The sequence below is a fragment of the Camellia sinensis genome, chromosome 13, assembly GCF_055761805.1.
Source record: "Camellia sinensis isolate YWXY chromosome 13, ASM5576180v1, whole genome shotgun sequence".
NCBI lineage: Eukaryota > Viridiplantae > Streptophyta > Magnoliopsida > Ericales > Theaceae > Camellia > Camellia sinensis.
Window position 1 is genome coordinate 27161436 of NC_138973.1, and position 63996 is coordinate 27225431.

The window sequence follows — 63996 nt, forward strand, 5'->3', positions numbered from 1 at the left end:
GGAAATGATGCATCAACTCCAAGAGAGCATGAAAACCATGTAGCAAGATGCTGCTCGTCAAGTAGAATTTGCCAAACAGCAGGCTGAGATCATGGCCCAACAGGCAGACTTAATTACCCAGTTACAGTAGCAAACAGGAGCATCTTCTTCACATCAGGCTCCTCCCCCACCGAGAGTTCCAACACTCAGGGAGACAGCTAATGTCCAGGAAGATACGGACATTCCGACAGGGCCACCTCCGCCCCCGATCCTACCCCAGCTATCTAAAGCATCGATCAACCTGTCGGATTCACCCTTTGAGTTCGAGTTAGACCCTACAGCGCTGAAGGTGAGCAAGCTGGAAAAGATGTTCAAGAAATCTCAGGGAGTAAAGTCCATTCCAGACATTGAGGACGGATACACCGACTCAGCCGTGACGCTGCCAGATCGGTTTAAAATGCCATAAATTGATCATTTTGACGGATCTGGGGATCCCATGGAGCTTCTACGGTTGTTCTCAGATATACTAAGGCCGATGGGCCTCACCAGGTTACAAAAACTTTCTTTGTTCAGCCGGACCCTGTCGGGTATAGTGGCCATCTGGTACGCAAAACTGGAAGGCTCCGTCAAAAGGAACTGGGAGGAGATGGTCGAGGCCTTCGTTGCACAGTACTCCTATAATACGCAAATCGAGATTACAACCCATGATCTTGAGACGACAAGGCAAGAGCCTAAGGAAAGCTTTTCTGACTTCGTAACCCGCTGGAGGGCCAAGGCCTCAATGATGACCATTAGGCCGACCGACAAGGATCAAATACAAATGGTTGTGCTCAACCTCCAGCCTAAACTCATGCAGAAAATGATCGTTCTCCCATTCCCCAACTTTCCAGACTTACATGAGATGGAAGTATAAATCGAGGACGCTATGAAGCAGGACCTCATTGATCAAGAGAAGGAGCAGCCCAGGAGGACGTTTACCCGCAGTTCGAATGCGACCACCAGCGGTGATGCAGCTGGAAGATCTTCCGAAGTGGGCATAGTCGCCACCACCACACCAAGAATAGCCACCCCCTTTGTTGGTGCATCCAATCCAAACCCCCGAACTTCAGACTATCTACCCCGAGGCAAGAGGGTTTTCACCCCACTCTATATGCCTTTGTCTAAAGCCCTAGGGGTCCTACTCAGGAAAGGACATCTGAAATCGTTAGAACAACGGCTTCTACCCAACCCTCTCCCTGCAAAGCATGACCCGGCTAAGTACTGTGCTTTCCATCAACAAACCGGTCATGACACTGATAGTTGCGTCCGTCTTTGTCACGAGATACAAAATCTGATTGACAATGAGGTCATCATCGCACCAAGCTCTGCAAAGTCTATCGACACTTGATCAGTGAACTTGTGGGGGATGATGTGACTATGTGATCGGGGGATGACCCACCTGCAGACGGCATTCAGTTTATTTCAGATGTGGTGTATGGCACGCACTGTTTTGAGAATTTGTGAATGCTGGTTTTTGTACGTTTTGGCTTGGGTATTGAGTCAGTTCTGTTGTTTTGTTTTGAGTCTGTCTCTTTGTTTTGAGTCAGTCTTTTCATACTGAGTCAGTCAGGTCTGTCTTGTTGTATCGAGTCAGTCCTGTTGCGTTGGAGTCAGGTGATTTCGGGGGTGTTACCTCAGACATCACTTGCTTGTTTTGTGTTTATCTTTTCGTTTTCTTTTGAGTCTGTTTCTGCCTGGAGCCAGATACACCAACAAATTTGATTGAAACAGCAGTAGTTTTCGCACTCTTGTGTTTGCTTCTGTCATGTGCTAGTTGTGTCGGGATTTGAAAGTCCGCTCGAGCGAGGAAAGTGGCGCTTGAGCATGAAATTCGTGTATCCAGTACTTTGCATGTGTTTACAGTCCGCTCGAGCGAGAGAGTTCACGCTCGAGCGAGGACTTGTGTCTCACGTTCGAGCATGGATCGAGTGCCCATCGAGCGTGATTTTTGTGCATCCATTATTTTTACTATAGCTTACAGTCCGCTCGAGCGTAGAAAGCCATGCTCGAGTGAAACCCCTGTTTTCTGAAAATTCTGAAAAGTATTTTAAAGTGCATCTTTGCATCCTCATTCCATCCTAGGCATTCTTAGGCCTAGTTTAAGGCATCTTAATAAGGATATTGATGTAGAACCACACCGAGGCAAATTAGGGATTAAGTTATTATTTTTCCAACTGTGTAGCTTAGTGTTTGTTCGTTCTGAAACTATAGGGTTGGCATCCGAGGACGCTCTAGCTGCTTATAGCCCAGTGCTCTGTGAGTAACAATGTTGTAAAGATATGTTCAACTGAGATTATTTTCTGAACAAATGACTGTACTGCTTTATGAAATGACATTGTTTACTGAATGAATGTTTGTTCTATTTGTGAACTGTATTTGTGGCATCCATAACAATTTACTATTACTGAACTGTTACTGCTACTGTTACAGAGATCTCTGTTGGTTTCCATGTTTGGAACCACTACTGTTTACTGATATGATGGCCATCATTGACTGCTCGGTCTATTAAGACCTACTGTACTGTTTTGCTATTAGATGTACCACATATGACTATTATAGTTTCTGAATTACTGTTATGGCATGAATTATGAGCCACAAACTGAATGACTGATATACTGATAAATGACTGTTTTCAATACTGAAAAGACATTCATTCTTAACCTCTTTATGCATATGTTATTCACTGGGCTTTAACTTACTGTTTATATATATATATAGGTGTTCAGGCACCGGACCGGAGTTAGGAGCGTCAGATTAGCTCTTGTTTTGTCAAGCCAACCATCGTGCCCCACCTTGAGGTTCCAAGTGTTACAAAGCTAAGGCTGCTTCGGGTTGTATAGACTGTTACCATACTGTTTTGGTAGGGACTTGGTCCCTAACCCGAATGATTGTATATGAATGTACATGTACTGTTTATGTGAATATGTTTTAAAAAGTCTTTTTGCATACAGACTGTCACAGCTCATTGGACATCTTTAATTACTATTTTGGCTTCCGCCAGCCCCTGTACTCTGTATTATTGTCATTACTGTTAAGCAGGCCTTCGGTAATCTTAGATTACTGGCCAGTTACGGTGCTAAACCCATAGGGGCGGGTTTGGGTCATGACAGTTGCATTTCCATTTTTCATGGCTTGGGCATAAGAAACAGGATCGTTCTCCAAGCCTATATCATACTCATTTAGGTAAACCTCATAGTCATCTGATATGGATGGTTTCTTTTCTCTTTGTGATCTGCGTAAAGGTTGTTCTGCAACTGGGACAACCTCTTTTCCAATGTGAGAAATATCTTGTGTACCAATAGGTTCAGGTACTACTTTTTCTTGGATAATCGTGGAAGGCATAAAATCACGATTTTCCTTCAAATAAATATTTTTGAGATTCATACTCCCACTAATGTTTTCATCTTCTAAGAACACAACATTTCTAGTTTCAACAATTCTTGTGCTATGAATGGGACAATAGAATCTAAAACCCTTTGATCTCTTAAGATATCCAATGAAATAACAACTTATAATTCTAGGGTCTAATTTCTGTATTTGTGGGTTGAAAATTTTTGCTTCAACAGGACAACCCCATACATGTAAATAATTCAAATTAGGTTTCCTACCAACCCACAACTCATAAGGAGTTACAGGCACAACCTTACTAGGAACCCTATTAAGAACATGTACAGCAGTTTTTAAAGCTTCACCCCACAAGTAATCTGGCAAAGAAGTGTTACTCATCATGCTTCTCATTATGTCCAAAAGAGTACGGTTTCGTCGCTCAGCTACACCATTTTGCTCAGGTGTACCAGGCATTGTATAGTTAGCAACAATCCCATTCTCAGCCAAAAATAAAGCAAAAGCACTTGGATTTTGACCCGACTCAGTGAATCTACCATAATATTCACCACCTCTATCAGATCTTACACTTTTAATCTGTCTGTCAAGTTGATTTTCAACTTCAACTTTATAGAGTTTGAACATATCCAGTGCCTCTAATTTTTCACGAATAAGATACACATAAGTATACTTAGAAAAGTCATCAATAAAAATAATAAAATATTTATGTCCAGAAATAGTTGGAACAGTAAAGGAACTACATATATCAGTATGAATTGTGTCTAATAATTCAGTAGTCCTAGTAGCACCATTTTTCTTTGTCTTTGTGTATTTTCCTTTAATGCAATTCACACAAGTACTAAAATCAGAAAAATCAAGTGAACTTAAAATTCCATCTTTAATAAGACGTTCCATTATTTCTTTTGATATGTGGCCCAAACGCTTATGCCACAACATGGATGAATATTCATTCACTCGCTTTCTCTTTTTATTTACCAAGTCATTTATATTGAAGGATAAAAGAGATTGTGCATAAGTAGAATCTAAATTTAATGAATAAAGATTATCATATAAAATACCAGAACCAATCATATGAGAATTGTGGAATAAAGAGACTCTATTATTTCTAAACTTAAATTCATAACCACAAGAATCAAGTTGTGAAACAGAAATTTGTTTATTAAACCTAAAGTGAAACCATAGTCTAAAATTAGACGGAGGGTGCCAATAGCCTCAGCGTTCACTTCTATTCCATTCCTAACCGTAATGATTCGTTCTCCTTTATTTAGTTCCCAACTTGTAAGGTATCCCTGCATGGAATTTGTTATGTGAATACTTGCACCAGTGTCAAGCCACCAAGAATTTGGTAGAACATCTACCAAAAAGGATTCATAAGACACAAAGCATTGAGTGTCACATTTCTTGTCCAACCAACTTTTAAAACCTGGACAGTCTTTTCTTATGTGACCTTTTTTTTGACAGAAATGACATCGAATCTTATTTTCTTCATTAGCCTTGTGAGTTTCATCATTTACATTCTTCTTCTTCTTACTTTTGCCTTTCTTGAAAATCTTTTTGGTTGGACCCAAAGTGGTAAGGTGAGTCATATCAGGCTTTTCAGCTTTAAGCCTCTCTTCTTCTTGAACACACATAGCAATTAACTCACTCATCTTCCACTTATCTTTCTGCGTATTATAATTGATCTTAAAATGATCAAATTGCGTGGGAAGAGAAGTCATAATGAAATGAACAAGAAAACCTTCAGAAATTTCCATGTCCATTTTCTTTAATTAAGAGGCCATGTCATTCATCTTTAAGATATGTTCACGAACACACTCAAACCATCATATTTTATTGTCATCATTTTAATCATGAGAGTACTAGCAAGGGATTTGGAAGTTCCAATGAATTGTTCTTCAATAGATTTCATATAGCTCGCTGCACTTTCAGAAACAGGGATTGCTCCTTCAATTGCAGGCGTAATTGAGCCTTTCATAATCATTAGACTTAAGAGATTAGAGCATTCCCATTTTTCATATAAAGCCATGTGTTCCTTAGAACTTGTATCATTAGGCTTTGTAGGAGCTGGCTCTTTTAATGCATAGTCTAAATCCATAATTTCCAAAATAATTCCAATTTGTTCCTTCCATTTCTTAAAATTAGTTCCACTCAAAACTTCAATACCAGACAAGTAACTATTAATTGCAGTAGGATTTAATGCTGCAAACACATAATATCCATTACATAATATAATCAAGAAAACTACTTTTCATATCTCATAAAAATAACACCACAAGTTAAATATATCTAACTATAAAACATAATTAGTTAGATACGAAATCAAGTTATCCTTCTATTTGGCCGAATAACAATATATTTTAATAATTCATAAAAGTAAATGAGATGACTAATAAAAATAAACAACATAAAATAAAATAAAATAATTATTAAGACCGTAACGAGTTTATCACCATTGGGGAAAAAAACTTATTGCTATATTTATTATACTGATCATCTCGGCTGTTCAAACATACATAGTGTTAAACCCCCGTTGGGCTAATCAGCAATGTTTCAACTCATAAGGTGTGTAACAAAACATTATCTTAATTACCACTTGTTCAATAATTTTCAATTTTTATTTTAATATCAATAAAATAAAAGATTGGCCAAAAATAAAAATAAAATTGGACAAGTGTAAATCAAGGTTTTGCACTTGTTACACAAAAATCATCATAAAATGAAATTCATACTTATACGTTTCATGCATCAGAATTGAGAACCATGGCTCTAATACCAATTGATAGAAAACTTTGCGGAACTTTCAACTATACAAAATAAGTGAATACATACCTTGATCCATGATAGTATGAAATCCTTTTGTAAGAAAAAAAACCTTGAATAGAAGATCTTGATCTTTAAGTTCTTTACTTATTTAAGATTTTCAAACCACTTCTCTCTCTCTCTCTCTCTAGGCGATGGGAGCCTTCTTGTGGTGACAACTTGAGTTTTTGATGGAGAGTGTGGTTTGGGACCTTACACTATTTATACTAGTATTCTTCCCATCAAAGAATCCATTCATTCAATAAATTTTATTAAATAGATTAATGTATCTTATACATTCATGCTACATAATGCATCTTCTATATTAACGAATTCATTAGATAGATTGATGTATCTTATATATTCATAATAGATACATAATGTATCTTTAAGATTCATTCATAATGAATCTATCACATTCAATGCATTGACATTATCTCCATTAGTCTTCTATACATTATGTATATATAGGTGCATTCATCAATGATTAGTCACCATCTAATTGATGTACATGTATCTTACTTAATGAGATGAATTTAGTATAATCATGCATAAGTCACATTAAGCCATATTTAGGAAAAAAATCTCTACAATAACATCACATTTTTCCCATAATTAAAAAAATAAAAAAAGAAAAGAAACATTAAACTAATTACAATACAATCACATTAAAAAAAAAAAAAAAAAAACCATTGAACTAACTACAATACATTCACATTAAAAACAAATAACTATTGAATAAACTACAATCACATCACATTTTTTTTCATAATAAAAAAAATAAATGGAAAAAAAGAACCACATTAAACTTATTACAATACAATCACATTAAAAAAAAAAAAAAACCATTGAACTAACTACAATCAAATTAAAAAAAAAAAAGAACCGTTGAACTAACTACAATAACATTTTTCTTTTTGTAAGTGTTTATATTTATCTAACTTCAATCATATTAAAAAATCAAATTTTATATATATATATATATTACAAATCACAAAAGAAGAAAAAATAAAATAAATAAAAAAGTAACTATAAAAGAAAGAGTAAATAAAAAGAACACAAAAAGAGAGATTGCTCACTGTTTGCATAGGTGGGAAAGGTTGTTGCTTACTGTTCGCGAGGGAGAAGTTGGAAGTTTGTATACGTGGGAAAGGGTATTGCGCACTGTCTGCAAGTGAGAAGTTAGAAGTGAAGAAGTGCTACCGGTGGAAATGAAGTGAAGAAGTTGAAAATGTCCAATAAATATGGTAAAAGTAAGGAAGGCTGCAATATGTATGTGAAAACTTAAAAATGATGTGTGTACGGGAAAAGTCAAAAAGATTAGGGAGAATTCAATAAATGTTGAGTTTTTTTTAAAAAAAAAGGCAAATTACACAAATAGTCCCTATAGTTTGGGGTTTGTGTCACTTTGGTCCCTGACTTTTCAATTGTGACACATTTGACCCTGAATTTTGAATCTTATTCCAAATAAGGACAATTGAATATATAATTAGATTTTTCAAGGGTAAAATTGTCAATTTGATAAAATATAAACTAATTTGACAAAAATAAATGTCAAACAAATATTTTTGAATTTTTAAAAATTATTTCTACATATTAAAAATAAAATTATGTAAAATTGATAAATCTTTTAGACATTTTTTTTTTTTACCAAATTAATTTTTATTATGTGTTTGGATGATGATCATGTAAAATTAATTTTAAAAAATTAATCATGTAATTTTTATTAATTTTACATAATTTTATCATTGGTGGATAAAAATAATTTTAAAAAAATTAAAAATATTTTTTTGACATTTATTTTTGTCAAATTAGTTTATATTTTATCAAATTGACGATTTTACCCTTGAAAAATCTAATAATATTTTCAATTGTCCTTGTTTGAAACAAGATTCAAAATTCAAGGTCAAATGTGTCACAATTGAAAAGTCAGGAACTAAAGTGACACAAGTCCCAAATTATAGGGACTATTAGTGCAATTAACCCTTTAAAAAAATCAAAAAATTAAAAAATGAGAATTAAGATATTGAAATTCCTACAAAATTTATAAGTTATAAAAAAATTTTGTTTATGTAATATATAAAATATATAGATATAAATTTGAATTTAATTTATGATTAAAATAGTTTTCGTTTGAGATGAATATTTTAATTTTTTTAATTTTATTAAAAAATAATTATTATAATTTAGATGTAACAAGGATTACACAATGACGTAATGATCGAAGTTTTCATGCCCTAACACTTTCCTTGTCATCGTGACGTTTCGTTGATTACACGTGGCGCTCCATCCTCCCTACATTATGGAGACTGTGAGCTCTTTTTGTGTGAGGTGGAGAGATCAAAAACGAAAGAAAAAAGCACGGCCCATCGACTTTCTTTTCATGGGACGAACCAATGAGAGCCCACCACGTGGTTTGTCTTACATGTTTATGATTGAGCGTGATGTGCTATATTTTTAGCCGTTTGTGGGGGTGCGGGCGGCCACCATTTCCTAAAATACAAATTTTTTTTTTGAGTTGTACGAAATTACGTCCCGTCCTCAAAAATTTATATTTTCACAATAAATTATTCTTTAAAATTTTTATTTTCATACAGATTCTTCTCTAAGTTTTTCTATTTTGTTATAAAAATTTGACTTTCAAGAGACAATTTATAATTTCTCAAATCTAAGAAAAAAATTTATATTTTTACCAAATTTTGAGGGGTGTTTGTAATTTGCCAATTTTATTACATTGAAAGTCTTCCAAAAAGCTTTAAGCTGAACCGTTGATGGTGATAAATTTGGTGTCTGCCATTGATGGGTAGGAAGTTTGGATTGCATCACCCATCATCTATTGCTGTAGTGGGATCCACTAAGGATTGATTGGGAAATATATTTTTTTGACTTTTTATAAAAAAAAAAAGGTAAAATATGAATTGAATTTAAAATGATATGATAGAGAGGTGATGTAACTTAAATAAGATGATTGTGACCTAAATAGGATAATATGCTAAAATAGCATGTGCTATTTTAGTACATGCCAAACAACCACTAAATTTCGGAATGTGATGATAAAAATTATTAAGTAGTTTCATAAGTATTTTTTATAAAAATATATCAAGATTGTATTTGCGTGATAATTTTTTTTTTTAAATGTAAAAAAATTATGTGTGAAGTTATTCATGTCATTAAGATCTTTAATGCAAAAATAATTTTTTAAAAATATTATGAGTTTAATTATTGTTATTCACTCTTAAATGGTTAATATTTTTTTTCAAGAATGTGAAATTCACAAAAGAGAATGAAAGAATTAGATTCCTACTTAATTTAAAAATATGATTTCTACTAAAATAGATAATTAATAATGAATTTTGTTAATGTTTTGTGATAAGTAGTTAAAAAAGAGTGTACATATTACATGAAATTTAATGTAACAAAGATTGTATAATTTTTTAAAAATTTATTTAACATGTGACTTAAGAGCAAGTTAACAAAAACTTTATATCATTCATAAAATTTTCTACTATGTTAATATCTTGTTCACAATAACATGGTACCCCAAACAAATAAATAATTAGCGGTGAAGTAAGACACCTTTGAAAAATTATAGGTAACTTATGGTTTATTTTAGAAAGTTGGTTAAAAGTCAATTTTTTAATTTTTTTAATTTTTTTAGATCAAATCACCTTTCTACTTTTTTATACTTTTTATAAAAAAAAATTAAAAAAATAAAAAACGTACAATTAATTAAAAATATTACTTCATGTTTGTGGTTTTGTTGCAATGTTGTCTATATACCATGTGTTTATAATTATTTTTGCATTATATTTTGGTCTTCTAATTTTATACATGATTGTTTTCTATTTAAAAGTTTAACAATAAGTAACAGAGAGCTTATGTTACAATAAAACTAAAAATATATTATTCAAATTGTTTAAACTAAAATTATGAAAATTAAAATAAAAGGCGACATAATTTATCCAAAAAATTTGTTTCACACTAAGGTCAAGTTTGGCATGATTGAAAAAAGACAAAAAGTTAAAAAGTCACTATCCTATTTAAGTCACATCATCTTATTTAAGTCACATTACCTCTCTAATACATCACTTCAAACCCAACCCATATTTCATAAAAAATCAAAAAATACACTTATTTAATCTTTCCAAACTAGGCCTAAAAGCGTATAACTAGTTAAATGATACCATCTCCCTATCACAAAATGCACGTCTCTTGTCATCTCGCAAAGACCGAACATAAACCTAATAGATTCACTATTACGAAAATCACTACATAAGAAAGTATCATCTACACCTTAACCGCACTCAAAAATTTTCTCCAACGTTTGACTCTGTCCTCGTAAGGGAGTTGAGTTTAAATTGAAACTAACAAAATTTAAAAGATAAAATAGATTAAATAAGTTAACAAAATAAAATGTTATGTTTAAATTATAATTATTTTATTTTTTAAAAAAATAAAAAATAAAAAGTCAAAAACGGTCAAAATTAAAAAGTAAAATTATTTTTTAATTAAAAAGTTAAGAAGCAAAGTGACACGAGTCTCAAACTGCAGGGACTGTTAGTGTAATTTGCCCAAACTAATTTAGCTAGACTTGTTTGGCAAATGCTATTTTTTTATGTTTTTGTTTTTTGGACTAGTCAACAAAAAGACAAAATATGGTAAAATAACTAATAAAACAAAATGTCATATCAAACTAATAATCATTTTATTTTGTTCTCACAAACATCATATGTAATTATAAAAAAAAAATCTGACAATCTTCCTAAATACAAATATTTTAACCTATTAAAATAGTCAAAAATTAAATCCCCCGTTTGGAAAGTTGGTTTTGAGATTTTTTTTGGTTAAAATAGTCACAAAAAACAAAATAAATTTTTTAGTTCAATAAGATAAAGTATCGCATCCAATTCATAATCATTACATTCTTTCTCTAAAAAAGAACTAAAAAAGCTAAAAGTCCTTCCCAAACCAAACTTTTAGTCTCAGGCTAAAATAATTTAAAAAGTCAAAAAAAATTAAAAAATTAACTCACTTTTCAAACCAGCTCAAAATAACTTATTAAAATAATCAATTTCTCAAATCAGACCTAAATTAACCATAAAAAATTTAAAAAATCAGACTAAAAACATTGTTCCCGATCCTGTGTTTCTCCGACCAGAACCTGGAATATGATTTGATGTGGAGTGGTGAGCTTTATGGAAAGTGATGGTGAGTCATCCACATGATCAGGATGGTGAGTGATGTTAGGATGGAGGGTTAGAGAGAGTGTGTGGAATGGGGGGTGGTGGGTGGTGGTGGCGGCACTCGGTGGGGTCAACCATGCACAAGGTCTAATCTCCATTTCAAATCATAGTAGAATGCGTCATGCAACACATCACCCCTTCCCCAGCACCAACTTTAGATTCAGAGTTGATTTGGAATATGATTATTTTATTGGTTATTTAAATTTTTATGAAAATATATTTTAAAAAAAAAATTTGAAAGTGTAATATAGGATTGGGTGTTTTGATCTTTTAATTATTTTAGTCAAAAATTCAACACTCCATACATTTCCTAGTTGTTTCAAAAACTTAGTTGAGTTTTTAATTTTTAAAAAAGATGTAAAAAAAAAAGATAAATAATTAATTTTTTAGTAGTAAATTTTTAACTATTTTAAGTAATTCTCAAACTTAACATGTGTTATTGGGTCTTTTTTTAAGCTATCACTTAATGATAATTTTTTCAAAATTATAGGAGTGTTGAAAAAATTCAATTGGTGTTCAACTTAACTTTTATTCACTAAGACAGTGAAAATGATACTATTATTATACTTTTAAAGATAACATGACGAATTTCACAGGATGAATATATATATATATATATATATATATATATATAAATAAAGAGAGATTAAAATTTTAACTATAAATGAGTAGTAAATTGTACAAATTTAATCAAAAAATTTAACAAATCTAAAAGTATATTTAATGTTAACTTGTTTATTTTATTTTGTTTTTTTTTATCAATTTCAATCAAACAGAGCATGAATAATTTAAAATTTTATAATGTATATAATCGAATCGAGTTAACTAAATAATAATTTGTTAAAATTTAACTTAAAGAACTGAACTTATTAAATTGAACAAATTTTTACTAAACTAAATACAATTTAGAACTCGAGTACTGACACAGAACAATATTTAAGGCATATCATAAAATAAATTTAAATTGCATGATTTTACTTAATGCTGTGGTGTTGATATTTCACATAAGAAGGGGTGTGAATTGACGATTGCTGTTGAGCAATACTTCGTGAGCAACTAAAATAATTATTATAGTTTGAATGAAATCATAGTGAGTAAAAGATTACATGTGATTATCCTCATGATTCTTCTCACAAACCTGTTGTTCAATTGGTCCATCTTAACCCATAATTAAAATGTCTTATGGGTCACATCATCACCTTTCTTCAATAATAGCATCTGACTATTATAAAACAAAATAGAATAAATAAATTGTACTCACATCCACCTTATACCTTTAAAATCACACGCGTATCCTTGTTTTTTCTGTCCAAAATCTCATTGTAACTCCTGTCAACTAAAAGACCTATAATATTATAGGGAAATTGTGAATCAGTTGGAAGATCCCAAATTATAAAGTGATGAAAAATTTTATAATTTTAACTATTAAAGTTGATAAATTTACCCATAAGTCCTAGTTTTTGAAACGTTGAACCATTTAGTCCTAAAAGTTTTCTTATGCTCCATTTAGTCCCATTTTTACATCAACATGATGTGAATGATGTAAATGATCTGATGTTTCATTCTATAATTTCAAAATTTATTGAAATCTGATGAACATTAGATGTTTTTCATCCTATATTTTCAAACATTATTGAAATTTGATGAACATTAGATGTTTGAAATCCAATGTTTGTAACATGACTCTGATGTTATTAACATTGTATCTGATGTTATTAACATTGTAATGGGACTTTTCAGTCTATAAGAAAACTTTTAGGACTAAACAGTACATAAGTTATTAATTTGGGATTTATTGGTGCATCCCCCATTTATATCATTAATTTTAAAAATATAAACTAATTTTTAATTTAACCTAATATTATCCTTATTTGATTAGTCAATTTTTATCTAAATTTTGAAAAGAGAATAATAGAGATTGAGAGAAGAAAAAAAGACAAATCATTACAACCTCTCGTTATACCACCCCCATTCCTCTTATTATAACCACCACCACTTCTTTCACTGCATCCTCATATACTTTTACATTCTTCCACTGCAACTCCTTCGTCTTAACGTTTTCTTTCATTCCAACTCCATTCTACAATCATCTCATCCCAATTTATCTTCCTTTCTAGCTTTCATCAAAAACCACCCCACATTTCCGTCATAGCCACCCACCACACACAATCCTTTCATCCTCAACCCATGTTATCTATTCGTTTAAATATCACCATCACTTCACTACGATACACAAAATCAAATCAAATCCAAATTCACATTCATTTATGTGAAACATTTTTGTTTGGGTGAAGTATACTAACCTATAAGTTTAAAATAATCCCTATAGGATTCGTTTGGAAAATGAGTTGACTTTTTAATTTTTTGATTATTTTAGCATGGAGTTAAAAAATCTCATTTGAGAAGGACTTTTTAACTTTTTTTAACTTTTTTTTAGAGAAAGAATGTAATGATTATAGATTGGATATGACGTTTTGTCTTATTGGACTAAAATAATCTATTTTGTCTTATATGACTATTTTAACCCAAACTTTTCTTTCCAAACGGAGACATAGTAATCCCTAGGAGCATGTTTGATTGGATGGACTAGAGTATGGAAGTGGGATTATTAATCCGTGAGCCCAATTATCCTATGTTTGTTTTAACATTTTAGTTTAGGATTATTAATCCAATGGATAATTAATCCAACAAATTTATAAGATTATTAGTAATGGGGTAGGGGTTGAATTATTAATCTAATGGATAATTTATCCTATTAATCCAATTGGATAGTGAATACCACACTAATTTTGATAGTATTATTAATACCTCGCTATTAGTCTTGTGAATCAAACATGGCCTAAGAGTTTAAAATAATTACACTATACTCTCCTAATATTTTAATTTACATAAATATTTATGAGTTAGTGGTACACAAGAAAATGATATTATCATTTTTTTTAAAATTAAAATATATATTTTACATTGGATATTAATCCTTTTAGCCTAATTATGTTAAATATTTAGACATATTTGTAAACTAAGGAGGTGGTTAATGTAATTTTCATTTATTTTTTACAATTCATAGTGATTAGCGCGTTGATTCCACTCCGTTAAAAAATCGAGTTTGGGATTAACATTCTGCAGAAGACAAGATAGGTTGATGACGTCACAGGCCTTTAAAGAAAAATAAAATGTATATAAAAATAGTAAGTAAACTCACGCGTAGGGCAACATGCGTGAAAAGCACTCAACTCCTCCGGTGCATGCGGAGAGAATAACGTAGTCCGTAAGCAGCAAGTTAAATGCCTCCAGATTTGTGCCGCCTCCCAAATCTACTCCTATTCACTCATCACTTATCACTTACCAACTTGTCTTTTATTTTATTTTATTTTAATCGGAAAGTCTAATAACACATTATACTCCTTCCATAACAAAATAATAAATTTAACTTTTTTTAATAATATAATTATTATATTTTAAAAATATTAATTTTTTAAATTATCTTTTGATAATACATTTTTTTAAGGGTTAATTACACTAATAATCCTTATAGTTTGAGATTTGTATCATTTTGGTTCCTGACTTTTCAATTGTGACACATTTAATCATGAATTTTAAATTTTGTTCCAAATAAGGACAATTGAAAATATCATTAGATTTTTCAAGGACAAAATCGTCAATTTGATAAAATATAAACTAATTTGACAAAAATAAATGTCAAAAAAATATTTTTAATTTTTTAAAAATTATTTTTATCCACCAATGATAAAATTATGGAAAATTAATAAAAATTACATGATTAATTTTTACCAAATTAATTTTACATGATCATCATCCAAATACATAATAAAAATTAATTTGGTAAAAAAAATAAATAAATGTCTAAAAGATTAATCAATTTTACATAATTTTATTTTTAGTAGGTAGAAATAATTTTTTAAAATTAAAAAATATTTGTTTGACATTTATTTTTGTCAAATTAGTTTATATTCTATCAAATTGACAATTTTACCTTTGAAAAATCTAATTATATATTCAATTGTCCTTATTTGGAACAAGATTCCAAATTCAGGGTCAAATGTGTCACAATTGAAAAGTCAGGAACCACAGTGACACAAGTCTCAAACTATAGGGACTATTTGTGTAATTTGTCTTTTTTTTTAAATATTAATTGTCATAATTATACTTTTTGTATTGTTAATAAATTTAAAAGAATGACAAAATAAAATATTCATATTATTTTAGTCTTTAATTTTTAAAAATGAACTAATATTTTAAAATAATGAAAAATAGAATAAGAGACTAATGTTTTGAGGTAGAAGAAATAAAATTTTGATTAGTTTCTCATCCAGTTATATAAATTTGAAAAAGATTAGATATTCACAATTAAAATTTATTTATAATGATATGGTTAAAGGGATATATTCTACATAATTAAGTGTTTGATAAATTAAATATTAACATCTATTATATCACATCATTATAAATCAAATTATAAAAAAAAATTATGAGTCTTAAATATTTTTCTATAAATTTAACAGTTTAATTATGATTTTAATTTTCAATTCAATTATTAATTTATTATAAAATCAAAGCAATTTAATCCGTAACCCCAACAAGTTAAAAATGTTTATCTTCTTAATCTTATACTTGTTTGTTTGACAAAGTGGGTGTGTGAAGTTTTATTTTTATATCTTTTGACTTTTTTGATTTTTAAAAAAAATTAAAAAAAAGCGCAGTGATTGAGGGCCCGACGTTTCGGGGCTCGAATGCCCCGAAATTCCGTTTAAGGTAAAAAAAAAAAAAAAAAAGGAAAAAAGAAAGAAAAAAAAAACAGTTTCCAAAATTAGAAATTAGGGGCATTAGGGGCAAATTTTTTAGGGCCACCAATCATTTTTGTAAAAAAAATTGGGAAGGACTCCGTATCATACCATTTTTTTTTTTTTTGGTTCCTCCATATTTTATTTTGTCGGGCCCAATCTAGGTTCATAACAATTATTCAAATCATTCATCTCGTAAATGTCACAGTAAAAATTATTTATATAAAAAATTAATTTTGTTGGATATCAATGAACGTTTCCGATTATTATTTTTTGCACAACACATCTTTAATATTAGGTTTACGAGATGAACGGTTCAGATCATTATTATAGGTGTAGATTGTGGCAAAAAAAATGAAATATGAACAATTAAGGAGAATCGTGATATGGAAAAGAGTCATTCCAAAAAAAATTAATATATTTAGTTTTCGTTTGAGATGTGAATTAGTTTTTTAGCTTTTTGACTATTTAGCTTGGGGCTAAAAAGCCCCGTTTGAGATAGGATTTTTTAACTTTTATGAGAGAAAAAATAAAATGATTATGAGTTGGTTGTGTCATTTTGTTCTATAAAATAACATATTTTGTCTTCTATGGCTATTTTAGACCAAAGTTGCTTCCCAAACATAACTTTAGCTGCCGTTTGGCATGTGACTTGCTTAGTTAATTTTTTGGCTTTTTGACTATAGTTCCGGCTAAAAAGTTCTTTTAAGTTGGGTTTTTTTGACTTTGTGAGAAAAAAATAAAATAATTATAATTTGAATATGATATTTTATTTTATTAATATTTTAACTTATTTTATCTTTTTATGGCAAATTTAACCTAAAAAGCCAATATTACCAAAGCCTTCAGAAGTTAAAAATGTTACTTTTTGTAATTGAAAAAGTTAGTGTCACATTTCACCTTTTAGCTGACGACACTAACTTAATGACTTTTTGCATTTTTGTGCAGTTTATAAAATACTAATGGTAGAGATTTATACATTTGAATCATAAAATCGTCTATAATAATGTGACAAAAGAATTGAGTCCTTAATTATTGAGTGTATAATAAATTAAAAATTAAAATCTACCATAACATATTATTGTGGGAGTTTTTTAGGGATTTTAAATATTTTTATTTCTAAAACTATAATGTTTGGTTATCTCTATATTTTTTTTTTTGAAAATTGAATTTCATATTTTTCATTTTTTTATTTTTAGTAAATTTTTTAATATTTTACATAATTTTTTTTTATTTTTTAGATACACCTAATCTAGATACATTAAAAAGTATAATATTTGTGAATTTTTTGTAAAGAAAATTCACCAAATACAAAAAAAATAATAAAAATAATAAAAAATTAGTACATTTTCATTTTTTGTTGTATTGAATGCATTGTTTAAAAATTCAAAAAACTATTTTCAAAAAGTCCAAACTAAACAGATTTTTTTTTTTTTTTTTTTTGTTGGTATTTTCATCCAATGTTAAGAAGGTTTTTTCTTTTCCATTTTGCCCAAAATTCTACTATTTAATTCCAATAATTTTGTTTCTCTATTTACCAAGAAGTTATTTGGTGGTGTTTGGGTACAATCACGTGGTCCCTTAAGTCAACTGTGATTGGTAGAGAAAGTGAAACTCAAGACTTTATTTTGAGTAATTGAAAAATATAAGTGTGCATGATGGTTTATGATTAGCCAGGACATGGTCACCTGTGGTGCCCTTAGACCAACAAATAAGCCTCTGCTTGGTTTTGTTTTTTTTTTTTTTAAAAAGTTAAATTTTGAGTTGTATTTTAAAAACTAATTTATTGAAAAAAAAATTTAAAAATTAAAAATTTGCTTAGTTATGAGTTTTGAAAATAATTTTGAGATGCATTGTAATTTGTTTTTAATTGAATAGATAAGTGTGAGAAAAAATTGATTAATTAATGTGTAAAATGTGAAAGAATAAAACGGAGAGAGAAAAAACAAGAGTGAAACAGCAATAGATCTCAAAATGTGATCTTGTGAACTGTTTAGTCATCTATTTTTTTTATGAACCCAAAAGTCTCATTAAAGTGAAAATTATACAAAAGTGTAGTCACTTACATGTGAGTGTTTAATTTATCAAGAATAAAAGCGGGTTTCTCTAAATATAAAATTACACATTTGGGTAATCCGCACTATAAAAGTTTTGGATTTTTCCTCATTTTGGAACAAATCCCACATTATGAACAAAAATGTATCACTCCAATGTAATACACTAAAAAACTTCTTGTTATACTTTTTCCAAGTGTAACAATGTAACACAAAAAAAAAAAAAAAAAACTTCTTAATGTACTTTTCCCAGACGTAACAGTTCAATATAACAAAAAATTAAATAAAAAAAAACAAACAAAAACTCCTTAGTATATTTTTCTCAAACATTATACTTCAATTAATGTAATCACAAAACTTAACACTCCAATATAACATACTCCAATGTAACACAAATAAAAATTCTAAAAACTCCTTAACGTACTTTTTTTAAATGTAACACTCACAATTTGAAATTATACATTTGTTCAAAACTTATTAAGGAATTTTTGTACTCCTTTTGAAATGGTTTGAAAAATCTCACATCATTTTTTTAAAGTGTTATGTTTGAAAAAAGTACACTAACAAGTTTTTTTGGAGTGTTACGTTTAGAAAAAGTACACTAAATATTTTTTGTATGTGTTACATTAAAGTGCTACACTAACGAGTTTGGAATGTTATATTGGAGTGTTATTTGAAAAAAGTACATTAAGAATTTTTTTTGTGTGTTACATTAGAGTGCTACACTAAGAAATTTTTTTAAGTGTTATATTGAAGTGTGATGTTTGGGAAAAATACACTAAAGATTTTTTTTAGAGTGTTATGTTTGAGTGTTATATTGGAGCTTTACAATTTAAAATTATACATTTGTCCAAAACTTGTTAAGGAGTTTTTATACTTTTTTGAAATGTTTGAAGAATCTCACATTGTTTTGAAATGTTTGAAAAATCTCATATTTCAAGTCATTTTTATACTCCTTTTGAAATATTTTTCAAATAAAAAAGATTCTCATGCAAAAATTTATCCCAAATTTGATTCTTATAGATTGTATAGTTTACTTTTCTAGTACAAAAGAAAGAAAAAAAAAAGTAATATAATAGAAATAAGGGTATAATTATAAATCTAATTTTTAAATAATATATTAAACCTACATTTTCAAAATTAAATGGGACAAATTAGTCTATAAGAAAGTCCTTAAGATTAAATGAATCACAACTTCTCAAAATAGGATTTAGAGATATATTTTCCAAATAATTGATTGATTTATTAGTAAATAAATAAAAAAGAGAGGAGAGAAAAAAAATAATTTTTAAAAAAATAAAAATCAATAAATTAAACATGTTTTTTTTTAATTTTTTGATTTAAATATTAATTTAAAAATTAAACAAACGGTACTTAGGCTCTGTTTAGTTTGGGTCTCAAATTATGATTCTACCCTCATATTCCAACACTCTGTTTGATTATAATTTTCAAAATATGATTCCAAATCACATTTCAAAACACATTTTGAAAACATATGTGGTAAATTAGAGAGTTTTTGAATTTTTTGGTCTACTTGATCGTCCGCCTGGACAATTTTTGAATTTACCCAGTCGTCCTCTTGGACATCCTCCCCGACGTCCAGCAGGTCGACCAACTAGCTGACCGGAACAAATTTTTTTTTCTTTTTTTTCTTTTTTTTGGCAATTGCCACCTATTATTTGAAAATATATATATATATATATATATTTTTGATATTTTTAAAATATAAAAATTATTTTTTTAAGACCAAAATGACAAATTATTTGGCTATTTATTTAAAATTAACAAAAAAACAATTGAAATAAAAATTAAATTATTTTTAAATAAAAATTAATTTTAATTTTTTTTTCAATAATTATTTTTTAAAATTGAATTTTAAAAAGAGTTTGATTATAAGTTTTGAACATAATTTTTAATAAAGTTTTGACTTGTGTGTTTGGGTGATGTTTTAGGAAGTTGATAAAAAACTGATCTTTTAGCTTTTTAAATCTATTGTCTTTTGTAGGTAAAAAATATAAGAGGTGATGTGACTCAAAATAGGTAAAAAGTTAAAAATTGACTCTTTTTTTTGCTTCCCAAAAGACACTTGCGTATGAATTATAAGTTTTTGAATTAAGTTTTACAAATTTTTTTAAAACTCATAATTAAATAACTTTTCTTATTTCAAAAATATTTTAAAAATTAAAAATTTAATCCAAATTTTTTTAAAAAAATCATAAATAAATATATTTTCTCTTTTCAAATAATAATTCAACAACTTATAAACTTAAAGAAAAATGCTTGGGAGCACCAATTAGTGCTCCTACTAATTAGGTGGCAGTGGGTCCCACCATTAATGATGTGATGTTTTAGTCTTGGAGTTGTATTTTTTTTTTTTTTTACTTTTTTAATGCATTAATGCTATTAGTGGTGATGTTTTTAGTGGGATGAATCATTGTTGAAACTTAAAATACAATGCTGTCATCAAATTATAATTTTAAAATTAAACCAAATGCAGATTTCATTTTTCCTGCTTACGCTGTCGGCGCCGCTGGGGAAATTTGAAGTTGACTGGGGTAATGACATGTGGTGGGTGATGCAACCCCACCCCTGACTTTGACACCTCCTCCGTCCTGGCCCACGTCTGACGTCACTGCCTGAATCTTTGTCCATCTCAATACAGTTTTTGTTTTGTTTTGTTTTTTTTATTCTTTTAATAAAAAATTAAACTACATAAAAATGAAATTTGACGCAATAATTTGAAACAAGTAAGAAATAAAAATGAAAATTACCAAAAGTAAAATTCCCCACTATAATTTCCAAAAGACTCTCGATCTCTCTTCTTTACCTTGTCAATCGCCAATCACTGCTTTTCGCCCAACTCCTGCCACCTCATCTCCACATTTCCTTGCTCTCTTTTGACCCTCTTGCACTTCGTTTCGATCGTGATATGATGTGAAAAAAAATAATTGTAATTTCTTACTTAGACCAAAAAAAAAAAAAAAAAATAGAAAATTATACTTTCTTATCATTATATTTGGATAAATAAAAAAGAAAAAGGTGTAATTTTTTACTTATCTTATTTCGATAAAATAAATACATAAAAAAAAGGAGAGAAAATGTTATATTTTATTTCACCAAAATAACTTACTATATTAATAAATTATGTTTTTCCATAAGACTAATTTTAGTATTTTAAAAAAATTTCATTAAACTTAATTTATTTTTCACCAAATTTCATAACTTTTGGTGAAAAACAAAGCGGAAGTTTGGTTAAAATTATTTTCTCATAATCCCTCATCATTTTTCACCTAATTAACTATCTAAACAGGCAAGTAAAAGAGTTTTATTTTCTCACAATTTTTCTTCTTTTCCCACCAAATCTCCCTGTCCAAATGGAGTGTTGGTCCTTATCTCACCTCAAGCCCACTCATTACCCAATACTTGTACTCTCTTCTTGCTATCTCTACAACAATAGCAAGTCTTCCTTTAACCCATTCTGCTAGGCCTAATCCCCATCCTACTTTAACCACATTCGAGAAACAAAATAGAGAGAGATGAAGATAAGAAAAAACAAGATTTAGGGCTCATAGTGGAGGAGATAGTAATGGTGGAGCAATCGCAATGGTCGATCTGATTTAGATAGACAGATCCTGATGATAGGAGATGGGTTTCTAGTGGTGAGGGAGCGTGGAGGGGCTGGTTTCTAGGGAATAGAAATGATAATGGTCAGGTAACGATATGCAAAAGTAAAGAAGAGAGAAACAAGACAGGCAAATATGTTAAAGGAAAATGTTTGGTAACTCAAAATTTTGTGACTTAAATGGCTTAAATTTGTCAAAACGACCTCGTTTTACACTCAAAATTTGTCAAAACGATGTCGTTTTGAGTGATTTGAGCCATTTGAGCCACAAAATTTTGAGCTACCTAACATTGTTGTATGTTAAAGTCACAACAGCTTTATAATTTTTTTTTTCTCACCCCTACTATTATTATTATTTTGAATTTCATTGATTGTTTAAAAATGAGTGGACTTCATTTGAAATGGTCATACTTGTCTAAATAATGGGTGCGTAAGACCATCTCTAATGATTATTTAAACTTTTTATTAAATTTGAATTTGATAAAAAATATATATATATATATATATATATATTTTAACGGCTTCATTAAATAGATATTAAATTGAGTATTTTATTTTTTTCGTCAAATTAATTCTTAATGTGCCTTTTATCAAATTACTTTTCATTGTCGTTGCCAGATGTCTCCTAGATATCCCTTCGGATGTCCTCCCAATTTCCCTCCTAATGACCACCTGAAGGTAAAATTTGTGATAAAATTACACTGCCCAATCGACCGACCGGTTATTTATTCGGTCGTTTGGTAATTTTATAAAATTTCAAAATTCTCTGTTGGAACACTTAGGGCTGGTTTGAGGTGTCCTAAAAAAAATGTACTTTTTGTCTTTTTACGAAAAGATATACAAAAAAGTAGAGAGGTGATGTGATCGAAAAAAGATAAAAAGATAGATTATATAGGTTTTGTCAAACCTAGTCTTAATATAAAAGAAAATTTTGATTTAAATTTTGATTTAAACTTAATAAAAAAAATTAAAATTTTGATTTAAACTTAATAAAAAAAATTAATACAACGTCAGAAATTCTCTAAGCCTCCGTTTGGGAAGTGGGTTGGCTTTTTGGCTTTTTGACTTTTTTGACTATTTTAGCCTGGGCTTAAAAGCTTAGTTTGGGAAGGACTTTTTGACTTTTTAACCTTTTTGAGTTTTTTTGTGAGAGAAGAATGTAATGATTATGGGTTAGATGTGATATTTTGTTTGTTATAACTAAAATAGTCTATTTTATTTTTTGTGACTAAAATAACTAAAAAAACTTACAAATTCACTTGCCAAACACAGGCTAAGTAGTAAAATTGAAGTATCAAATTAGTTACAGTTCTTCGATGTGCGCGTGGCAGGTGATCGGAGGTTTGCGTGTTGGAGACTTTTCTACTCAAGTGCTGGAGAGATTGATGTGAAAGGAATCTACACATTAATTATATCAAACAGTTCAATGAAGCAGAGATGTTAATTTTGATTCCTAGCCACAAAGGACATGAGATTAGGAGACTTGGATGGGATGTAATGGGACCCTACCCCTCCAATTATGTGAGTGAATGGCATGTTGTGGGTGGCTTGTGAAATCACCACCCCTTTCTTTTCTTTTCTTTTCTTTTGTTTTGTTTTTTTTTTTTTTTTTTTTTTCTTTTTCACATCATTCACTTCAGTATCTTATAATTGTTGGGGATGTGGTTAATTTTTTAATTTTTTTAGTTTAAAGTTAAAATAGTTTTATTTGAGATAAATTTTTTTATTTTTTAAATTTTTGTGAAAGAAAATATAGGGTATCTTTAGTTTGTATTTGGGAGATGAGTTTTAGAAAAAAATTTCTAAAAAATTGTTTGGTTTGAGTTTTTCTTAAAAAAATTTCAAAATCACTTTCTTTCTCTTACACATCAATCAATCACTTTTTCTCTCTCATCTCTCCTTCTCAATCACTTTTTCTCTCACACACATCTACTCAAATTCTCTCAAAATATCAAATCATCCCAAACTCCCAAAAAAATAACTCTCCTAAAATATACAACCAAACAAACTAAAAAAATTTCTAAACTCTCTCCCAAAATTTTTTTCAAAAACAACTCTCCCAAAAACAAACCAAACAAGCGAATAATGATTATGGTTTTAATGTGACAACTTTTAGCTTGAAATTAAAAAACTATTTTATCTTTTGTGGTTAAAATAACTCAAACCCACACCAAACCCACATGCCAAAGAGTGCTAAATAGTGCAAGATAAATTAAGGGTTGGTTTGGCATAAACTAAATAATACAAAAAAGTCAAAAAAGTTACTATCCTATTTAAGTCACATCATCTTATTTAAATTACATCACCTCTCTAACACATCATATCAAATCCACCCAAATCCAACCCATATAAGCCAATAAGTCAAAAAGTATACTTTTTTAGAACATCCCAAACCAACCCTAAGCTTTCACCCCTAAAATATGAATCAATAATGCTTTGATTTTTAAATTATCTGTCATTTTTTATTTTAAAATTTTGAAAATTAAAATTTCTCATTAAGCTTTTCACTTTGATTCATAAATTCAAACCTAATCTAATCTCGTAATCATATCTCAATCTCCAAACTTGTAGGTGTTGATTTTCGACCACACAATTAAACAGGGAAACTCAGTAGGAAAGCACTGGTAGAATAAATTAAACCCGAAGGACCTAACACAGAAAGATAAGAATCCCGCGGTGGTTTGTCCACCTGGGGGCACTCTAACGATCAAGTCAGTAATCATTATCTCTCAAAGATAACAAATAGTGCTTAACTCACTAGACAGAGCATAAAAAGCATACATTAGACCCACGAGGGTGCCTTACTTTTATAGCTAACACTAACCTGATCCCTTAACTTTAATAGATTTTGGCTCAATGCTCATCTTGACTCCCAACTAAATAAAGATAAACTTCCTAAAAGTTTAATCTTTATCCAGACTGAGATCCTCTCCCATTTTAGGACTCTTGTCCCTTATCCATTCATCTCGGATTCTGATATCTCCACAGATATACTCGGCCTAGCCGAGATCATCTAGGCGTATGACCAAGCCACGTGACACCTCGGCTGATACGTCGGCGTCACTTTGACCACGTGCTGTCATTCATAAAATATGTCCCACAAAACTTATTTAATTTCTTGAGATGAGGGAGGCGAGGTAGTTGGTTGTGGGAGTGAGGTGAAAAGGGAAGTAAAGATTTAAGTGTAGTGACATAATATTTTAGTGGAATGTGGCATAGTGTGAATTAGAGAAATTATTTATTTATTTATTACTTTTTTTGAGTTCAACTATTTTTGAGATTTAGGAATCAAAGTGAGAAAAGACGCCCTACTTTAGGGGTAAAATTATAATTTATTTTATTTTCGACACAAAATATAACGATTATTAGATTTTAAATTAAAGTACTAAAATTTTTATAATTTATAGACCAAAATGAAATAAAAGTCATTTACATACAATGAAACCATAATTTTTATTATAAATTAATGTCATATGATCTTGCTATCTTATTTTATTTATTTTTTTTTTTTTGAAGATACAGTGGGCATGTGTCATTGTTAAAAGATGAGGACTTAACAATGGGCACTATAAGTAAAGTGGAATCAAATAAGAACCGTGGTTGATAGCTTTAAGTTTGGAGTACTAAATTAGTTTTAATGAGCTGGAAAATAAAGAAAAAATAAAACAAAATAGAACAAAACAAAAGGCCAAAACATCTCATTATGTGGACTCACACCCACATAAAGCTATTAGAGTTTTTGGTTTAGAGGTCTGAAATATTTTTGATCAAATAATTAAAAATTTTAATTTTAATAAATTTTTAAAAATATATATATATATAATTTTGTTTTTTTTTTTGTTTTTAAATAGAAAAACTTAATCATAGTAGTGATTTTCTGAGCATGGAACGAATCTGAGTGCTCGTTTGGTTATCATCCTAGGCTAAAAAATTACAAAAAGACAAAAAAAAATTAAAAAATCACAAGGACAAAAAAAATTTGTCATTCCAAAATCAAAAAGTCAAAAAATTTAAACAAAAAAACCAAACAACTGAAAAAGTCTCAAGCTAAAATAGTTAAAAAAGTCAAAAAAACTAACTAAAAAAGTCATTTGCCAAACGAGTTTGCCTAAATTTAGAAGTTTTGTCTTAGGTTTTGTCTAGCAATTATATACTTTGGTTAAAAAATTAAAAAGTCAGTAAATTATCACATCATTTTCTTTATTTTTTCATATATTTTTTACAATAATGATACATATTTTTAATTTGAGAACTCTAAATGGAACACTAATGAGGTGGAAGAGAGAGAGAGAGGAGTGAGAGAGATAGAGAGAGGAGTGTAGGCCCTACCTTTACATGGTTGCTTTTCACATCATTAAAGTTGTATTAGAACTTTCAAATATTATTATATTTTTTAATAAAAATTAAAACTATAACGAATCTCGAGAAGAATCCAACCTAAAATATTAAAATTTTACCAAAAAGCATATGTCATAATTTTTTGTTAGAGATAGAGAGAGAGGGAGAGAGAGAGAGAGAGAGAGAGAGATACACTTTCAGGTGGAAGTTCATGTCAGATTGAATTGCAGAGGGTGGGGGGGACCTCTGACTCTTGTCTTTTAGAGGTTTGACTAAAAGTGGAGTGGGAGGGTGTGTGTGTTTGTAGCTTTTGACATCCACCACGCTTGCATGCATGCGACCTGTCATTCCTTTGCATTTAAACCCCCCAATACCCCCCAAAAATAATTTAAACAAAAATTAAAAAAACAGGCTTTGCAGTACAATGCAGGCTTTTATTGCATTATTACTGACGACCATTTCTTGTGCGAGAAATTATTTGGTGCTAGTAGGACATCCCCACGAAGTGTTTAGGGACGTTGTCATTAGAGTATTCACACCGATCTCTACAAATTTTTAGTCAAATAAAAATTATTTTGTTATTTTACTTATGGTATCAAACTCTTTATTCTAATTTATTTTTATTAAAATATTATTTTCTTTTTATATTTGTTAGTCTTTTTTTAATTAAATTGATAAGTTAACAGTCAAATAATTTTTAAAAAATACAACAAAAAAAAGTTGCCGCTAACGGGTTGACCTGCCGAGCGGACATTCGATAACACTAATCTAGCGATGAACAGTATCTCGCTTGTTGTAATGAGATACTGTAGCAAACATAAATTTTAACGAGCTAAAAGTAAGTATAATGAAGTTGATTTTTTAAAGTTTATTAACTAAAAAATGACTTTGAAAAAGTTGATGAGGATGCTCTTTAATAAAGTAAATAAAATTCATAATTTTATATCAAGTGATTAAAAAATAACAAAAACATAATATATTGTAATTAATAAAAAATATCGTCACGTCACACCACAAGAACACCAAATAATTTTTTTTTTTTGTGCATATTGTTTTTTGGGAATTTGAGCACAAGACTACAATTTTTGCTATTTTAGACCTACTCCTCATAATAATTAATTATTTATTTTGAAATAATGGAGGTTAGTAACCCGTGTAAAGTTTTTTATTTTTCATTTTTTTTAAACATGTTTAACTAATAAAATGAGACCTTCTATTAATATTTTTAAAAAAAATTTGGGTCTTCATTAGTAAGAATTTTTCTTTTTAAATTTCTTTTGAGAACCTTAGACGATAAGCTGATTGGTTTAATAGTTGAACTATTCCTGAGAAAATCATTTTTCTTTAGTTTTTATTATTTTTAGTAATTTTTTTTTTTTGAACTTTTTGGATCTGCCTAATGTAGATTAATCTAAAGGGGTATTTTTTTTAAGGTCCCTGATATTATGATTTTACATTATAAAGGACATCAAATATTTTCATGATGTCTAAGGTCCCTCAACATCAATCCAGAGAAAATTGGTCCAGAGAAAATTCAAGTCAGAGAAAATTGGTCCAGAGAAAATTCAAATCAGAGAAAATTGGTCCAGAGAAAATTCAAGTCAGAGAAAATTGGTCTTCCAAGTCAGAGAAAATTCAAGTCAGAGAAAATTCTCCGGACTTCCCTAAACTTTCTAAATTTCTCTGCTCTTTTTTTTTTTGAACATAGGAATTCCCCTACCTCAACTCACTTCCTTGCTTCTCAAAGGTGAGAAAGAAAGGCAACTTCTCAAAAAAAATTTCCAGAGAAATTCTGGACTGCATAGAGAAATTCACTAAAAACCAGAGAAATTCTCATCTCCAATCCAGAGAAATTCACTTAACCCAGAGAAATTCTCCATTTCCAACCCAAACTAGAGAAATTCTTCCTCTCCAATCCAGAGAAATTTCCCTTCTCTCTAGAGAAAAATGAAATTTATCTGAACAAAATTGTTTGTTTTTGTATAGGATCTTTTCTCTATGAAACCAGAGAAAATTCAAATCCTTTACCAGAGAAAATCCAAAATCTTGACAAACTAAACTGTATTATATTAACAAAAATACAAGGCTTGAATTTTTGGATATATATGTATATAAAAGAAACATGAATATGGGTTTCTATTGGACACCTTCTTAGCTTTTAGGTTTTCTCTTTTGGGTATTTTTGTTACCTGTCAACACAGGTGTGAAAACTATGAACTGCAAGTCGGCACAGAGAAAATTCATACGTCCAGAGAAAATTCACACATCTGGAGAAAATTCATAGTCCAGAGAAAATTCACACATCAAGAGAAAATTCACACAATTCGGAGAAAATTCAATCTGATTTGCTTACATACTCGGCCTCTGAACCTTGCCGAAGTTATCAACCTTGTAGAACAACAAGACATCAAATGCTTTGAGACCTTGCCCACTACTACTACCACTCTCTCTTTCTTTCTCTCTCTCTCTCTCTCTCTAACTGGCTTTGAAAATGTCTGTTAATCTGATACAAAATCTGAGACTTCTCCTCCTACTAACTCTAGCATCAGGATTATTACTACTAACCGCACACTATTCCTCATCATCCAACCCATCTCCTTCCTCATCATCATCATCATCATCATCATCCTGGTGGGGTGGTAGTAGTAGTGCTACTACTACTAGTTTTACTTCTACAGAGTAGAGATCCGCACATGCCACCTACTACGCGGCGGCGGACCCCCATGACGCAGTGGGAGGAGCATGTAGGTACGGCGACCTGGTGAAGGACGGGTACGGAATGTCGACGGCGGGGCTGAGCAGCACAGTGTTTGAGAGAGCGCAGATCTGCGGAGCCTGCTTCGAGGTCAGGTGCGTGGAGGATCTCCATTGGTGACACAGTCATCATATATGCTCCCGATCCAAACCCAAAAAATGAGGAACAGGCAATTGCTAGAGCCCACGGCATTAACTAGAAGAGAGAAGTGAAAGTTATATACATGGAAGCAGTGGTTGACAAAATCTCAAGCAATCAGAAAGAGGATGAATGTAGAAGTGGTGGAGTAGTTGATCTTCTTGGGCTTGGTGTAGGTCTTCTTCTTGCTCTTCTTTGTGTCGCTGCGGAGGCGAGCACAAGGTGGAGGGTGGACTCCTTTGGTGGTGAGAGTGGTGTGAGATGGGTGAGTTTAGGAGTGGGAATGGGGTGAGGGACCTTAGACTACAAAAGAACAGATTGTGGACCTAATCTATTACTAAAAGTTGAATAGGGACCTTAGACCGATTTCCCCTAATCTAAAATGTAAAATAAAAAAATACTAAAAATTTAAAAAGTACGGCCAAAAAATCTACCTTTTCAATTTATTTTATTTTATTTTTTTATTTTGTTTGTCTAGTTGAATAAAATTTATGAGTATAATTTTTTTTAAAAAGTTTGCAAAATTAAAAAAAAAAATATCACATAGTTCACAAATTTTTAAAATTATTTATTATCTTTAAATTTTTTTCAATACAAATTTATAATCTAAACTCAACATTAACGTGGTCCCATTTATCCTTTGGAGACAAAACACAAACACACAACTTTTTTGCTCAACATGAGAATGAAATTTGTAATAAAATAATGATTATTAGGAAGGCTAAAAACACCAACCTAACTTTTGGACAATTTATAAAGAAAAATAATATTTTAACATATAATTATCCACTATCATTGGTAATCAAAAACTATTTCGGTTTTTTTTGTTTTAAAATGAGGAGTTTATATTACTCATTGATGTATAAAATGTGATGTAAACATCTAGAGCCAATCATTGGGCCTGGAGTGATTTTTTTGGGCCTGGATCTTTATCATACGAATGATCATGGTGTTTTTGAGAGCTAACTTGGGCTGGCCCAATACCTAATTGTCCATATGAAAGCAAATATGGCCCAATATCTATATGGATGTCTGGTAAGCCTCGCCCAGATGGCATAACCCAAAAAAAATAAATAAAAATAAATAAATAAATTTGTAAATTACCTACATGTCCTAATAGTTTGACTTAATTCTCATTAAATCCTATTGAAAGTAAGTCCTAATAAAATTATCGTTAAAAATAATCTTTTTACAACTAGTTTTTGCATATTTTGCTAAAAATTGACAGTCAATGACTTTTTTTGTCACGATTTTTATAAATTGTTACTAAAACTTATAATTAATAACTTTTTTGTGAATTTTTTTTCAAGCTGTTACTAAAATTTAAAAATTAGTGACTTTTTTTGTGATGATTTTGTTACACTGTCGCTAAAACTTATAATCAGTGATATTTTTTGGACACAATTTTCAAAATGTCGCTAAAAATTAACAATTAGTGATTTTTTTAAATAGTGTTTAATAAAAAAACGTTATTAATTATTATAGGATCTATTTGACAATAAATTTACCTATTAAGTGTTATACGTTAGTCTCCCAAAAAACAAAAAATTAAAAGATTACTAACTTTAATCAATTTACCGATACCTATAACTCCATCCATCAATAATAAATAATAAAAAAATTGAATCAATTTATCAATACCTATAACGCCATCGCTCGTTAATAAATAATAAAAAAATTTGAAGCGGAACAATAGGAAAAAAAGTAGCTTGTAAGTCTGTTGACGACGAGAGAAGTCCTTTGTCACTATCTCCATCCGATAACAACTTTGCAATACTTCAACAAGACATGATAGTTGCTAAAGAGGCTTGAGGGGGTTAACAGTCTATTATAAATTCAGTTAATAAACAGTTTGTTTGGTGAAGAGAGTTGAGGTGGTCAACAGTCACTACAAAAAAATTTATTTTTTGCGACGGTAAACGGCCGTCGCAAATGCTCTCGGAAGCCGTCGCTAATGCCTTTTGCAACGGTAATGTGGCTTTTTGCGACGGTAATGGGGTTGCAAAAGACCTTTCGCGACGGTAAGTACCGTCGCCATTAGTTTCTGCGACGGTAAGGTGTGTTTTTTGCGACGGCATTTTTACCGTCGCAAATAATGGGGGAAAAATCACTTTTCGCGACGGCACGTAATTCCCGTCGCTAAAAGTGAGTTTTTGAGACGGGAACATTATCGTCGTTAAAGGCTCTGGCATCTTATAAGTATTGGCGACGACACGGTTTACCGTCGCTAAAGGTGTCCTGTACATTCAATAAGACAGCTTTTGCGACTGTGTTGGTACCGTCGCAAAAGCCTATTAATGGTTTTTGCGACGGGTTCTTCTCCCGTCTCAAAAAATTAAAAAAAAAAAAAACCTGCTGATAAATTATTAAAAAAATTAAAATAACCTGTATTAGATAAAAAATAAGTATAAAAAATTGAAAAATTACAGAATAATATAAATACGTACATAAACAAAAATTGACAAATAATGAAAATTAATAATATTGTTCCATTCATAGCAATACATAAATAAAAATTCATAACAATAAAAATTATGCCACTACATAACGTCGCATAATACATACATAATGTTGCTCCCAAATTTAAATAACATAAATCAAAATCAAAATCAAAATCAAAAGTATTCGTCTTCATTCGTTCGTGGGTTACAAAAACAAAAATTAGTCATAATCTTGATACGCCCGCATTCCAGAAAAAGACAACAGCTACTCAGGAAATATCCGAAAAAAACAAGATAAAAATAATTAAAAACCATATAATGTGTTAATATTTTAATTATAGAAAAATATAAAAAAAAATTGACAACTATATAATTAGAAAGATAGTTTAGTAAATAATTTTGACTGGACCGAAATCCGGCTCTAACTTCCAAACCGGGAACCCGATTCGAGCCCCGTCTTCTCCCACAAGTCTCTCGTGCCTAGGCGGTCGTGTGTGCCAAGTTTCGTGCTAAACCGACGCCGTTTGGTGATTTTGGGGCGTTAACGCCTCGAATTCAAGTTTCTTAAAGAAGTAGTTTGCCTAAAGTGAAATCCGACTCTAACTCCCAAACCGGGAACCCGATTCGAGCCCCGTCTTCTCCCACATGTCTCTCGTGCCTAGGTGGTCGTGTGTACCAAGTTTCGTGCTAAACCGACGCCGTTTGGTGATTTTGGGGCGTTAACTCCTCAAATTCAAGTTTCTTAAGGAAGTAATTTGCCTAAAGTGAAATCCGGCTCTAACTCCCAAACCGGGAACCCGATTCGAGCCCCGTCTTCTCCCACAAGTCTCTCGTGTCTAGGCGGTCGTGTGTGCCAAGTTTCGTGCTAAACTGACGCCGTTTGGTGATTTTGGGGCGTTAACGCCTCGAAAAGAAGTTTCTTAAAGAAGTAGTTTGCCTAAAGTGAAATCCAACTCTAACTCCCAAACCGGGAACCCGATTCGAGCCCCGTCTTCTCCCACAAGTCTATCGTGCCTAGGCGGTCGTGTGTGCCACGTTTCGTGCTAAACCGACGCCGTTTGGTGATTTTGGGGCGTTAACGCCTCGAATTCAAGTTTCTTAAAGAAGTAGTTTGCCTAAAGTGAAATCCGACTCTAACTCCCAAACCGGGAACCCGATTCGAGCCCCGTCTTCTCCCACAAGTCTCTCGTGCCTAGGCGGTCGTGTGTGCCAAGTTTCGTGCTAAACCAACGCCGTTTGGTGATTTTGGGGCGTTAACGCCTCGAAAAGAAGTTTCTTAAGGAAGTAATTTGCCTAAAGTGAAATCCGACTCTAACTCCCAAACCGGGAACCCGATTCGAGCCCCGTCTTCTCCCACAAGTCTCTCGTGCCTAGGCGGTCATGTGTGCCAAGTTTCGTGCTAAACCGACGCCGTTTGGTAATTTTGGGGCGTTAACTCCTCAAATTCAAGTTTCTTAAGGAAGTAGTTTGCCTAAAGTGAAATCCGGCTCTAACTCCCAAACCGGGAACCCGATTCGAGCCCCGTCTTCTCCCACAAGTCTCTCGTGCCTAGGCGGTCGTGTGTGCCAAGTTTCGTGCTAAACCGACGCCGTTTGGTGATTTTGGGGCGTTAACGCCTCGAAAAGAAGTTTCTTAAAGAAGTAGTTTGCCTAAAGTGAAATCCGACTCTAACTCCCAAACCGGGAACCCGATTCGAGCCCCGTCTTCTCCCACAAGTCTCTCGTGCCTAGGCGATCGTGTGTGCCAAGTTTCGTGCTAAACCGACGCCGTTTGGTGATTTTGGGGCGTTAACGCCTCGAAAAGAAGTTTATTAAAGAAGTAGTTTGCCTAAAGTGAAATCCGACTCTAACTCCCAAACCGGGAACCCGATTCGAGCCCCGTCTTCTCCCACAAGTCTATCGTGCCTAGGCGGTCGTGTGTGCCAAGTTTCGTGCTAAACTGACGCCGTTTGGTGATTTTGGGGCGTTAACGCCTCGAAAAGAAGTTTCTTAAGGAAGTAATTTGCCTAAAGTGAAATCCGACTCTAACTCCCAAACCGGGAACCCGATTCGAGCCCCGTCTTCTCCCACAAGTCTCTCGTGCCTAGGCGGTCGTGTGTGCCAAGTTTCGTGCTAAACCGACGCCGTTTGGTAATTTTGGGGCGTTAACTCCTCAAATTCAAGTTTCTTAAGGAAGTAGTTTGCCTAAAGTGAAATCCGGCTCTAACTCCCAAACCGGGAACCCGATTCGAGCCCCGTCTTCTCCCACAAGTCTCTCGTGCCTAGGCGGTCGTGTGTGCCAAGTTTTGTCCTAAACTGATGCCGTTTGCTGATTTTGGGGCGTTAACGCCTCGAATTCAAGTAAAGAACGCAAAGATGCATTTTAGCTTAGAATGCAAAGATAAATTTTATACCTGATCTTCTGGTGGTGGTGTATATGGATTCTCGTCTTCTGCAGATTCCCTAAATGCCCGGTGGCCATTCGATGCATCAGGAACCTATGTTAGTCAGTGCATAATGTGTTAATCATATTCGAATTTCATACATAATCTTGAGTGAAAATTGAACTATCAAACAATTGTGATGTTTATATGGAACCTGTCTGTTGGGATCCACACTCGCCCCCTGTGACACAAGGGCCATCATCTCAACTCTCATCTGCGGCAAATGTGTAGAGAACTCTGCTCGCAGCTCCTCCCTCAACTCATCCCTTAGCTCAGCACGAACCTGCTGCGTGATCTGATCAATAGTCGATGGATGGGGTGTTGACTGTGATGGCCCAGCACCATCCTTATACACCACTCTCCGAGGCACGATTCTCCCGTATGTGCGACAATATCCATGTCTGTCATGACCTATCAACTCATGGAAAATGGCATTCCTAGCCTCCAAAGTCCGACCATCCTCAGGTAGCATAGAGAGTTGACGATTAAACTCATCCTGTATTGAATAAGACACACAAGTATACGCGAAATTAAGATGGTTGACACACAAAAAATAAACTTTAAATACAATCAAAGGTGTTTGGAAACTACCAAGGTCTGGATAACCTCTGGGTCATCTACTCTACGTGTCATAAGCCAAACATTCATCTTATCAGTAGACTCCCCCTTACTGGTCATCTAAATTTTTTTTTAGAAATATGAAAATTAGAATCCAAATAATTTGCAAATATACAATGTTTATTTATATAGAAAAATAAAACAATAAAATGTAAACCTCATACCGTATTTGAGAGAAAGTAGTACGCCCTGTGGTATGAGCTATGCCGTGAGCTCGCCGATTTTTAGCGTTCCTACTTGCAATTTTCTATAACAAGTTCAACAAATGTAAGTATGTAAATATGATTTGTATGTTTACATATCATAAATATAACGTAATTGTATACCTCAGCATCGGAAGTACGCCAATACTCTACAAGTTGTTCCCACTGGCTTGGCACAACGTTCATAGGAACATCATCCTTCAGATTAGGATCAGAGCTTCTAGGCTTGAAATACTTAGCCTTAAGCTTGTTCTTGTGATCCTTCCATATGTTGTTGCAGTTTTTCATGCAGATTGGCTTGTACTCCTCTGGACATATATTCAAATTGTCCTATAAAACACAAAGTTTAAGGCTAAGTATAACACAAATTTGGAATTCGAATTTGTGGACAAAAATATACTTTTACCTTCACATCCTTCCAGATAGCATCAACAATATCATCAGGCACACTGTTCCAGTCAACAAATGTAAGAGGAACAATGTTACCATTCCGGACAATAATGCCTAGTTGAGTAGTTAACTTGGCCACGTTATCCCCTATTAGGCAGTAATTTCCATCAAATTGTATGTGCAGCTTTTTACCAGTACCCCACTCTTTAATGCCCTTGGCACATCCTCTACCACGCCTAGTCGAGGTTGATGAAGAACTAACATGACCTGCGATATACAATAATAATAAACAATATGCAATGGTAACAACCAAATGCAAATTTAAATAATGTGAATACAAATCATATCAAATAAACCTGATGTGGGCTATGAAGAAGTCGAAGGGTCTGCAAAATACAATGAGAATAAACAAGTTATATATAATGAGCATAAATAAATGTATGTGTAAATAATTTTCATGCAAATCAAAGCAAATTTAAATACCTGCGGATGGCTCATAAGCTGATGATGATAGCTGCTGTGGTGCCATTGATGGTGGACGCACCGATGGTAGGCGTGGAGGCCGAGTACATGGTAGCTGCTGTGGTGCCACTGATGGTGGTCGATACGGTGGTAATGGCCCCTCAGATGGTGGTGGCACTAATGGCCCCTCTGATGCTGGCCGATGTGATGCCTCCTCTAATGGTGGTGCTACTGATGTCCTGTTATGTAGCACATCAGACATCATGCGCCGGGGATGATCAGGCTTCCTCTTCCTTCCCATAATAATCTTCAAGCAATATAACATTAATTAACATTAGAAACACAGACAATGGTTTGTCATCAACTATAATATGACATGATTTGAACTAATACAATTACAAAGACAAAGTAAATTAAGAAATTGATGATTAACTACAACCTTGGCCTTAATTGAATTACTAATGTTGATTACATATCAGCCTATTTGAACATCAACTGTTTCCCCTTCTGCGGCTTCCCTCACCCAACCAACTTCTTCATCACGAAGCATTATATTTTCTTCCAATTGTTGGCTCATGTATGGCTCGATTTGTGGATCAGTTGAACTCATATCGAATAAACCTCTTTGAGACATCTTCACCACGACTTGCCAGTCTTGTTGTAACGGGTCTGCAACATACCAAACTTGCTCTGCTTGGGACGCCAAGATGAAAGGTTCATTGGTAATTCGATCATCTCGGTACAACAAATGATTGAAGTTCACCAACGTGAAATTGAAGACATCTTCTTTCTTTCCGTGAATGTTGTCAATCCAATCACACTTAAACAACACATGTTTCTTCTCATTGGAATATCGAATCTCAACAATATCTGTCAATTGTCCATAATAGTACACAGACCCCAGACGAGGATTCTTGTCTTTTCGACTAGCATAACTTATGGTATCTGCCTTCAAAGCTACACCACAATTTTGTGTGGCTCGACGATCATCCATGGCCTTTACTCGATACCGAAACCCATTCAGTATATACCCGTTGAACCTCCTTGCCAGGTTATGAAGACCATTTGCCAATAGAATAATCTCTTCAGAAAGTATGACATCAGTAGTCCTTCGCAAAGTTTAGACCTATTTAACACGAAATGTAAAATTTAAAATGTAGATCGACTTAAGTAACTAGAATCTATAGAGTTAAATACATACATGTTCCTTGAACCAAATGTGAAAAGTTTCAAAATGTTCACGCCGAAGTTGATGATCGTCGACACGAGGTATTTTGAGCTTAAGTACTTCAAGGTGTTTGCTGTGTAGATTGAAATTTTAGCCATACAAAAATTTTAGTTGAAAATTCAATAAAACATAATAAAATATTGAGTGAGTGACTTAACCTACTTTATGAATGGTTGAACCGCGCTTGTATTGAATAAGATGTACCGATGAGCTTGTACCCAAGAAGTATTATCAAGATAAAAGCTTGTGTTTTCACCAGTAGCATGACCCAAATTATCAGCACCACTATAGTTCCTCACGGGTCGACTAGATTTGGTTTCCACATCACTGAGATATTGTGCACAAAAATTCATGCATTCTTCCATAAAATATCCTTTAGCAATTGATCCTTCAGGACGAGCTCTATTATGCACGTATTGCTTCAAAGTAAGAAGATACCTCTCAATTGGATACATCCATCGAAACTGAATCGCTCTACCCAATAACGCTTCATCAGCTAGATGTATAGGCAAGTGCTCCATTATATAAAAAAAACTCGGAGGAAATATTTTCTCTAGATGACAAAGTGTTACAGCGATACGATCTTTAATATATTGCAAATCCGTCGCACGATTCACTTTCGAACATAATTGTCTAAAGAAATTGCTCAATTCAATCAAGGGTTCAATTACATTCTTCGGTAACGATCTGCGAATAGACAATGGAATAAGTTGTTGCATCAGAATATGACTATCGTGGCTCTTAAGACCCCCAATGCTTCTATCATGTAAGCGCACACGACGTGATATATTGGATGAATACCCGTCGGGAACTCTTACTTCCTTCAACACTTTCAAGAACAAATCTTTCTCATCCTTGGTCATCGTGAATTGTGCTGGTGGTAAATAGGCTTTATTCGACCCTCTTAACTGTAAATGTAGGGGTTTTCTAATATTCATATCTTGTAAATCACGCTGAGCATTAACACCATCCTTCGATTTTCCTGCAACCCCTAATATTGTCCATAACACATTGTCACAAACATTCTTCTCTATATGCATCACATCGAGGTTGTGTCTTATTAGATTGTGCTCCCAATATGGCAATTCATAAAAGATACTCTTTTTCTTCCAACTATGGGTGCGATGTCTAGCTTTCTCCTTCTCTACCTGTCTCCTATGCCTCTCCTTAAGGTCATCCCTATTGTATTGGGTTAAAATACCCTCAGATTCTAATTGTAGCAACATCTCAGTTCCAGACAACAATTTTGGTTTGAGTCTGACTTCCCGACTACCATCAAATGATACTTTATCCTTCCGGAATTTATGGCCAGTAGGTAAAAATCTGCGATGACCCAAGTATGATTGTTTCCTACTATGCTTCAACCAACACGATGTAGTTTCCTTATTGCAACAAGGACATGCATATTCTCCTTTAGTGCTCCATCCTGACAAGTTTGCGTATGCAGGAAAATCACTAATTGTCCACAGTAAAGCTGCATGCATTTGAAACATTTGATTTGTTGATGCATCAAATGTTGACACACCCTCATTCCATAGTTCTTTCAACTCCTCAATCAACGGTTGCATATAAACATCAATCTTGTCACCAGGTCCTTTCGGGCCGTCAATAAGCATATATAAAATTAGAAATGGTTGCTTCATGCACATCCATGGCGGCAAGTTGTATGGAATGAGCACAACAGGCCAAGTGCTATGAACTATGTTCATCGTCCTGAATAGGTTAAAACCATCAGATGCTAAGCCAAGCCTTACACTTCGGCAATCATTACTAAAGTCAATATTCCGACGGTCAAAATCTTTCCATGCAAGGGAGTCAGCAGGATGCCTAAAGACACCATCATCAGTTCGTTCCTCTGCATGCCATCTCATTAACTTGGCCGTCTTGGATGACATAAACAACCTCTGCAACCTTGACTTTAAAGGAAAATACCTCATCTGTTTTGCAGCTACTTGTTTGCCACCTGTGTTAGGACCATTTGAACCACCATCACCATTTGATTTCCATCTAGAACTGTTGCATATGACACATTTATCAAGATTGGCGTCCTCGTTTCGAAACAACATGCAACTGTTGGGACATGCATCCCACGTCTCATACGTGAAGCCCAAATCTGTTGTGACCTTTTGAGCTTTATAATATGAGTCCGGGAGTTTCACACCCAACGGAAACGCCTCATTCAATAACTCAAGCAACATGTCAACAGACTTGTCCGTCCACTGATTAAGCACCTTCAAATGTAGAAGTCGAACAATGAATGACAAAGATGTGAACTTCTGACAACCCGGATACAATTCACTTTGTGCATCTTGAAGAAGTTTGAAATACTTTGCAGTCTCTGCATTTGGACCGAGCTGGGGTTCAGATGCACGGGGATCAGGCCCCTGTGGTTCATCACCCTCAACACTTGTACCGGCATGTGGATTTCCCATAGCCCCTTGTATCATTCCAATCATATCATCTCCAATGTCTAAATTAGCTAATGTTTCATTCTCTCGATTACTATGCAGAGATATGTAAGATTCCCCATGATTAATCCAATGTTTGTATTTTTTAAAAAAACCATTCAAAATCAGATGCTCCCGTACACCATCTCGTACAAAATAGTATCGATTCTCACACTTCCTACACGGACAACTGGTCGTCAAACCTTCAACCCTATTGGTGTAGGCAAACACAAGGAATTCATCAATCCCATTAATGTATTCACTCGACATCCTATTTGGCAAATCAATCCAACTCTTATCCATCATCTGTACACATCCACAAGAATATCTCACCAAAGTAACTCTAAATATAATACCTACACATAAATATTCACTCGACATCCTATTTGGCAAATTAACGAAATGTCTAAAATTCCTATTTAAGGTTTAAATTAATTAAATTAAAAATTTAAGATTTTTTTATTATAAGGGTTAAAATCCTGTTTTTTTTTTTGTATTTTTTTTATTTTCTCTTAAATATTTTTATGACTTATTTAAACATTTGCAATTTAAATTTGTAATCGAACCATTACATGTGTATGATATCAAACCTCCATTGTCAAAATTTTATTTCGTTAGTAAAGTTTTTTCAGACCTCCACTGACTTTCCGTGGTTAAAAACACCCCCATTAGTTAAAGATAAAACTTCATGACTTTATAATTGAGTTTATATTATTATTAAAACTTTATAATTGAGTTTGTCTCATGGTTATTTGTAATTGAATCTTCTTAAACACCAATATAATTTGAGACGATTTAAACAATTAAAGTATTAGTTTAATTTATTTCGTTCTTAAGTTCGTAAACTCAACACAAGTAACTAAAAAATACCAAAAATAATATATTTTTAATGTTTGACTAGCTGAAACTACTAACTGCATTTACTGAGCCAAAACTACGAAAACTAAAATAGCTAACTTGATAGTTATTAGTTCAATGGAGTTGAAATTTAGTGATTTAATCACTGTTTTAATTAAAAAAATAAAAATAACTATTTTGATAGAGATGCTCTAATATAATATGAATAAGAAAATAGTTGTTTGGCCGGATGATGTGGTTGTCTAAATTATAAGATTAAAATTTTTCACATTATGTTAGGTTGTTACTGTTACTGATTTTGACAAACTATTTCTAATTAGAGCATATGATTTGGAAAAAATAAAAAAATAAAAAACTTGAAGGATTGAATGGTAAAATTGATAATTTATGGATGAAATAGAAAAAAAAAATGATAATAGTTGAAGAGATATAAATGAAAACAACCATAAAAATAATTAAAAAAATTAAAAACACTAATTGATAATAATTGATTATAATTGATAAATGTTGATAATAATTAAAAAATAAACAGATTTATATATATATATATATATATATATATATATATATATATACATATATATAGACAGATTTATTAATAACCATGAGACAAATCTGTTATATATAGACAGATTTCAGATTTATATACATATATATAGACAGATTTATTAATTAAAGTATGTTCTTAATTAAAGTATGTTATTAATAAACAGATTTATATACATATATATAGACAGATTTATATATATATAGACAGATTTATATATATAGATTTCAGATAAACAGATTTATATATATATAGACAGATTTCAGATTTATATATATATATATATATAGATTTATATACATTGCATATATATATAGACAGATTTATATATATATACACAGACCGAGAGAGAGAGAGAGAGAGAGAGCATACGCAGAGGGAGAGAGAGTCGTCGCCGGAGCACCACTCTTGTCGCCGGAGCCGTCGCCGCCGCACCACCGCTGTCTTCCTCGTAGGCCGTTTGGGGAATTTGGGGGTGAAGTTAGGGATTTGGGGAGGAGGATCGAGCGGCAGCCAACAGGAAGAAGAAGTTTTTTTTTTTTTGGACTTTTTGCGACGGTATGATGTAGACCGTCGCAAATATAAGGCAAAACGGCGCCGTTTGAATTAATCTTTTTTTGCGACGGCAAATTTCCGTCGCAAATGATATATGCCGTCGCAAAAAAAAGATTTTTTGCGACGGTTTTATTTACCGTCGCTAATACTTCCGCATTTCCGACCCCTCCGCTTGGTTTCATTACCAACGGGTCAGTACCGTCGCTAAAGGCTATTATTTGCGACAGGTGCAGTTACCGTCGCAAAAAACCGTTTTTTGCGACGGGGGGCGCGGCGTCGCTAAAACTCCATGTTTTTTGCTATGTTTTCCTGTAGTGAGTCTGTTATAAATCCAGTTAATAAACAGTGTGTTTAGTGATTGGTTGAGATTAGTAAGTCAGTTATTTTTCTAACTTAGAAATGTACATAAATAGACTCTAACCATTATATTAGGGCATTGAACACAAATTCATGAAATGAAATTTTACTAATTTCAATATATTTCACTATGTGGGTGTTTGGGAAGTGAATTTTTTCTGTAGGTTTTTTTAGTTGTACGATATTATTGGAGAAAAATTTTTGTGTGTGGGAAGATAATTGGATTTTTTTGTGGTTGGATATGATATTTGTGAGAGAAAAAGTGAAATGATTATGGGTTTTGATGTGATATTTTGTTTGAATTTGTTTTTTTTTTATTTTGTAAAACATTTTATCTTGTAGTGAAAAAAACAAAAACAAAAAAAAAAATCCAAAAACCAAGTTCCCAAACACCGCCTCGTTAATTTTCTGACCGTCTATTTTTTTTCAGACAAAGGTGACCCGAATATATTTTTTTGATCAGCAAAAAAAACCTTTACTAATGAAAAAATCATACATTACATATGAGATTACATCAATAAGGATGAGAAAGAAAAAAGGAACAAAAGTGATTCGAATAAATAGTATCCGTTATCCGATTGACATGATTTTTTACAAAAATAATGTACTCAATAAATCTTAAAATGTGAATGATTCTGATTATCGAAAAGAGACCCAATGGACCGAACTAAACCGAATTATCCCAAATATGTACTGTGTACGGGAAAGAAATAAACCTTCTCATATAATCCTGTTGACCAAGTCTGCGCTCCTCCGTACGTCGTCGCTCTATCACCTGAAAACACAAACGTGAGCTAGCCGGCGGGTGTGTACCGGAAACCTCTCCGATGCCTAAGTCAGTAAACTTGACAAATAGACAAAAGCTCTGTGTATTCAGAAAGCAAAGTTATGTGTTACCTCTCCTAAGGTGATGTTTGTGAGCTTTTATAGGTTTTGCGTGGCACAATCCTAGTAGGACTTCTACTCCTCCATGCAGAGTCCTCCTAGGATTCATACTCTTGAAAGATAATACTTATCCTTCAACACCCCCTCACTGCTTAAACCAAGTGAGATGGTTGTATCATGGCCGAACTCCAATACGACCGAAGTAAACACGACTAAGCATAGCCGTAGAATGAGCCGAATTAGTTCTTCCTTTTACTTCTCTTACGTCGGCTTCTCATGCACTGTACATGGCACGGTTTAGACCGAACTAACGATTCGCGACCGGTATAACTCCAAGACCGGTCTAACTTCAAGTTGCTTCCGGACCGAAGTAACTTTACACGTATCTTGGGCCGGAGTAATTCTGTACCTCTCTTGGGCCGGAGTAACTTTTACAGCCTTTTTTACTCAGCCCTTTGTATTGTGAGCCACTATGACCATCTTATAGCTCGGCCCAATTTTCACCAAAATTACCCTCTCATACTGGAAACAATCCGAACCCATAAAATTTTACATACTTTCAATACAATTCTTAATTTGGAGATTGAGTTCAATTGAACGAACGGACAATTCTTAATTTGAAGATTGAGTTCAATTTTAAGAACTGATAAATTCTTTTACGGTATTTTTTAGGTTGTGCTTTGATTGTTGTTGCTCAAATTTTTGCCATAAAAAGAATGATACAAAAAAAAAAAAATATGAATCCAATAGCAAAAAGAAAGGAAGTGATACAGCAAAAAAAAAATCAAATGAAATGTAGAGACAATTATAAGAAAATATCACATTACCCACACTTCCTATTTATACCACTAACTTTACTACCGTCTGATTTGGCATCTCGTCAAAATGATAAAAATTTTAAAAATTACTTAAAAAGTTAAAAAGTTATTAATATTTATAAAAAAAAAAAATTTATTTTTAGCGACAATTTTATCAAGATTTATTTTCAATAGATTTGATAAAAATTAAATCCAACTATTAAAACCTATTGATAATTTTTCTTTAATTTTTAAAGGAATAATTAGTCTACCATCTCTTAAACTTTTGATAATAAAATAGGGTCATGCTCCGGAGCTCTAATTAGAGCTGCAAAAGGATAGCTCTAATGAGCTGTCAACCAATAAAAAAAAAAAAAAAAAGAAACAAAGTGAAGTAAAAGATAAAAAAGAGGGAAGAAAAAAATAAATTAATGCTCTATTAGAACTTTTCTTTTAGTGGTCCAAATTATTTTTGAATAAAATAAGCCCATAATATTTATTTTTGTAATCTATAATCCCTTACACCCACGCCTATATCCGTACCCACTCTCTTATTTTCTCATTCTACCCAAAGTAGAGTAGAAGGCGGCGCAATGCTTTTGAATCGATAGAAGAGACTGTTGGAGTGGAAGAACAATTGCGGCCAAAATCACTCGAATTCTAGTGACGAAATCGAAGCAAAATGGAGAAGAAAGTTTCCGGTAAAGGGCTTGGAAAAGGGGTATATGAGAGGAAAAGAAGGGCCAGAGAATCCGGACTGCGTGCAGAGGAGTTAGGCTGAAAGAGTCTTGTGTGGCTTTGATTCTTTATTAATTTTCCTAACTAAAAAGCAGACTTCATCACTAATATTGTGTTTAATTGAGAGATTTTAAGAGAAATTTAAAAAAGAAAAGAGAAAAAATATATGAAATTAAGTGAAATATAAATATATTTTATTCATATTTTTTTAATTTTTTTTTAAATCATTCCTTAAATCTCCAACTAAACACAGTATAAAAGTACTTAGAGTTAAAAAATTATGATTTATTTGTCATAAAGCTCAAACCTGAAACTTTGTAATTTTTTCAAAGAATAATGCTTGGGACCCCCTTTTGGGGGTTACCCCCTCACCCCCTTTGTCACGTGGCGAGTGGTGATTGGAGGAGTAAGAAAAAAAAAAAAAAGAAAAAGAAAATGTAACCAATGAGAGAGAGAGGGGGTCAAAGGGGTAGAAGGAAAAGGGGATGAATCATTGTTGTTTTTCAAATAAATCAACAATGATTCATCCCACTAAAAATATCACCACTAATAGCACTAATGCATTAAAAAAGTAAAAAAAAAAAAAAAAAACACAACCCCAAGACCAAAACATCACATCATTAATGACGGGACCCACTGCCACCTAATTAGTGGGAGCACTAATTAGTGCTCCCAAGCATTTTTCCAAATAAATATGGATGAGTGTAAGAAATGCTGATAGGGGAGAATCCCACGGTGATAAATCCATCATCAACATGATCAGGCCCCCACGTGGCACTAGAAGGGACTACTACATACACTGGGACCCGCCATCTCAGCTGTAATCCAACTGCCCACATTAAGGCATAATCTATAATACTTAAAAAGTTAAAAAAAACTTTTTTTTATTTTATCCTACTTTTGCAAGATTGGTTGGGAAGCTTTTACAATAATGATTGAGACTCTCAAATTTAAAAACTCCCGTTACTTTTAAAATCTACTCATGTGAAAGAAAATATGAGTCAGACGGATCTCCATAACTCTCTTATTAATTTACACCATTCATGATGTATGGGGTCCACTCATGTATGTGTGGAGTCCACATCATGAATGGTGTGGATCACAAAAGGGGTTGTGGGGTCCTCCACAAAGGGGTCTCTATCATTGCTCCATGTGAAAGAGATAAAAATTAAAAATAAAAATAAAAACATAAATATAAACAAAAACATAAACAGTATAAATTATTTTGGAGGTCATATAAGTCTCCAAAATTAGAAATCTCACTCATTTTTTCTTTTTTCTTTTTGAAGCTTTTATATGGAAAAGTATCAAATTGTCTGTCGATTGGACTTTTAACATGACACCTTCAAAGAGTAAATTAACATTTTTTCATTATTTAATATTATATATTTTTTTAATAAATTACAACTATATTTTTTAAGATTTTATTAAAATACAAATCTCCCCTATAATTTTAAAAATTACATTTTATCTCGTGATTTTTAATTTCACAACAAATTACCCTTTTTATTAATAAATCATTAAGTTAATTAATAGTTTTTAATGATATTAAAATTTTATTTCAATTAATAATTTATTTAATTTTATTATTATATAGGAGAGTAATTATAAATTTTATTTTTCAATTAATATAGTTAAATAAAAAATTTTAATAAGGGGGTATTTATAATTTTTCAAATCACAGTGGCTAATCTGTATTTTAAAAAAATCTCGAGGGTGTATTTGTAACAACCCGAAAATATAAATTGTCTCTTAAATTTTATACTAGTATTATGGTTGTTAATCATATTATTTAATTTTGATGATATCTAAAATATTATTTGTAACAATTTGGATCTTTTTTAATATCCATATTTATTTGACAGAAAATATTATCTTTTTAAAATATATATATTTGTTAAATATTATTTAAATAAAAATATTTTTGAAAATTTTACTATTCACTTTTTGAAAATTTAGGCCGATCACTATTCACTTTTTGACAAAATTAAAATTGATTAATTATATTATTTTGACAAAAATGATTGATTGGTTGTATTATCTTGACAAATGTGATATTAATGAGTTCTCTTCTTTTGACAAATGTGATATATCCAAATGTAGTAGTAGGATATATTTAGTTTAAAATCTCTACAACATATGCAATATTTTAAAGAGAGCATATATTTTCAGATCCATCAGAAATATTATTAAAGAGATTTTTCTGTATGCAAATATTTGATTAGAACATTATATATATAATGCATATAATATAAATAGAATACATCACGTGCGCTATTAAACTTTTTACACTACATTGATTATATCATATTACACTACACTATGTTGATTATATCATATTATAATCAAATAAGAAGAAAAAAATGGAGTTATATATATATATATATATATATATATATATATATATATATATATATATATATTATAAACAAGATGGAACAAATCATTTGTTTGTTTGAAAGTTGTGAATTTTGTATTAAATTGTCTACAAAAACGGTGACTTCATGTTTAAAAAAACAAAAAAAGGAAAATAAAAAATTAGTCTTACTTTTATCTTTTTAATTATTAACATTTGCTGACTATTTAAAATCAAAGAGTGTGCTTATGTAAGCCATAACATCAAGAGCGTGCTTATGTAAGTCATGACGTCAGGAGCGTGCTTATGTAAGCCATGATGTCAGCAAGGAGCGTCCAATGGATATATTTTTGTGTATAAATAGAAGTGTTGTGTGCGGAGAAAAATCAAGAACTTGAAGAGAAAATTTTCTTAAGCTCCAAAATTCTGAGTACATTGTATTCTGCTCTTTCACTTTCAGATCTAAGTCTAGCCTTTGTTCTTACACTTTCATATCTACTCTTTGTGAGAGAATTATTGTAAAAGAGAGTTTAAGTACCACTTATTCTTATTCCTTATTTTTGTGAAAGATTTTGTAAGGGTAAGACATTTTATTATTGAATGAGGCTCAATAGATAAGAGTAAGTCCTGTGCCAAATCCACAAGCTTGGTGGTGTATTTATTCAATTGATAGTAAAGAAATTTTCAAGGAGGTTCCTTGGGGAGTGGACGTAGGCTTGGCGTGCCGAACCACTATAAATCGTAGTGTTTTATTTTCTCTCTCTATCTCTATCTCTCTTACTTTTATATTGATAATTATTATTCTGTTTTTTTTATTTGTTAAAATTTTGAATATTGTGTTAATTTTAATATTGTGAAATTTTTAATAACTCAATTCACCCCTCCTCTTGGGTTGCCTATCTGGGATAACAATGGTTGTATGTGATGATATATTATTGAATAAATAATAATAAATACAGAATCTAATTTGACATTAGATTATCAAATATGATATTAATTAGAGATTATTATTTAGGGCCAAATTAACAGAAATATGAAATTAAAAAACTAGTTGGGTCAAATTAGAATTAAGATAGTAAATAAATAAATATAAAAGTCAGAGTAAATAAATAATAATATTGATAATAATAATAATGATTGTGGTAGTAAAATAAGTAATTAATTTTCTGTTGGTATATGATAGAATGTAATTTAATTAAAAATTTATTTACTTATATAGGTATATTAAAAAATTAAACTAAAGTATAATTATTTTAAATATTTATTAAAAATAAATATAAATTTATATAATTTATGAATCAAATCTTTTGAAGATATACGGGGCACGTGCGCGCGGTGATTCCCCTGGAAAGGAAAAGAAAGAAAAAGGAAAAGAAGGGAGGAAGGGAGGAAAAAAAGAGAGAAAGGAAAAATTGGGGGAAAATAAGAGGAAAAAAATGAAATGAAAATAATGAAAGTCGAAAGAGTCTTTGGTAATAAAAAAAGTATAAGGTATTAATTTTAAAGTGAGTTATATTATATCTTGAGTTACCATAATATATTTTACGTATGTTTTGACTTACTATATTTATTTTATACAAGTTATGTTTTATAAATTATTATAAATTATATTAATATTTCAATTACGTGGATTAATTTCTGAACTCTATTTGTTTAAAATGAAATCCATAGATATGTTTGTTTATATTTTAAAGAATATTTGACTATGACCTTATAAACAATTATGTTTTGTAGGTATCACTACGGGAGTCCCACGCCTTGGGAGACTTAAATAATCACTGGCTTGTATTTGGTCACTTTATGGCCCTTTAAATAAGTACTACACTATTGTGGGAGCCACTTCTATAATCCGTACGAGTCACCTATTGAATCCGTGTCTCTGTTCTGACTGTCACTTTTGTGACCTCTGTTCCGTTTTGTTCAATACTGTGGTTATGGTTATTTATTTACATAATCTCAGTTTTGCTCTTTAAATGATAATTTGTTCAGACTAAGTTATCTTAAATATTTTAGTTACATAACTAACTATGGTTATTTTGTGTTTCTTATACTCTTGCTATAATATTTCTCACTCTGTCATGTGCTTATAACTGTTTGCCAATTTTTAGAAAATAATGCAATTCGGAAATAGATTTTGAAAAGTCTTAGACACTAGGCTGTGGAATAGACACACACAGCACTTTTATGATATTTTTATATGTAAATATCGACATTTTTGATTAATAAATTTTGTAATAAAAATAGAAACTCCAATAATTATTTTGGTACTCTCACTTAAATATTACTTCCGCTCACATTTATTTATTTGTTTAAGAATTGGCCGGAGGTAACTTCAGTTACTGGCTATCATGATGTTTAACCCTTGAGTACGGAGAGCGGGTCGTAACAGTAATTGTAATTTATCCTATTTTTAAATAAAAAAAATCAAAAATTTATTTTCAAACATATTAATTTTTCTTTTTATTTTTAATAAAAAAATTAAAAATTTATTAAAATAAAATTTTCTCATTATTTAATATTATGTATATATATATATATATATTTTTTTTTAAAATGAAAAAAAAATCATTTTCAAACATACTCAGCGTGTTTGGTTTTAGTTTTCTAAATTTAGTTTTTTGAAAATTGAGTTTTTTATTTTTCGTATTTTTTTTATTTTTAGTAAATAATTTTTAAATTTTAAGCAATTTTTTATATTTTTTTAAATGCACATTCCTTATATGTATCTAAATAGTAAAATATTTATGAAAAAATATTTTAAAAAATTAATAAATACACAAAAATATGAAAAATGTACTAAATTTTTATATTTTTGGTACTTAGTGAATTTTTTAAATATTTTTTTCATAAATATTATATTTTTTAAGTGTGTTTATATTTGGAAAATATTTGAGACTCTCACAAAGGAAGACCTTCACGACCCACACCACTGTATTGGCTATTGATGTGTTTGAATTTTTTTTTTCTATCTCTGACAGTGACATGAATAGTCCAGATCATTTTGAAAATTGTTAGGGTTGTATTTTGTGGGGAGTCTCTATCATGACTGTTATGTTAAGTGTGCCTAAAAATTAAAAAAATTGTTTAAAATATTAAAAAAAACATTAAAAACAAAAAAATACGAAAAATAAAATTTTCTGAAAATTATTTTTAAAAAATTAAAATAAAAAAAGCTATGTTAAGTGTGTTTAAAAATTAAACAAATTGCTTAAAATATTATAAAAATTATTAAAAATAAAAAATACCAAAAATAACAAAATAAAATTTTTTGAAAGGTATTTTTTTAAAACTAAAACCAAACAATTTGAATAATTTTTTTCTTCTTATTTTTAATAAAAAAAATTAAAAAATTATTAAAATAATCCAATCTCAAACTTCCACATTTCTTCTCCGAGAAACCTAACGAACTTTCTAGAATTTCATCATCAGAAAACACGTAGCGACTCTGTGGACCCCACACATTTTACACTAAGGTGAGCCCCACACTCTCTCCTCCTGTTCTGACCGCCCAAAGACAAATCTACGAAACTTGTCAGAAAGTGCAAATCCCGACAAAGACCCTAATCCCCCCCTCTCTCTCTAAACTCCTCCTCCTCTCTCATTTTCTCTAGAACTTTCTCTTCCACCTCCATATATATCACACTCTCTCTCTTCTACTCCCCAGAAAAACACTCTATCTCACTCTGTCCCTGTGTGTGTGAAAATGGAAGTAGTGATAGTGAAGGAAGAAGAGACGACGGTTATATCATCGTCGTCGTCGAGCTTGTCGTCCTCTTCGTCGCCGAGGCCTATGGAGGGGCTTCACGATGTGGGTCCGCCTCCGTTTCTCAGCAAGACGTTTGAAATGGTAGAAGACCCTTCTTCTGATTCGGTTGTCTCGTGGAGCAGAGCTCGCAATAGCTTCGTCGTTTGGGACTCTCACAAGCTTTCTACGACTCTGCTTCCTAGGTACTTCAAGCACAACAATTTCTCTAGCTTCATTCGCCAGCTCAATACCTATGTAAGTACTCGCAGTACATTATTATTACTCTCTCAAACCCAAATGCTAGAAATGAAAAACGTGGAACTTATTAATTTCATGTGAATTCAATTGGGTTGTTTTCATGTTTGACAAAATGTTTCATAGACTGTTTTTTCATTTTTGCACCAAAGATGATAATACTTTCTTGCATTTTTGTGTTTTATATTCTGAGTTTAGTAGGAGTTTTTATTTGATTTTGTGAAAATGGTATATAGCTAGCTCAATTCTTTTTTATTTTTATCGTTTGGATCCAGCTCTGCTCCTGTGATCATAAAACATATATGCTCATTCAGAGTTTGAGGTCATTCAGTTCAAAAAATCAATGCTTTGAGGGTTTTGTTTGTAATTTTGGGACTATAATGAAATTACATGTCTTCATTAGTCTTGTTATGATCCTTGTTTCATTTTTTTTTTTTTTTTTAGCTCCATTTCTTGTTTTGGTATTTTCAATTTTGGGTTTTTAGTATTTTTTTTTTTTATCTCATTCCCATGAGTGTTAATGCCTGCACTAAACTACATGTGATCATATGAATCAACCAATTATCTATTCTGGGTTCGTAGATTGATGCAATTCTGATAAACCCCAAATTCATGCAATGCAGGGTTTCAAGAAAGTTGATCCAGATCAATGGGAATTTGCGAACGAAGGGTTTCTGGGAGGTCAGAAACATCTCCTGAAAACCATCAAGAGGCGAAGAAATGTTGCGCAAAACATGCAACAAGAAGTAGGGGCTTGTGTGGAGTTAGGTCAATATGGAATGGAAGAAGAACTCGAAAGGTTAAGGAGGGATCGCAACATGTTAATGGCGGAAATTGTAAAGCTCAGACAACAGCAACAGAATGCGAGGGATAAGGTAAGTGGAATGGAGGAAAGGATACGAAACACGGAGAGAAAGCAACATCAAATGATGAGTTTCCTGGCCAAAGCCCTAAGTAGCCCTTCCTTTGTCCAGCAATACATGGAAAAGTATCTTCAGAAAAGAAAACAGCGAGGCGTTGAGATTGGGCGTAAGAGAAGACTAACAATGAGCCCTAGTGTAGAGAATTTGGAAGAAGTCGCATCATTCACCATAGAGATTGGCCAAGAACAGGAGGATCTGGTGAATATTGAATCGGATATGGAGACATTGTTCTCTGCTGCATTGGACAACGAATCGAGCAGTGATATAGACCCGAAACCTGAATCTATCTTAACAAGTAGTGGTACCAACTTGGATAATGTTAGTGAGACTATGTGGGAAGAATTCTTTACTGAAGGTGTTATAGGTGGGAATGAAGAGGGAGAAGTGTTGGTGGGCAATCAATTGGAAGTTGATGTGGAAGTAGAGGATTTGGCAACAACGTCTGCAGATTGGGGCGAGGATCTACAAGAGCTTGTAGATCAGATGGGATTTCTCAGGTCAATGCCTTGAAGACTTGCTTTGCTGAGATGAAATGGTTTTAGTGATTTGGTGTGCTGAATTGGCCTCTGCAACTCCATAACCGTTCCTATTGTGGGTACGGTTGGTGAATTTTAACTTTTGTTGTTTGTGTTGGTTTCTAATAAGTGTGTGGCTAATAAGGTTTTGGTTTGTCATATACCAGGGAATGGTGGAAGTTGCAAGGAGGCCAAGAAATGATTCTATTCTTCTGTATCCTTCAATTATTTCCAGTTATCAAATTAGTTTTTTTTTTTTTTTTTTTTTTTTTTTTTTTTTTTTAATATTGAAATTTTAAGAAAGTTTTCCGTGCTTGTGATTATATTTTTTGTTGATCCATTTTGCAGGCGGTCTCGCCAGCGAAGAAGTTTGAGGTGTTACATTCCTTGATGTGTTTCTGAAATCGTGCTTTTGGTATCTTCTGCATATATTCGTTCTTAGTTGTAAATATGTATCATAAATGGCACAGAGTTGCCATATATGTAAATGAAAACTACTTAATAAGATATTTTGAAACATCTACGGTTAAGAGTAAAAGTTCTCTTATTCACCTGTGTTGTTCATTTTCCATTTTAGTTTGCTTAGAGGTTTGTTGCTGAATTTGTTGCCAACTGAAGAAATTTCCCACTAGACACTAGTTTTTGAACAAACATATGGTCACTTGGATTGGATACTAGTTTGCTGATATTGTTTATATTGTTGGCAAGACTGGATATCATCATTTAACATGGTTTCCAAAACCTAGATAGATGATGCACTTGCAGGTTTGAATTCAAATGCTGGCTTCTATGGAGGCGGTACTTAAATATCGGCCAATAAGTATCCTAGTGGCCAATACTTATCAGTAATTTAGACATCTAATATCAATATGCACCAATATGCAGCCTATACAGTTTGATATTGGCTGATATATAACTGTATTGTTGATATATGTACCCCGTTACTGTAATCTAAAACCATGACTTAAAACTGAATAGAAGATCTCTTCCACACTCAAAAGTGAAATGATCGTGAAGCTGTGATTCAACCTTATGCATGTCTAAGATTTCCTGTCTATTCTATGCTTAGCAGCGAGGAGTACCAAGGGAATAATGTGAATGTGAAAAGCTCATGCTTGAGCTTTGGTATGTTTGTAGGGTATGGCAAGCTCACTGCTGGAATTAAGGACTGGCAGTTGTGAGAGATTAATTGGACCGTCACACCTGAGGTCATATAAGATAGCTGAATGTTGTGAGGCTTTGAATACAGAAGGTGAAATAATTCAGACCAAAATTTTCTTGTCTGTATTATGACCCTGCAGGATGTACTCTGGTGCATTTTGCAGGTTCTTTGCAAATCAGCCAAAAGTTAGTTACCATCGTACTCGAGTTGTATGTGCTTTGATTGGTGTTGATAAATGCTGTTGGCTGATTGGTCCATGGAGGCTCTGCCTGGCCTAATCTGGATATACAAATGTCTCATGAAGCATAGCATCTAGGAACATTTCAACGAAATTGTCACAGCAGGAGTGAACTCTAATAATCCTTGAGTTTCAACCACATTCTTTTGTTCTGGAGAGAAGTATAGAAAGTTGTGGAACTTGGGGTTTAAGCATTGGTTTTTTATGTTCATCAGACCTCACATGTTTCTGATGCTGTTTCTCTCTTTGCACCAGGTATGGAGTCCTTTTCCATCCTTTCCTTAACTCAATTCAGTTCACGGTTTCGATCAAAAAAAAAAAAATTCAGTTCATGGTTTTAAATTGTTGGCAGTTTTTTTGGCTTCCTGATGCTGATACATCTTGACATACCGGTAGGAATGAAAATTGCTCTGTGTATTGGCCAATTTGCGATGCATATATACCAGACCTAATTCACAATCAGTACGGCCAGTTCAGTGGCTATAAAACTCTTTTTTCATGTGGATGATTTAAAGAATTCACAATCTTGTCACCAATTTCTAATACATATTTCTGGATGCTCTTGATACTGTTGGAATTCTTCCCCTACTACTATCAACTCATTATCTTTCCATGAATTTTCTCAAGGCTTCTTTCACTTGACATGAATTCTTTATTTTTATTTTAAAATTGTGTTATTCATAATTTTTTTTTAATTTTATTATAAATAAAAAACTATAAATGAGTAATATTAGCAGATGACACTTATACAATCAAGCTCAGTATTTAAATTTTCGCATAGATCAGAATATCCTTATTTTTAATTTTATTTATTTATTTATTTATTTTATTTTATTTTTTTATAACATAAAACACACCATACAAACTTATATATATATCAAAAATTTATATATAGATAGAAATACTTACATACATTGATCTTGTTTTCAAAAGCTCTTCACCAAGTTCTGATACCAATTACAAAACTAAAAAGGAAATGAGCTTTTTACTATTTTTATTAAGGAATTATGGTGGAGTTATGGAATTAAGGTACAGAAAGAAGGAAGTTCAAAGATTAAGAGAATATGGAGAGAATTTACATACATTATTATGTTGGCATAAAGGCCAATATATAGACTTACAAGAGATGAATATAAACAAAATATAACTTAATGCCTATCTAACTCCATATCTAACATTGCAAGATTTTACGTTCAAAAGTTGCAAAATTTCTAACTCTTTAGGCAAGCCTAGTCATAGGCTTTTTGAAAAGTTTACCTAAAAGTAAATACAAAGAGACAAAAATAAGTACAAAAGAAGGACTACAATTATTTGCTCTTTGCTACAGTTTTTACAATTATTACACTGATACACACTGTCTACTCTCCCCGGTTTTCAAAGAGATAGACTATTGTAGATAAGTTTTGGCTGAGCTAATTTGTCGTGTAGTGTCGGCTGAAAAAATGTGGCTGATCACTTTCCGCCTAATAATGCAGGTTGCTCCACGTGTCCTGGATAAGGTTGGAGTCGATCAGGAGACAGCTGCATTTGATAGTGGGGTCCACTATGTTTCCATCCTGTTGATGAGATTGTGATATTCTTCATCAGTCTCTGATGGAGGGGAATCCGGATCTTGGCTGTATTGCTCATTCCGGAAATGTTCTACATCATCCGCAGTCATGGCTAGTTTCAACGGAAGATTCAAATTATTTCTCTTTTTGAGATTTATTAACATGTCAAGAGCCTCATTAATTTGTGTAGGAGACCTTTGATATGTTATGGGAAAATGAGTTACAAATAATATTCTACCATCTGTAACCATGAATGGCAATTTTGCTGAGCCATGGATGTTGGACGCTACTTGTGAAACAGATATTAGACTGTCTATCCAATATTCTGTCAAAGAAAGTTTTTGGATATTTTTCAATCGCTCTCTCCGGTAATCTTCATCTGAATAATCATCTTCAAATTCAAAATCTTCAGTTTCTTTAATTAAGATACCAAATCTGGTATGGTTGAAAAAAAATGTTCTCGTTCTCACCAACCAATAGTGCTGGAGATCCATAAAGTAAAATATTTGCTCCATCGAAAGTCTTTTACTATCCATGAGAGCATTGCTTTGATGATCATTGGATAATCTATCTATTGGGTTGGATCTAAAATTTGGAAAATAACTTGATTAGTTATTCCCCAATCTATATCCTCAAAAAATCACATGTTATGGTATGCCATGATGGTTATTTTGGGAATTCTATCTTTCAAATTTAATTTATCATAAAATCGTTCTTAGATTTGTCTAACCTTATCATGATGGTCTTCAATCCGATTTTTGATTAACATAAAAATTTCTTTGGGAAGCAAAGTTCTTGCTTTTTTAAAAAGACATATTCTTTTTATTTGTTCAAAAACTGAATCAGAAAACTCATCTGATATGAGGTCTAATAGTTGAAGAAAATTGTTTATTTTTTCAAAATTAAAATCTTCATTCCAATTCATTTGTTTAAGAATATTGAAATATAGATTTTGCAAATCTTTTAATTTAGCTGTTTGCTCAACTAATTTGTTGGCCAGAACTCCTATGTGTTTTCGAAATTTCACTTTGTTGTCTACAATGTGAGTTTTCCAAACTCCATTAAGTTCTGTATAAATTTCTCTGGATATACCAGGATTGAAAAAATCTTTTATTTCAGATTCATCTGGTCTAGATGTCTGAATATTAGTTGAAACTGAGTTAGTTCTCATTTGACAAAAATTCTTTTGATAAACAGGCATAGCTGGTGCACTGTAAAAAGCTTTTTTAGCTTTGGTCATGCTATCATATGCTTTGTAGCTAGCTCCTGAATATCCACAAACTTGCAGATTGGCTTCGTTCCAATCTGTGTAAATTCTAGGTTGTCTTCCTCAAACACAACATAAACTTTTTCTTCTCTGGATATTGCTTTTTTAGCAATTGTCACCCAATCTCCTTGAGCGGGTTGTTTACCCTTATCCATTGTTTCCTCTTGGTCTAGAGGTCTTCTGCAAAAATTAAATTTACTTGTTTAGCAATTTAATTTTCTGAAACAATTTCTACTAAGAAAATCTGTAAAAAAATTGTTAGTACCTTTAAGATGTTCTACTTCAAAGGTATATTCAGAAATTTTATTATACCAGGCTAATCGCCTTCCTTGCTCAATAGGTTTTTTATTGATCAAGAAATCTCTTACTGCCTTATTATCAACGCGTACAATAAAATTTTCTGGGGCTAAATAAATATGAAAGCTCTTTATTGTCAATTTTATTGCAAGTAATTCTTTTTCAAAGATAATATATTTCTGTTCATTTGGTTTAAATATTCCATAATTATATTCACAAATTAACTCTTCTTTTTGTAATTTTATGGGTATTGAATTTTTTCTTGGTCTAATCCCATTTTTTGATAAAGGTATCTCTTTATCATACCATAAATTACTTGGTATTGCTTTAAGAACACATCCCCAGCATGCTTCTGAGGCATCTGTTTCTAAAATTAATTTATCACTTGTTTTAGGAAGATAAACATCTGGTAAAGTTTTAATATTTTCTTTAATTTGTTTAATTAAAGCAATATCTTCTGCTATTCATTCAAAAATAACATTTTTTCTTAATTTGGTTAACCAAGGAATTTTTATTTTTGAAAGATTTTTGATAAAATTTCGTCCATAATTTAAAATGCCTAATAAACTCTGTAATTGTGTTATATTTTCAAGAGTATTAGGAAAATCTCGTATTTTGGACAAAATATGTTTTTGTAATTTTAAACCTTTTTGGTCCAAAATTATTTCCAAAAATTCAATAGATTCTTTTTCTAGTTCAATCTTTTTTGGTGATAAAATAATTCCATATTTTTGGAATTTTTCACAAAGTAATTTTAAATATTTCTTATGCTCTTCCTTGGTTTTAGAGAAGATAAGTATATCATCAATATAAACTACACAACAATCTTTAAGGTTTTTAAAAATTGCATCCATCCACCGTTGAAATACTTGCGATGCAATATTTAACCTAAAAGACATAACATTCCAGTGGTAATGTTCTCTAGATGTACTGAAGGCTGTCAATTTTTTTGACTCTTCAGTCAATTGAATTTGCCAAAATTCACTTTTACAATCAAATTTGCTAAAGATTTTTTATCCTTTGGTTAAGTTAATCAAAACATCTTTTCGTGGAATAAAATATCCATTAAATTCTAAATTTTCATTTAACTGTTTATAGTTGACTATCATTCGGGCTTTTCCTCTTTTAATTTCAGCATGGTTTCTTACCATAAAAGCTAGGCTAGAGTGAGGGCTTCTACTTTCTTCAATTAACTTTTTATCTAAAAGTTCTTGGAGTTGAATATTAAATTCATCTATATCTTGTCTAGTATAGATCATTGGTCTTACTCTAATGATAATTTCAGGGTCTTCCAATTTTAAATTACAAAAACGTGGGCTACGTTGTCATAGTTTTAATGGATGTTCACTAAAATTTTCTTCTAAAATTCTATAAATCCAGTGTGATTCATCAATAGTTTTGATGATGAGAGTTAAATCACCACGCGGCACGGGTGCAAACTCTTTATCACAAATGTATTTATGTTGTTCTAACAGGGAATATGAATTACGACATTTTTTATACTTAATGAAATAACTTTTTCCTGTATTTGCATTGGAAGGTATTTATATATAAAATTATTGCCAAGAAGGAAATCTCCATGCATATACGAAAAATATAAAATTTTTGGTATAATGAATTTGCTATCATTTAACCAAATAGCTATATTTTTAGCCTTGAATTGTATAGAAGTATGGTTGCCATCTATTTCAGTAACCAAAATTGGATGTTTCATTAATGTCCATTTTTCCTTTGGTATGGCATTCCATTTACATGAGCTATCTGTAACTCCTATGTCTATGAGAACACTGAGGCTATAGGGTTTGTAACCTGCAAAATTAAATGTTCCCAATACATATGTATATCTTCTTTTTCCTTGGCTAGGAAAAAAAATAATATCATCATTTTTTGTTTGAAAATGATACATATATGGAGACTTAATATGTTCAAGTTTTCTTGTTCCTGGAAAAATAGAAATCTGAACATTGTTTGAAGTAATAGATTCTTAATTAGAATTATTACTTGATTCTCCAATGCTTAACTTTGAAAATGATTTGTTAGGAAAATCTTTTTCAAATACAAAAGTTGATCTTTTAATTTTTGGAACTGTATTTTCAATATATAAATTTTTTCCTGATGCCTGCATTTGTAATTGTGCAGGTTTTTTTTTGTTTTAGAAGATTCTCCTTGTCCCACTAGGTCTGGGATTAACCATTGTCAAGGGACTTCTAAATCGCTCCAATTCATTAGACGAGGTTGTATTACCGTGTCAAATGGTCTTGGTTCAAAGATCTCAACGATTTTATTATCGTTTGATCTTGTTTTTGTTTCAGGAAATTTGGTTAATTTGTGAATTGTTTTCCAACGAATAGCCAAATTATGAGAATTTGATTTCATTCCTAATCCTTGTGTTTTAATTCTTATTCTGACTGTATCTTCAAGATTAAGATTATTTATGGAAATAAAAAATTTGGTCTAACATTAAACCAAACTACTCCATTAGTAAAATTAGACTAAATTCCTCCAATGATTGCTTTCATTGGGTCGAAAAATCTTTTGTAAAAAATTACTGCCAAAATAGGAGTATTTATCCCTTGGCCAAATAAGGCTGTTATGGTTACTTGAATTAATCCAATATGAATATATTGAATTTTAGGATATTTCTTTTTCCATCTTACAATCTTTTTCTTATCAAAAAAAGGAATATCAATATTTCCTTCTTCTGACCATTTTGCTTGAGTGTTACCATTGTATTATTCAAACACTCTTGCTGAAAAGAAGTTAAATTTGGAAAGTTTGTAAATTTCTAGAATAGCAACTTCTTGCATTTTTTAAAATTTTGCTAATTCTTCGTCGGTAAAAGTTTTTTCTTCTCCGATTACATCTCCAAGTCGAATTGCCTGTAATTCTTCTTGAGATATATTATCTACTTCTTGAGATATTTCTTAACTATTATTAGTCATCATGAAGATTAGTTCTTCATCTGAACTTTTTTCATCACTAGAAATTTCATATAAGATTTTTTTTTCATCAGAAATTTCTTCTCCATATATTATTTCAAAATCTTGTTCTTGAAGGACTTTGATAATTTTCTTTGCACTTTTTTTCCTTTTTGGACATTCGGGTACATAGTGACCTTCTTCGTTACAAATGTAACATTTGCAAGTTTTCTTTTTTGAAACGCTTGTTGGTTTCTTTTTTCGAATATATTTTTTATTTTTTGAAAAAGTTTTGTTCTTTTTCTGAGGTTTCCATTTATATTTTCTACGTTTTTTGGAAAATCTTTTTCTTTTAGGAAATGTATTACAACTAATTTTTCAATTTTCTTTTAAAATTTTATCACAATATTTTTGACTGTATTGTGAGTTGGAAAATTAATTTTTTATTTGTTTTTTCGCCTTTGCTTCTACACACCAATCTGCTATCAGTCTTAGAACATAATTTATGCGAAAATCAAGATTATCATATTCTTCCTCCGTCTAAGTTTTTTTGTGTATCTTTTGTATTTTATATCTTCATAATTATTTGTTTCATTTATAGTTGTTGTAAAACCTATATGCTTAGTGTATGTCAAAGCCCATATACTCGTTAAGATCTTTTAACTATTTGTCATAATTAAGTCTTTAAGATCATAAAGAGAGGTTTTAGGCACCAAATAATACACTAGGAGTGTCCTAGGTACCAACAACAATCTAAAATGACAATTAATTCTGATGATATAATATGTTTTGAAAATACAAAAAATAAAGTTACTAATAAATATGATCATAGTTTGCATATTACTAAAAAATCTACAAATATAAATAGTGTGTGTTCTAATTTAAATAATATTACTAATATTATGTGTTCTTGATTTTCTAAATTAGATAAAAATTAAAAAATAAATCAAAATTATCTAGAGACTAAAGTTGAGTCTATAAAATTTAAAATAGACAATTTGGGTTCTATAATAAATATTGATTTAAATAAAGAAGCAAAAAACCAAATAAACAATTTGGTGACAAAATTAGAAACTATATCCTTCATAAATAATGATGGAATGAATAGTTCAGGAGATAGTTACATCCCTAGGCTATTTTATGGTACAGAAGATATTATGGTACTTCAAACCAATACCTATAATAAAACTGAATATGAAAATATTGTTGAAATATTGAATTATTGGAGAAAATTATATAAAGACCCAGACTTAGATATTGATGAAAGAAATAGGCTACTAGATCAGATAAGAGAAACTTATCTAGAAAATGAAGCCCTTTTACAACACTTTAATTATGATATTAATATGTCAACTAATGATGATGACAACCAATCATCCTCATCTGAAGAAACAATAGATCAAGACATTTCATCAGAAATAAATAAAAGGAAAAAGAAAGGCAGAAGAGCCAATTGATCCCGAATTATTTGGCACATGAGGAGATGGAGAAAATTTTGACTTTATTCAGACAAATGAAGTTAAAAATGATACTAACATTGGAAGTACCTCCAATCCTACACCTGAACCAGTAATAGCTAGAAAAGATAATAATCATAAGTATCCAATAGCTCAAAATGGTACTTATTTAGACTTGTCTTATGTTCCATTTAAGGATCAACCACAAGCAATAGATGATTGGGCACAATCTTTATCCATCATTATTACCAATTATAAAAATAGTTGGTCAAAGGAAAAATTCCTTGATTATATTGCAGGAACTCTCCAAGGAGATGTGTTGTAATGGTTAAGACAATGGGAAAAATCTGAAATTGGAAAAATTCAAAAAATGGCTTTGTTAACAAATTTCTCACACTTGACACAATTTTAGCTGAATTTGCAAAAAACATAAAAGAAAATTTATGTGGTTTTGCAGGAGATACTAATTTGCAAGCAGATGCAAATTATATTTTGACTAAATTAGAATTATGTAATATTTGTTTTTTTGAAGATTATGTTCAAACTTTAAAAAAATATTATTATCTTATTGATCCACCAGCAAATCAACCCTGATTAGATCAATTTTTTCATAAACTCCCTAATCCATGGGATGAGTTATGTATTAAAACATATCCTGATTTTTTCAAAAAAATGGGGAAGGAAGAATATGATAATCTTGGTTTTAGCATAAATTATGTTCTAAGACTGATAGTAGATCGGTGTCTAGAAGCAAAGGTGAAAAAACAAATAAAAAATCAAATTTCCAACTCACAATACAGTTAAAAATGTTGTGATAAAATTTTAAAAGAAAATTGAAAAATTAGTTGTAATACATTTCCTAAAAGAAAAGGATTTTCCAAAAAACGTATAAAATATAAATGGAAACCTTGAAAAAAGAACAAAACTTTTTCAAAAAAGAAAAAATATATTCGAAAAAAGAAACCAACAAGCGTTTCAAAAAAGAAAACTTGTAAATGTTACATTTGTAACGAAGAAGGTCACTATGCATCCGAATGCTCAAAAAGGAAAAAAAGTGCAAAGAAAATGATCAAAGTCCTTGAAGAATAAGATTTTGAAATAATATATGGAGAAGAAATTTCTGAGGAAGAAGAAATCTTATATGAAATTTCTAGTGATGAAAAAAGTTCAGATGAAGAACTAATCTTCATGATGACTAATAATAGTCAAGAAATATCTCAAGAAGTAGATAACATATCTCAAGAAGAATTACAGGCAATTCGACTTGGAGATGTAATTGAAGAAGAAAATTTTTTTACCGACGAAGAATTAGCAAAATTTGAAAAAATGCAAGAAGTTGCTGTTCTAGAAATTTACAAACTTTTCAAATTTAACTTCTTTTCAGCAAGAGTGTTTGAACAATACAGTGGTAACACTCAAGCAAAATGGTCAGAAGAAGGAAATATTGATATTCATTTTTTTGATAAGAAAAAGGTTGCAAGATGGAAAAAAAATATCCTGAAATTCAATATATTCATATTGGATTAATTCAAGTAACCATAATAGCCTTATTTCGTCAAGGGATAGATATTCCTATTTTAACAGTAATTTTTGACAAAAAATTTTTCGACTCAATAAAAGCAATCATTGAAGGAATTCAGTCTAATTTATCCTTACCCTATACCAAGACATCAAAATAAAAAAAAAGAAAGCCAAGCCAAAATAAGGATATTCTGATCTATTTGGATAAAAAAAATTTGCTATTGCCGACAGATAAGATAATAGATAATGACAGATAAGATTATAGATAATGAGCATCTCTATCTTTTGGATAAGAGAACTACTACAAATCTAAGCTTCATATCCACCCTCTGATGTCCTTTCAGGACTTAGAGTTTGTTTAAAAGTCCAATACTTTGTTTTCTTCCATTTTTTTAGTTTCTTGAAAAGGCCCACTTTACAATTATGTTCTCAGAGATCAATTCATTAACCATATGTTCAATGATCAAAGAGATCATAAGCAGAGGATATTTCATTTTGTGAGCTTATAAATCTTAGTTACTGTCTTTTCCTACCATAACCTTTATTTTTACTCTCTTATATTATTTTAATTAATAAAAAAAAAAGGTGATTTGTACGCACACGTAACATGTGTCATAATACTTGGTAGGGGTCAACAAGTTAGTAGAAGTTTATCTTCAGCCCCACTGTCACTTGAAAAGAATAGCAGTGATAATAATCATTTGCAAACATGCACGCTAATGCACGTGTCATCGTTTGATTGTTTGTAATTTAAGAATTATTTGGAATGATCTAAATAAGTGTATTTTTTAATTTTTTATGAAATATGAATTGAATTTGAATTGTATTTGAAGTGATGTGTTAGAGAGGTAATGTGATTTAAATAAGATGATGTGACTTAAATAGAATAATGACTTTTTAACTTTTTTTAAACATGCCAAACTTACAACTTTGCTACAGACCCCACTGGGGGTCGACCCCAATGAGATGGCAGCCCCCCATTCGTCCAAATCACAAAAAAAAAAAAAAAAAAAATAATTTTTTTTTTGACCAATGGGAAGCCTCCATTCATGACCCCCAGTGACCCCACTGGAGGTCTGAGGCATTTTTCCCAAACTTATTCTTATATTTGCAACAATGTTACAAATTTAGGTCAAAAAAAAAAATTACTCAAAATTTTGTACAGAGTTTGACCAGATTTAAGATTGGTATGGCCCATGCCACATCAAATTTTAATCTGTACCATTCTCTTACTTTCTAAATAAATTTTCTGTCTTAGTTTTTGTATTTGTATTATTTTATATTATTTTTGTGCTCCTAGAGCAAAGTATTCTGTTTAGAAATTGATTATTTTTTTATTTTTTAATAAAACTATGCATAAAAAAAATTATGTGATGATTTATATAGTAAATTTTTGATTTTTTTAGTTGAAATCTCAAATCCCCAAACAATTGAAATAGATTTGTGGTGTTATCGGAAAGATTAACCGAAATGGGTTTTTTTCCACTAATTATATGTATTTATTTATTTAAATGGCTGGAAAGTCTCCCACGTAGCCTATGATGCAAGCATTACATCACTAAGTGGCTTGTATGATTTGGTGCAACAGGAAAACAAAGACTTGTTTGGATAATCTCGCTAAAAGTCATATTTTTAGTTTTTTTATTTTTTAAAATCATTATTTTTTTATTTTTTTACAATTTTTTTTAAAAAAAAAAATTAAAAAGTCAAATTTTAACTTATTTATCAAA

At 31.4% G+C, this 63996-nt stretch overlaps 3 protein-coding genes and 1 long non-coding RNA gene across 9 annotated transcripts; 1 reads left to right on the forward strand and 3 right to left on the reverse strand.

Moving 5' to 3' along the window:
- Window positions 1-5155: 5155 nt before the first annotated feature.
- LOC145805256 (uncharacterized) lies at window positions 5156-6202 on the reverse strand. The gene is made up of 2 exons (XM_082900362.1): window positions 6193-6202; window positions 5156-5562 (listed from the first exon to the last, which is right to left on the reverse strand). The coding sequence occupies exons 1-2, from the start codon at window positions 6200-6202 to the stop codon at window positions 5156-5158; spliced, it is 417 nt and encodes a 138-aa protein (XP_082756488.1).
- A 28517-nt stretch (window positions 6203-34719) lies between these two features.
- Window positions 34720-35533, reverse strand: LOC145805257 (uncharacterized). The gene is made up of 4 exons (XM_082900363.1): window positions 35527-35533; window positions 35205-35335; window positions 34922-35128; window positions 34720-34842 (listed from the first exon to the last, which is right to left on the reverse strand). The coding sequence occupies exons 1-4, from the start codon at window positions 35531-35533 to the stop codon at window positions 34720-34722; spliced, it is 468 nt and encodes a 155-aa protein (XP_082756489.1).
- Window positions 35534-35557: 24 nt separating this feature from the next.
- On the reverse strand, window positions 35558-36212 carry LOC145805850 (uncharacterized). The gene is made up of 3 exons (XR_014348006.1): window positions 36090-36212; window positions 35672-35957; window positions 35558-35574 (listed from the first exon to the last, which is right to left on the reverse strand). It is a non-coding gene; the product is annotated as an uncharacterized LOC145805850 (long non-coding RNA).
- Window positions 36213-49940: 13728 nt separating this feature from the next.
- HSFA2 (heat shock transcription factor A2) lies at window positions 49941-55162 on the forward strand. Of its 6 annotated transcripts, none has more exons than XM_082903792.1 (5): window positions 49941-50418; window positions 51042-51838; window positions 52024-52090; window positions 52205-53511; window positions 53609-55162. In XM_082903792.1, the coding sequence occupies exons 1-4, from the start codon at window positions 50122-50124 to the stop codon at window positions 52256-52258; spliced, it is 1215 nt and encodes a 404-aa protein (XP_082759918.1). In that variant the 5' UTR covers window positions 49941-50121; the 3' UTR covers window positions 52259-53511; window positions 53609-55162. The 6 variants fall into 6 exon arrangements, with proteins under 6 accessions (XP_082759918.1, XP_082759917.1, XP_082759920.1 ...); XM_082903791.1 differs by having other exon boundaries at window positions 54732-55162; XM_082903795.1 differs by having other exon boundaries at window positions 49992-50418; window positions 51042-51936; window positions 54732-55162.
- Window positions 55163-63996: the final 8834 nt, after the last annotated feature.

Coding starts and splice junctions, on each gene's coding strand:
- HSFA2 (XM_082903792.1), top strand. CDS start 50,122: ATGGAAGTAGTGATAGTGAAGGAAGAAGAGACGACGGTTATATCATCG. Junction 50,419..51,041: donor TTCGCCAGCTCAATACCTAT/GTAAGTACTCGC, acceptor CATGCAATGCAG/GGTTTCAAGAAAGTTGATCC. Junction 51,839..52,023: donor GATCAGATGGGATTTCTCAG/GTCAATGCCTTG, acceptor GTCATATACCAG/GGAATGGTGGAAGTTGCAAG.
- LOC145805257 (XM_082900363.1), bottom strand. Junction 35,129..35,204: donor CTATCTGGAAGGATGTGAAG/GTAAAAGTATAT, acceptor TGTGTTTTATAG/GACAATTTGAATATATGTCC. Junction 34,843..34,921: donor GGCGTACTTCCGATGCTGAG/GTATACAATTAC, acceptor AACTTGTTATAG/AAAATTGCAAGTAGGAACGC.